The 72,089-nt window shown below is 47.5% G+C and overlaps 2 protein-coding genes across 2 annotated transcripts; both read right to left on the reverse strand.

Moving 5' to 3' along the window:
* Nucleotides 1-41,896: 41,896 nt before the first annotated feature.
* LOC142761615 (sterile alpha motif domain-containing protein 3-like) lies at nt 41,897-52,537 on the reverse strand. Its single transcript, XM_075889142.1, has 9 exons — nt 48,723-52,537; nt 45,778-45,887; nt 45,470-45,700; nt 45,318-45,402; nt 44,454-44,600; nt 42,816-43,040; nt 42,510-42,684; nt 42,302-42,375; nt 41,897-42,215 (listed from the first exon to the last, which is right to left on the reverse strand). The coding sequence occupies exons 1-9, from the start codon at nt 48,864-48,866 to the stop codon at nt 41,946-41,948; spliced, it is 1,461 nt and encodes a 486-aa protein (XP_075745257.1). The 5' UTR covers nt 48,867-52,537; the 3' UTR covers nt 41,897-41,945.
* A 16,911-nt stretch (nt 52,538-69,448) lies between these two features.
* Nucleotides 69,449-70,309, reverse strand: LOC119160070 (peptidyl-prolyl cis-trans isomerase NIMA-interacting 1). The gene has a single exon (XM_037412809.2). It carries the CDS (start codon nt 70,209-70,211, stop codon nt 69,714-69,716), a length of 498 nt encoding a protein of 165 aa, XP_037268706.2. The 5' UTR covers nt 70,212-70,309; the 3' UTR covers nt 69,449-69,713.
* Between the last annotated feature and the right edge of the window lie 1,780 nt (nt 70,310-72,089).

Raw genomic sequence — 72,089 nt, forward strand, 5'->3', positions numbered from 1 at the left:
TAACGAAAGGTGCCACACATATTGTATTTGCCCGGAAATTAAATTTATTATTTCGTACATAATTAGGACTAAGTATTCATGTAGTTTTCGTTTCCTCGCTCGCATACACGCTTAAAAAAGCCTAATCAATTGATTCGCATTGCCAGCCTAACGTTTTAATTCGATCAATATTACTTAATTTTTAAATATAATCGATAATATATATATTGCGTGACATACCTAATTTGTTATTACTATCAATCATTTGTCGTCCAGGCGAAGCTGCAGTTTATTTGTAGTCATGCACCCTTTATTTATGCGAAGCAGCTTTTTGACTGAGTTGTGTAACGCTGTCCATCCGTGTCTCTGTGCCAACTCGCTGCACCGCGCTCCCCTCTTCGCAGGCGTTGGGGTAGCGCCAAGTAGGTCACGTCTTCCCTGGCAATGCGTGGTGATGCCACTCTCCCCTCGCCTGCCACGCGCTAGCCGTGTGTCACCTCTCTCTAGCTTCACCCTCTCCATCGCTCGCAATGTTCGAGCGCACATCGAGTGAACACTCTTTCGGCTCGTTTATCTGCGATGAAGTGGACGCCGGAAAGCGAAGCTCCTTCACCCGTCGAAACATGCGCCGAGGCAATTTGGCCTAACCAGGCCGTCGCTGGCGTTGCGAGGGTTAGCAGAGCCGATCGCGTTCGCGAATGGTGACGTCGCGCCTGCAACACCAACGAGCCGCGAGTCAGGGAAGCCGAACGCAAGCGCGGGCAGTGGAAGACCGACGCCGCCGACGATGCGCGAGTCAAAAACACCGATCACGTCTATGCGCAACGCTGCTGCTTCGTATGCCGTCAGGGTTCCCTTTAGGAAGATGCCATTGATTTTTTAGCTTGCTTCAGCACTGATGCCGTTTCATTATGACATCATTGTAAGATTACGTATGTCAAGCTGCCCTTATTATTTTTATTCTTCTAGACCGACTTACGACAATGCTACTCCACGCGTAGCCTCTCTTGGTGTTGGAGATTGGATTAAACCCACGTAAGCGAACCTGGCCGACTTGCAACAACAGGGAGCGGGCAGAACGACAAACAGCACTCGGGCCGCGAACGAGCCAATATTCAATTAAAGCGTGCCGCAAGACCTCGCTGCCACTTTCGACTGGTGCTGTCGCAATCGAATTAAGTCACAAATTGCATCACGACCTATGTTGTTAGACGATAACTCTATCGTGATTCGGTTCCCATGTTACCACATTGCTCGCTGAATGTAGTTCTCCCATCTCAAGTGCTTAAAGCGGGCAAAACCTCATAAAAATAAAAATGCGTTAGGTGAAGCATTGCACGCGAACAAAAGTTGTTCATGTACACCTCAGAACGGGTTTCGAAGTACGGGCTCGTATGTGGTGCCTCACTTGGCGCAAACAATGAATGGGCTGCTGGCCACGCAGCTGAAACAGTCAGTCATTTGGCACGAAGTCAACAGCAGAGCTCGTGTTCGATGCTTGAATACCCTATTTTTAGATCGTGTAATCGGCAGGCTATATAGACCAGCTTATTTGTATACCCTCGCACCCACGATTAGACTGGCGTACATAATCTTGACTACCGATATCAGTCGACGATGCCAGCGCTAAAGAGTCTGCGGGTTTGTTTACGTCGTAGCCAGTGACAAACCAGCACTCGCGGCAAGCACAACCAGAATGCGATAAGGACAGGCCGGGCATTGCTATGGTACACTGGTAGCGTAACTTCCATAGAAGCCCGTGTATCCAATGGTTGGCCGCTCGTTGCCACCGTCGTCATCTACGCATGGAGGGGACAACTAACAGCAAACAAAAATAAAATATGTCGTCACTACTGCAAGTGGTAGCGATATCGTGCATTTGGCCTATATGGCATGAAATTCAACTTTTTCTCAATTGCTGACATCTTACGTTCCGTTACAAAACGCGATTTTATTGCGCCCTATGGCTCACCAAATACGTGCGTGGGAGAGTTGGAAGACCAACAAGAAAGATTGAGGGGGCAATGTACCATCAGCCAAATTTCGGTTAACAGCCGATCGCGCTAGCCAATTGCGCCACGGAGACAGTCCATTAGCCAAATAGTGCACTTGCAATATACGCCAAAAATTTTGCAGATGAAATGGTGACACAACAGTCAACGAGCACAATAGCATAATAGTTCAAAAACTCACGTTGTCCAATTGTCACAGAACGAGCGCTAAAAATGGGCGCGCCGCCAAATTCTTGCGATAACGGGCGGGAGAAACGCCGCGAGGTCAAAAGAAAAAAAGAAGAAAACAAACATCCAAGGCTCCCCGGGCGCGCGCTCTCCCCGCGAAAGCGTGGCTTCGCCGACGAACCTCCTCACCCCACAGCGGTGGCCGGGCAAGCACTGGAACGTTCCAGAAGGAAATGGGCGTGATTGCCGGGTTGACTCATCTGTCGGGGACGGCCCCCGTACAGTCTCGCGCCTCTCCCCAGCCCTCGCTGCGTATCGCGCCGACGAAATGACGAGAACTTTCTAGAATGTGGCGCGGAAGGTATTTAATCGAGCGGCCGAGACGAGAGAGCAGGAGAAGACGGAATTTAGCGCCAGAGTGCGTAGGGATCCCGCCGTGTAGTCGGCGAAGGTTTTGTCCGTAGGGACGAAGCAGGAGATGAAGAGGATTTCCACCTGAGGGGTGAAGGCTCGAGCTACAGGCAAGAGCGTGCGTCTACCGCTATCGAGCGAGGACGCGTGGCAACAGCTGCGTGTGTGAAGCCGACGTGTTCCGGCGAAGAAGTTTGAAGCTTGGAGAGTGGCCTATTGAAGACGGGAGGTTTCCTGGAAGAGAAACTTCGGCGAGGTTTCCCGGAAGAGAAACTTCGAGGGCGCGGAACGACAACGCTGGACTTTGCGTGAGTGATTCTCAGAAGAGTATCATTCAGACTTTTGTTCCAAGAACTTTGGACTGGATAGGTTTCTATCTCTTTAGTCTCCAAGTGTCTTGGTTGTTAAATGCATGCGACTGCATTGTAGTGCGTATTGTTGTCTGTGTCCGTTGTTTCGAGAGAGGCTGATTGTACTGTGTAGTACGTTGTTTGATTGGTTTAATTGGTGACGTATTGTATGAAACTATTGTGGAGTGAGCATTCTTGTGTATTGTTTTCGATCTGCCATTTTTGAGAATGTAATATTTGTTTTGTTTATCAACTCTCGGCTCTGACTTGTTCTTTGGGCCACAGCCGGCGTCTGCTGGCGCGCCAATAAGGACCACTTCTAAATTGTCCACGCTTTCGTGGTGCGGTTCGGGGGGCCGATACTGTGGCCCTTGGAATTAGCCCGGCGATTGCATCCCGAATTACGAGACCGGTGTGACAATTAATCTGGCGTCCGCGACAGGACCTTCTGGTGCACAGTGTGTCCAAAGTAGTGAGAAAGAGCCTCGAGTTGTTGATACTGCTATCGGAACGATTTTGTGTGTTGTTCAGTGATCTCGTTAACGAGTGCAGGGGAGTGTTCCGATAGACTGATTTAGGCAGATACTTTTTGCACGCGGCAAGGTTTTATTTGCGAGTTGCGAGACAAAACGGATCTCGAGAAGTTAGTCGCTCTTGGTGAGAAGATGGGTCTTTCTGGCGCCGAACTACGGAAGTGGGTAAGCCAGAAGGAGAAAGAGGCGGTTGAGAGAGAAAGGCTGGCCGCTGAAAGGGCGAAGGAAGAAAGAGAGCAGCAATTGAAGTTGGAGCTGGAGAGAGAGAAGTTGGCAGCCGAAAGGGCGAAAGAAGAAAGACAAGCGAGGGAGCGACAGCTGAAAAAAGAAAGAGAAGCGGAGATGGCTGAAAGGGAACGGCAGCGGCAGCACGAGATGGAACTCGAGCGGCTCCGTTTGCAACAGCGAAGTGAAACTCCCGTCCAAGCTAGAGTTGAAAGCAGCGAACGGGAAGATCATGGCTTCCGCTTGAACCCAAGCAAGCTGCTCGTAGCGTTTGATGAAAGGAAGGACGACCTTGACGTGTACCTTCACCGATTTGAGACGATTGCGAGGAGCCAGAATTGGCTGGAACATCAATGGGCCACGGCTTTGAGTACTTGCTTGAGTGGTGAAGCGCTCAGTGTGTACGGCAGGCTGACGGCGACCGATGCAGCCAACTATGCAAAGGTGAAAACTGCTTTGCTGAAGCGATTTAGATGTACTGTAGAAGGTTTCCGGGACAGATTTCGGACAGGAAAGCCAGCTGATGGTGAGACGGCTACGCAGTATGCCGCCCGACTTTGCCATTATTTCGACAGATGGATTGAACTTTCAGGGACAGCGCAGGAGTACGATGAACTTAGAGAGCTCCTAATTAGAGAACAATTTCTTACTAGTTGCCACCCAAGCCTGTCGCTGTACTTGAAAGAGAGGAAGGCTGAGTCACTTGAAGGAATGCTTGAATTGGCTGATCAATTCTTGGAAGCGCAAGGTGGAACTAATTTGGCCAAGGTCAAGAAGGATTGTCCCGATGATTCGAAGAAATTGGCTCCCGAAGAAAAGAAGCGTGCACCAGAGAGCATTCCGCGATGTTTTCTGTGCAACCGAGTGGGTCATCGCGCGAAAAACTGTCGAACGATCTTTACGAGCCCTACGGCAGTAAAATGTTTCAAGTGTGGTCAGACTGGGCACAAAGCAGACGCTTGTCGGAACGGAGTGAGTCAAACTCACCAGGTATCTTGTGTGCAAGCGGCACCGAAATATGATAATAATGCCGTCACCGATGGATTCGTAGAGTTGAAGAATGGGGAGAAAATTCCTATTGTGGGTGCTGTAATGTCAAAACAGCCAACCGGTGTTACGAAAGGAATGCCAACGCTGCCTGGAAAAGTTGCGGGCAAAAAGATTACGGTGTTAAGAGATACCGGCAGCTCCACTGTTATCGTGCGGAGAAACTTGGTAGGGGAAAGCGAGTTAACCGGCAAAACGAAACCGGTTTGCTTAATGGACCGTACAGTTCGGATGCTTCCCGAAGCAGAGATTGAGGTTGAAACCCCATACTTCAGCGGGAAGGTTACGGCTCTATGTATGACGACCCCCCTTTACGACCTTGTCATCGGAAACATCGACGGGGCGCGAGGACCGAATGATCCGGAATGTTTGGGAGAAGACCTTAAGATAGAGCCCTCGCCAACCCTACGACCGCGAGATACAGTGGAGGAGCAACCCGTGACGGATCCCACTCGAGCCCAAGGAGAAGCCGCGGTGCAAGGTATTATGAATGATAAGATGATCGTGTTGAACGAGTTCACGGGCCGAGCAACTGGACTTACGTCGGCACGACCTCAACCGACCGACAGTGTAAAGGAGACGGAGTTGGCCAGCCGGGCAAAATGTAGAGACCTGATCAAGCTGGTAAATAAACAGACAGGACCCGTCAAATGTTATGACCCGTTAACGGTGTCGGAAGCGACAACGATGGCTGAGACGCCGCCTCAGATATCGTCGTTGGAAAGGGCTCGCCGAAAAAGAACGTGGAAACACAATAAGAGATCGAGCGAGCACCGCAAAAAAGGGCGCAAGCGCCACTCGATATACACAGGATAGGTCCTGAGGTAGAATCGGATTGTGTTTGGCAGGGCTGAGTGCCATATGTTGTGTTAATTTTCTGGTTGTCCTGTGTCGCAACTGTATGTTGAGTGAGTCAAAATGTTTGTTTCGGTGATGTGATGTATAGTAATGATGTGAGTGTAGTAATTGTTCTAAGGAGAGAACTTTGTACGTTTGTATTGTTCGGAATGTGTGATGAAGTGTTGTAGTCATGTACCTGTGTCTATATTTCATGTGTTGGGGAATTGAACTACAATGTACGATTGTATTGAGCGATCTATTGCGAATGTGAAGTGTCAGGGGCGACGGTTTGTGTTACAGTCTTTCAGAGTGTGTGGTGACTGTTCGCGCTCGTTTGTGTGGTTTTGAATATTATGAGATAATATTCTTAAAGTGGGGGGCAGTGTCACAGAACGAGCGCTTAAAATGGGCGCGCCGCCAAATTCTTGCGATAACGGGCGGGAGAAACGCCGCGAGGTCAAAAGAAAAAAAGAAGAAAACAAACATCCAAGGCTCCCCGGGCGCGCGCTCTCCCCGCGGAAGCGTGGCTTCGCCGACGAACCTCCTCACCCCACAGCGGTGGCCGGGCAAGCACTGGAACGTTCCAGAAGGAAATGGGCGTGTATGCCGGGTTGACTCATCTGTCGGGGACGGCCCCCGTACAGTCTCGCGCCTCTCCCCAGCCCTCGCTGCGTATCGCGCCGACGAAATGACGAGAACTTTCTAGAATGTGGCGCGGAAGGTATTTAATCGAGCGGCCGAGACGAGAGAGCAGGAGAAGACGGAATTTAGCGCCAGAGTGCGTAGGGATCCCGCCGTGTAGTCGGCGAAGGTTTTGTCCGTAGGGACGAAGCAGGAGATGAAGAGGATTTCCACCTGAGGGGTGAAGGCTCGAGCTACAGGCAAGAGCGTGTGTCTACCGCTATCGAGCGAGGACGCGTGGCAACAGCTGCGTGTGTGAAGCCGACGTGTTCCGGCGAAGAAGTTTGAAGCTTGGAGAGTGGCCTATTGAAGACGGGAGGTTTCCTGGAAGAGAAACTTCGGCGAGGTTTCCCGGAAGAGAAACTTCGAGGGCGCGGAACGACAACAACGCTGGACTTTGCGTGAGTGATTCTCAGAAGAGTATCATTCAGACTTTTGTTCAAAGAACTTTGGACTGGATAGGTTTCTATCTCTTTAGTCTTTAAGTGTCTTGGTTGTTAAATGCATGCGACTGCATTGTAGTGCGTATTGTTGTCTGTGTCCGTTGTTTCGAGAGAGGCTGATTGTACTGTGTAGTACGTTGTTTGATTGGTTTGATTGGTGACGTATTGTATGAAACTATTGTGGAGTGAGCATTCTTGTGTATTGTTTTCGATCTGCCATTTTTGAGAATATAATATTTGTTTTGTTTATCAACTCTCGGCTCTGACTTGTTCTTTGGGCCACAGCCGGCGTCTGCTGGCGCGCCAATAAGGACCACTTCTAAATCGTCTAAGCTTTCGTGGTGCGGTTCGGGGGGCCGATACTGCGGCCCTTGGAATTATCCCGGCGATCGCCTCCCTAATTAACGGGACATGTGTGACACCAATCATGCAAAGCCACTGCAGCGAGACAGCAGCCTTGAAAACATCGCTTTGGCAGCCGTAGAGTAGAGCGTCTCACTCCTTAGCGTGCCATATTCACCGTCTCCAGAGGCGAGGGAACACCGGCCATGTATGAGCGAAGACAGTCGCAAGTCACAGGAGCGGCTATTGACACATTCAGTTCAGCTGTGAGAGAGAAGGGAGAGAAGAAAAAATATAAGAAATGTAGGTATGTTAACTAGACTAAGTCCAGTTTGCTGCCCTACACTTTGGAGAGGTGAAAGAGGGAGATGGAGAGAGAGAGAGGATGTACACATTGCACATAACACACACACACACACCACACACAATTCAGGTTTTACAGGTGGTCGCAAAGTGATGTTTCCCTCAAGAATTGTAGAAGGGCTCGTGTGGCCTTCTGGGCCGAAGTACGTGAAGGCTACGCTTCCAAGATCTTCTCTAAAGTAAAGGGTCGATCATCCAGCCTCCTTAAGGCAAACTGGAGAGTCCGGCGATCTTATTCAAATTCTGGACAATGGCACAGGACATGGTCGAGAGTTTCTACACAATGGCAGTTATCACAGTTGGGAGAGTCAGCCATACAAATGCGATCACCTAATGAATTGGTGAAGGCAAAGCCGACCTATATAAACGACACAGCATTGTGGCATCCCGCCGCGAAGTCTTTGATGGTAGCTGTAATTGAAGTAGTGAAGCGAGGTTCTGTGGGCATCGAGGAGTTTAGCGGAAGATTCCAATGCATAAGTGCGGTGTTATGTGCGACATGGCGAAATTTTTTTGTAGCATCGACCCTTGCCACGGGTATGAGCAGTGTAGTGCTCCGTCGAGAGCCAATCGGGCAGCGTTGTCGGCGAGGTCGTTACCACCAATTCGACAGTGACGAGGCAGTCATTGAAACATTATGTCATGTCCTTTGTTATTGGTGTGATGACGAATTTCATCGATTTGAGATACCATCTTATGGTATTTTCCACGTCGTAGATTTCGCATACATTGAAGGGCCGCCTTGAAGTGAAAGAAGAGAGCCCACTTTTAGCAGGCGATTCTCGCAAAACAAATCCTATTGCGGCTAGAAGGGCGGCGAGCTCGGAGCCCGTAGATGTTGTGACGTGTGACGTTTGATGGTGATTTACCGAGATGGAATCACAAAAACCACCATGCAAAAGTGAGCGATGCCTCTTTGACCTGGCTATGCGCCGAACTGATAGCAGATTGCCTAGATAGCCTTCCCCCCCCCCCATTTTTGGCATCCGACCGTAAAGTGAGGCAATAAACCATTTTAGCCAAGTTTCCGATAAACTGTAGAGTAAATTCATAGTTAACTTCGAGATATAGAGAATTACGGCTATTGGAAACAAAATTATATTGGCTTTTTGGTTTTGGTTATTTTTCCGTTGCTGTCTGTGGCGATTGGTTTTCGACACTTCCCGTTCCAAGTTTGACGACCTATATAGTATAGTGCCTAGAAATATTACTGACTAGTATTCTGAGCGCGCGCATTCCGTACGAGAAAGGGTGGCCCCGCATGTGATGACTGCACTCAGATGCCACAAGTGGCGCTGCGTGTCGAGAGGGTGCACGAACGCGCGAAATTCTACTCGTCTTGTTGCTGCCGGAGTCTTGGCACGTGTAAAATCAGTGTGTGACAGCTATCATATGTTTTACTGTAAAGTTCGACGACTCCAGATGTAGGCTGCAACATCCTGCGATGTTACAAGCTAAGCGGCAATGCAAAGAAACGACGTGTTTTGTGCCGCTGTGTTGAAACAGTTATCGGTCGAATTAACAAGGAAAATGTGTCTTGTTCCCCGCACCAACGAACCCAGCACCATTTCAAAAGTAGGATCAAGAGGTCAAACAGAAGGCTGACGCCAAAGGCTGTCGTATGCGAAAGGCATTTTGAGAGTTACGGCATCGAACTACCTTTTCTGGTTAGTGTGAACGGTGTCGGGAACGAAATCGCCATTTAGGCATAATTTCAAATATCAACCTTTATCTAAAAAAATTGAAAATACCGCTCCAAACTTCAGTCACACACTGTTTTCCCCATTTCAACGTCACACTCCCTTTGCGAAAACGTATTGAGTATCATATGCGGCGAGTGTCAGATTGTTCATTAGCATGTTCTCATTATTTGTTTTCACTCGAATCCTAGTGGAATGCATGCTAGGAGGCAGAGGTTTTTGGGTCTTCTGTGATAATTCTTGCTCTCGAGAACAAAGCGTAATTTTTAAAATAACTCTGGTGGTTATTCTGTCAATGGTCTATAAATCAAGTTATTCGCGTACTGCAGCCACTTTGAGAACCTATCTATTTGTCTGTTTGTCTGTCTGTCTGTCTGTCTGTCTGTCTGTCTGTCTGTCTGTCTGTCTGTCTGTCTGTCTGTCTGTCTGTCTGTCTGTCTGTACGTCTGGGTGCTCTCACGATTACCCTCTTAACTTAGGGTAAACCAAAATGAGTGTGGGTGGGTAAGATGGTTTGATGAATAGGACTCGATGGTCCTGACAAAAATAATGTCACAATCCCGTCACGTACGCCATCAAACCCTTCTCGCCACGCCTTTTTTAACGCGTGAGCGTTAGGAAAAAGCTGACATTGGCAGTGTTGAGCCCACGTGGGCAAATAATAAACGTTTGTGTTCCAGCAAAGGAATCGAAGCCGAGCATTCTGCGTGGAAATCAAGTATTCTACCACATAGTCACGCCAGCTCTCCGAAGTACTTTGCAAGAAGAGCGTAATGTTCGTGAAACGCCAACTCAGGTTCTAGTGTTGGCTGTCCGATTTCTAGCATATATTTAGCGCCACTTCAGAATGTTTCGCATAATAAAAAATTACAACAGAGTCACAATCCATCAGCATGCTTTGAACAGCATTGATTCCCAAGTTACGTGTGATCTATTCTTTTTTTTTTTTTTGCGGGTGGTAGTGGAGGGTGAAATGTATGTCACAAAATGATCTTTATTTGGTATTACAAGGTGTCAACACTGTGAAAGCAATCAAGTAGTTCTTATACAATAAAGAATTTTGTAAAGGACACTCCACAAATACAGAAAAAAATCGGCAGCATATCCACAGAGTGAATGATGGAGAGTGAGGCGAAGCATTCGTCTGTTCATGCATCCGTCTGTGTGACCGTCCATGCGTCCATCCGCTCGTCCGCGCGTGCATCTGTTCCTGCGTTCGTCCATGCATCCGCCCTTGCGTCCTTTCATGCGTCCATCCATGCATCTGTTTGTGTGTCCATTCGTCCATCTATTCAACACTCCTAGTACCGCCATCTCGCATCTTTTCATCATATATTCCCCACATATAAGCACCGCCATCCAGCGGACATTCTAAGGACTAAACTAGAGGCGGCACACGCACACTTTCTTACGGCTAGCGCTTCGGGTCTACTTCTCACCTTTAACCATCTCGAGTTCATGGTATATACTAGTTCACTGTATTCATGACACTACGGCCCAACGCTCGCTAAACCTTTCTAAAACCTAGGAGGTTACGCCCAGCGAGTATAACGTAGCAACCTTTTCCTGTCAGATATATAGTGCTCAATGTACATGCCAGTGGCTGCTAATGGGAAATGAGAGACAGAAGAATTCGGCTTTTACTTTCTTACGGCTTGCGCTTCGTATCTACTTCCCACTTTTAACCACCTCGAGTTCATTCATGGTATATACTAGTTCATTGTATTCATGGCACTGCGGCTCAACGCTCGCTAAGCCTTTCTAAAACTAAGGAGGTTACACCCAGCGAGTATAACATAGCAACCCTTTATTGTCAGACAGTGCTCAATGTACATGCCAATGGCTGCTAATGGGAATCGCAGCGTGCGCGTTAACTAAAAGCCGAATGCTCCAGTCTCTCATTCCGCATTAGCAGCCATTGGCATGTGCATATAGCACTATGTATTATTGTTCAACAACACACAGAAAAAATCTCTCACCGGCACCCTCTTGGAGGTCAAAATGTTATACTTGTTACACACTCCAACGGCTACGATGGACGAACGGGTGCCGTTATAAGGAGCTTCGCCCCTAAAATAGAAGTAGGCCTCGCGTGGTTCGACCTCTTAAAACCTTCGCAGCGCTTGTGGAGCACAAGGATTGAACGCAAATGCATGGATGGATGGATGGGTGGATGGATATGGCTGTACCCTTTAGATCGGGCGGTGGCTAGCGCCACCAAGCCGTAATACTTAATGAACCATAAACTAGATTTTTTTTCTTTTAAAAAGTGAGGTTGAGGATTCGTACTTTGCAGTGGAGGGTTTAATTTTCACTCGTGCCTTGACTTTAGCCACCAGTCAGATAACCCTCCTTCTAGTTGATTCTACCCGCCTAAAGTCTATTTTGCCCTCCCTGTCCTTAAACCCAACTGCTTTGAAAAACTCTGCGCCATCATCCTGAACTATAAGGCAAAGCCCGTTGCAGAACATTATCAAGTGTTCGGCAGTTTCTTCTTCCTCTCCACACGCACTGCATACCGTGTCTACCCCTTCGTATTTGGCCCGATATGTCTTGGTTCGTAATACTCCCGTCCTGGCCTCAAACAGTAGAGAACTACCTCGAGTGTTATCATAGATCCTTTCCTTGGCAATTCCCTGCTTAAAAGTTCGATATACCTCTAGTGCGGACTTATTAATCATGCCAATTCTCCACATATCGGTCTCAGCTTCCTTCACCTTCTTCTTAACCGATAATTCTTTTCGGTTTGGCTCTTGCTGTTTTCTAAGTATTTACCCACTCGCACAGCAGCGCACCATGCGGACGCCGCCGGCAGTCATCAGCTGCGGGGCCATCTCCTAGTCCTCACTCAGCACAATAGCCAATATAGGGAACCGAAGCTCAAGTTTGTGGAGCGATGACAACGCCGTGCCTAGCCCTGGCGGCGAACTTCGGAACACTTGAGGAGACACGTGGGAGAGGTCGCAGGCGAGTGAGTGTGTTTCGCTGAAACGGGAGCGCGAGTGACACACGCGCTACGCGTGTAAGCTTGGCGCACTAAAAGATATTGTCCGCCACAGCTCAGCACGAGACCTGGGGAGGCACACATTCCGCCGCCAGCCGCGGCCGCTCACTGCTAGACCAGCTTCACTGCGCAACACGTGACCATAACAACGCCGCCATTGTGCCTACTGAATATGGCCGCCATGATGTCATTTCCGCCACATTTTTTACGCCCTGCGCCGGCTGGGCATGCCCTCTCCTTACCTTTTTCCTTCCTCCGTGCTCAAAACCAATGGCAGGAAATTAATCAATAGCCGTTGTTGCTGCTGCATCTCCCACTGCTTTCGGTCTGCTGCTACTAGCACAGTAAAGCCGGGCAACGTTGGGCACGGCAACAGTGACGTGAGTCGGTCCGGTCGGTCCGCTACCTGAGGCTGGTAATTTGAAGTGCGCAAACTCGATGCAGAGCAATAAAACGTGATTTTATTTCAAAATATGCCCTTCCTTGGCACAAAAGTAAGACTACGAGGTATCTGCACAGTCATTTCAACAGTCAACGACGACTTAACAGTTGATATTAGTGTATACCTTTAAATGCACTTTCCAGGAATCAAACCCGTGCCCTCGCGATTCGCAGTTTTATGTCTTAGTCGCTAAGCTATCCTCGGCAGAAGTAGGCAGAGTGAATTAGTTCCGTACAACTACAATTGCATAATGACTTGTGATTTGAAACTCAACTTATTCCACTGTGAACAAGACATCTGTACGGATTCCGAAACGTCATTTCTTTTGTTTGACATTGGTCAGTGACCTGTTTTTCCACAATGGGCTAAAACAAGAAACCAAAAACTGCATAATTCTCGTGCGGCGTGAAGCTACGCGCACACCGGAGTTGCGTGTAGACGTCAGCGCAAAGCTTCGCTTCAGTGCGGCAATTTCGTAAGCGACTGTGTACGTATTAATTTAGACATGTGATAACACGCCGTACCAGCTTGTTCCCCCTCGCCATTCTCTGTTTACCAGCGGGAAAGTTTTACGCGTCGAGCAGACAAACGCAGGCTTTACGTCACACGAGACAGCACCCCCTGTGGCAAATAAGGCATTATGGCAATTTCTGGGATGCTCGTCCAGTGGGCTGTGCGCTTCACCGTTGTAGGATGAATGTAGCGAGGCGTCTCCGTTGTGTTGAAAGACATGTCAGAGCTGGACTGCGCACGCGGCACAATGCCCGCCATAAATTCGGACTAATGAGACCGACAACGCGAAACCAGGGTGGCGTCATGCAGTCCGTGGTTGCGCACTTGTCTTGCTGGTCTTTGTTATAACTTCCTTTTTGGTGTGGAAGAGAGTACAGGTGAAATGAGCTCGAAAGTTTTGCGCAGGAGAAGAGGCGTACGTTTCGATTAGTAAGTCGACTAATGAACTCCCCTTTCAGATCAAGGAAGGGTTGGACACTTCATTTGTTTCGTAGTATTGCTGGTGGTCATACGTTGGCAGACTCACTCGTCAGCCGAGTCCCACAGACTCAGATGAGACCATAAGTCTACGTCCGAGCGAATGCGCATGGGTAATATTTGCATGACTCTGAGTCCCATTGAGTCCGGCTGAGGAAAAAAAAATATTAGTGACCCTGAGCCCGAGTCCGTCTTTTGCGCGATATATATTTCTTTATAGAGTGTGAGTGAGCTGTATTTCTTGTTGCTTTTTTTTCGGCCTATACTGGTAACTGGTGCAAATAGGGTTAGGGGGGGGGGGGGGGAAGAAGGTTGCTTGTTAACTGTGAGGGTGGCGGTAATAGCCTATAAGACATAACCACTCGTAGCGGTGTTGCATACGTGAATGAGACTTTGCGCAACTGAGCAGGAAACGTCTAAGGCCTGTTTGAGGCCGAAGGTAACTAGAATCGTCAATTGAAAGCGCAGTGTTGCGAAACAAAATTCCGGAATGTGAAACCCAAAAATGCGCTTCATTGGCGAGTATACTTAATGTGCCGCAGCCTTGCTCTACATTACTTTATGCCGTTCACCCAAGGTTGAACTTTTACCCAGCTGGACCCATAAGGCTTGAAGGCATTGCACTTTATGTGTGTAAGTTTCACTTCTGAAGAATCTTCGAAGTACATATTCAACAGGACATTACTAGAATTTTTTTTCTTGTGAAGGTACAAATGAATGTTCGAGCTTTGAGGCTTAAACGAAATACACACATCATTTCAGCACAGCCTGAGTGAACTTAATATGAAACAGAGACTGCAAGGAACCACATACTCTGCAGCGCGGTAATTTATAAGACGAAGTGCATTCTAGCGATCGACAAGACCACCGGTTTGTTTGCCCACCGGACTGTGGATCAACGCAAGACTGCACAAACCTGTTCCACCTAAACACCACGACGGTGCCACCTGGGGCCGATGCAGGTGCCAATTAGGATTCGAGTTCGAAGAAACTCCGTTCAACGAGCTACTCAAAACAGAAAGAACCGCTTTGTAGCAGCCGGCGAAAATTGAACGACTGCTTCAGTGGTAATTAAGAACACCCTGATTGCTTGGGGTTCGTAACGAGTTCTGATGAAGCGAAGTTTATATCGAAGTCCCAGACAATTAGGTGGCGCTTGTCCATTTCATACATCTTTTTTTTTTTCTTTTGTGTGTGTCAATTTTACGCGTTCAATTTTATTATACCGATGGTGGACCAATTAGCCCAAGATACTGTCCTTGGGAAAGACGTTACGGCAAACACTGCCTTCTTTGTGAGGTGTCACGGTTAAAGTTAACTGACAGGTAACTACAGCAATAAACGTACAGCACCAGCCCAGGTCATTTCGTTCCTCATCGTGCGGGAAACTGCATTCATTGTGACAGTCACTTGATGCGTGAGAGTGAATGCCTTAAGGATTTTTCCCGCATCAAAATGCCGCCACCACGGCTGGGATTCAACCCTGCGCCCTTTGATCGGTTGAGTAATAACCCCTAGACAATGATAGCGGGTCATGCCTCTAAATTTCTTCTGGATGCGTTTTGCTTTTGTACTACTTCCATAGTGTAAATAATCATCTGAGAAGGAAGATACGGAATTTATTCATAGGCGGCTTTCATCTCGAGCTGATGCCTATATGCTAACTCTACGAGTGGCCTCCACTCACACCAGCCAGCCGAATCCCGAGGCGAACAAAATTAAAACGCGTCAGCAGCCTGCTCAAGTAACTTCATTCATATACTTGACATAATTCACAGAGCGATGTTTACGACAGCGAGAGGATCATTTTTCGTACGATGCGAAAACTATTGAAATGACAGTCACTCTAAAGCTATCAATCAACGTCTCCAATCGGCACATATCTTCCCGTAGTATTAAATTGTGTCTCAACGCGATTCCTTCTATGAATTCGAACCGCACCATCGAAAAATCATCTAGTTTTCCAAGCAATCTCGCGCATAAGAAGTACTGACGTATCTTTGAAGTCGAAAACACACGCACCGCAACAACGCCAAGCAGAAAATAGCGCGCAGTTCCGTAGCGCAGTGATATAATGCCGTTTTTTAAAAGACTTGGGGCAACAACTCTTTCGATATATAAAAGTAGACGGTATTACGGTAGACTTTACAGGCATATCACGATTTGTTTTTTTTCTTTTTTTCTGATGAGACGCGTGGCCGTAGTGCAGTATGTCAGACGAAACCAGTCATTATAAATCTAGCATAAACACTTTAAGTTACGATGATATATTAAAACTGCCATGTGAGGACAATTTTATGGTTTTAGGCGTTATCATTCAAAACGAGAAGACAAAAATCAAGACAAGTTTTTTGCGTGCCTGGTTTTGTCGACTCGTATGTGACGATGGCAACTTGTTTGCTGCATATCAGTAGGCACTTTCGAAGAGGCCTGGCTCAAACATTTCATTTATTCTTGCTTTAAGAATTAAAACGAAGCGTTTATATAACTTACTACCAATTTGTGGAAAAATAATCAAAGGTGCAACACGTAGTGTATTTGCCCGGAAATAAATTTATTATTTCGTACATAATTAGGACTAAATATTCATGTAACTTTCGTTTCCTCACTCGCATACACGCTTAAAAAAGCCTAATCGATTGATTCACATTGCCAGCCCAACGTGTTAATTTTATGAATAAATCCTAATTTTTAAATATAACCGATACTATATATATTGCGTGACATCCTAATTTGTTATTACTATCAATCATTCGTCGTCCAGGCGAAGCTGCAGTTTATTTGTAGTCATGCACCCTTTTTTTTTGCGAAGCAGCTCTTTGACTGGGTTGTGTAACGCTGTCCGTCCGTGTCTCTCTGCCAACTCGCTGCACCGCGCTCCCCTCGTCGCAGGCGTTGGCGTGGTGCCAAGTAGGTCACGTCTTCCCTGGCAATGCGTGGTGATGCCACTCTCCCCTCACCTGCCACGCGCTAGCCGTGTGTCACCTCTCTCTAGCTTCACCCTCTCCATCGCTCGCAATGTTTTGAGCGCACATCGAGTGAACACTCTTTCGGCTCGTTTATTTGCGATGAAGTGGACGCCGGAAAGCGAAGCTCCTTCACCCGTCGAAACATGCGCCGAGGCAATTTGGCCTAACCAGGCCGTCGCTGGCGTTGCGAGGGTTAGCAGAGCCGATCGCGTTCGCGAAAGGTGACGTCGCGCCTGCAACACCAACGAGCCGCGAGTCAGGGAAGCCGAACGCAAGCGTGGGCAGCGGAAGACCGACGCCGCCGACGATGCGCGAGTCAAAAACACCGATCACGTCCATGCGCAACGCTGCTGCGTCGCATACCGTCAGGGTTCACTTTAGGAAGCTGCCATTGATTTTTTAGCTTGTTTCAGCACTGTTGCCGTTCCTTTATGACATCATTGTAATATTACGTATTTCAAGCTGCCCTTATTATTTTAATTCTTCTAGACCGATGTATGACAACGCTACTCCACGCGTAGCCTCTCTTGATGTTGGAGATAGGATTAAACCCACGTAAGCGCACCTGGCCGACCTGCGACAACCGGGAGCGGGCAGGACGACAAACAGCGCTCGGGCCGCGAACGAGCCAATATTCAATTAAAGCGTGCCGCAAGACCTCGCTACCACTTTCGACTGGTGCTGTCGCGATCGAATTAAGTCACAAATTGCTCAGCACAATAGCTCAGCACAATATATTGGCTATTGTGCTCACTCAGCACAATAGCCAATATAGGGAACCGAAGCTCAAGTTTGTGGAGCGATGACAACGCCGCGCCTAGCCCTGGCGGCGAACTTCGGAACACTTGAGGAGACACGTGGGAGAGGTCGCAGGCGAGTGAGTGTGTTTCGCTGAAACGGGAGCGCGAGTGACACACGCGCTACGCGTGTAAGTTTGGCGCACTAAAACGAGACGCTCGCTGTGCGAAGTTGCCTTTCCGCGATGGAAGAAGTGGCCCCAAGGAAGCGTCTGCTGGTCCGATGTATTGTGTTGTGGGCTGCCACAACAATGCAGAAAACACCAAGGGACGCTCTCCACGTGTAAAGCTGTATCAGTTTTCCATCTTGTCACAGCTGGCGAACACAGCCGCGTTTGCGAAAGATAGAGCAAGCATGACACGAGAGCCAGCAAAAAAAAGCGAGCTCTTCAACTTGACTCGCTCTTGTTAAACTTAGCTTGCTTCTTCGCGGCGACGTCAGCGGGTCATGCGCGGCACGGAGAACATGACTCTAAAACTTCACGGACATTTTAATGCCATTACCGTATACCTCAATTTTTATTTATTTTTTCAGCACGCCGGCAACTTTTGCACGTGACAGTACATGGCTGCTTCTGCTAGATACCACATCAAAATAACAACTGTATTGTTTTCATAAACGTCAACACAGCACATCTATAGAGTACGCGGCTTTATGTCGGCAGAATGAGACTTACCTCGTGGCATACATCGTACTCGGTATTATCAGGGAGGACCCTAGGAATGCATTTTGCAGGGATTTAGGCATCCTCCTCTTCCGTCGAATGCTCCGCATCATAAACTTGATTGATTGATTGATTTGTGGGGTTTAACGTCCTAAAACCACCATATGATTATGAGAGACGCCGTAGTGGAGGGCTCCAGAAATTTCGACCACCTGGGGTTCTTTAACGTGCACCCAAATATGAGCACACGCGCCTACAACATTTCCGCCTCCATCGGAAATGCAGCCGCCACAGCCGGGATTCGATCCCGCGACCAGTGGGTCAGCAGCCGAGTACCTTAGCCACTAGACCACCGTGGCGGGGCCATAAACTTGACTAATGAGCTTAACTTCTTTTGTTCGATTCAATTTTCGGAAGTGCTTGTCCAGCACAGAGATCTTTGTCACCAGGTGGTACATTGCGAGGTGACTCAAACGCAGCGCGCGCTCTCTGCACGAGCACGTAAGCGAGCGGCAGCGCACTGAAGCGAAGGGAAAACGCGCCATCTACATCCCCGATTTCTACTTTTCTACCAAAGATGGCGCTGCCTGTGCGGAGTCGCAGCGCCATCATGCGTTGATTTGGTTTCGTATATTTCTAGACACTGTATATACAGGTTGACCATGGCCTCACCGTGGTTGTCCGCTCCATCATCAGCAAACCCCAACCCCCCATTGGATGCCTCCTCCAAGCGATGAAAATTCTGGTCTATGCTGCACAGCTATGTCCACGTTTGTGTATAACGCGTGAGCCAATGGCCATTAAGGCCATTGGCTCACGCGTTATAGAGGCATCTCTATACTCTGCGGCGTGGCCCCTTGTGGCGGTTGCGGGTTCTGGCATGGTGTGCCTAGGAGCATGCGCGGCCAAATAGACACGCTTATATGCTTCACACATGTGACAACGACGGGAGATGCCCATGTTTAGCCGAATATGCCCGCTCCATGAGTGCGCTTTCGGCATATCGATTCACAATGGCACATCGATTCAAAAAGATGACGCACTTTGACAGAGAACTGGCACCACGTCAACTCACTGCAATATCTGGCCGCTGAAGTCTATGTTGGCTCTGATGTAAGAGTTCGAGTCAAAAGTTCGAACTATAGACGGTGCACACGAGTGTAAGCTTGATGTTGTTTAGAGAAATTTATTCTCACAGACAGTGAACATCAATTACAATCAAACTTAATATAGCCGTTTCAATGTGTGGGTTCTGCAGAGAGGTTTGGGTCATGTATTATGCGCGCCACATACCGTTGCATCCCTTGTGGGCGCGTGAGTGGCACAACTTTTACGACATTTTATGGACGCCAAGTTCTGAAGAAACAATATTTTTTTTCAAATTACCTTTTTTTACTTACTACATCTGTTGTTGATTAAGACTATTATTCTGAATTGTAAATACAGCCACATCTGAAGGACAACTATGAGTCTTCTTCAGCATTTTTGTTGTGACATATTCATTATCAAATATAGAACAGAATAGTCCAATTGCATATTCAGAGCCATAGATGTAGGCACTCACTCACCATCGCTGGAGCAAAAGGCAACTACGTACGGGCGGGGTGGTCAAAAGTTCCCAGTCCACGCCGTCATAAAAAATGGCAGCATATCCACGGAGTGAATGATGGAGAGTGGGGCGAACCATCCGTCCGTCCATTCGTTCTTGCTTCCGTCCGTCCAAGCGTGCGTCTGTGTGGCCTCCCGTGCGTCCATCCGCCCGTCCGTGCGTGCGTCTGTTCGTGCCTCCGCACGTCCATCTGTGCGTCCGTCCCTGCGTTCATCCATGCATCTGCTCCTGCGTCCGTCCATGCGTCCATCCGTCAGTGCAGCCATCCGTGCGTCCATCTATGCATCTGTCTGTGTGTCCGTTTGTCCATCTATTCAACACTCCAAGTACTACCACCTCGCATCTTTTCATCGTATATTCCACATATAGAAGCACCGCCATCCAGCGGACATCCCAAGGACTGAACGAGAAGAGGCACACGCACGCTTTCTTACGGCTTGCGCTTCGTGTCTACTTCCCACCTTTAACCACCTCGAGTTCATGGTATATACTAGTTCACTGTATTCATAACACTGCGGCCCAACGCTCGCTGAACCTTTCTAAAACCAAGGAGGTTACGCCCAGCGAGTATAACGTAGCAACCCTTTCTTGTCAGATAGTGCTCAATGTACATTCCCATGGCTGCTAAGGGGGAATGAGAGACAGTAGAATTCGGCTTTTAGTTAACGCGCACGCTGCGAATTTTTTTATTCTTCAACAACGCACAGAAGAAATCTCCCACCGGCACCACCTTGGAGGTCAAAATGTATGGCTGGTTACACACTACGACTACGAGGGACGAACGGGTGCCGCTATAGAGAGCTTCGCCCGGTTTGCAAGTGCTAAGGACGTTTCTGATCGTTCTACGTCAGAGGCGTCCGTCAGTAGGAGTCATGGTGCCCGTCGCGTCTTGGACGCCTTCGATGGCGCTTGTCTTCGACGTTGTTGTCCCTACGGGGACTAGTGCCGAGACCGCCGTTGATGCGACGGCCTCAATAGTCCGCCTCTCAGAGGTATACTGCGTGCAGCATCAGGGAGCTCGAAACTTCCAAGTCACCGTGAAGAGCATGGCCTCCATGTCTCTAATCGTCAACGATGGCTGCCTGGTGATTGGCGGCGAGCGTGTTCAAGTCATTTTTGTTGGCCCACAAGTGACCAACGTCGCCTGCCTGTTCCTGCCATCGTTCGTCTCAAACGAAGTTCTCGTCCAAGCGTTAACCCCATATGGCAAGGTGCTCACTGTCAGCAGTGGTTTGATGAGCGGGCGACGCGGCGTACTCACTGGAACGCGGTATGTTCGAGTGGAGACTAACGCCGCTAATCCTGTGCCGAACTACCTGCGCATCTCCGGTCACCGTGCTACGTTCGACTATACTGTGGTCTCCAGCGTGTATGTCGAAGATTCGGCTCAGGGGACCATCTACGAGCCCAGTGCACAACACCGTATTGTGGTCGCTGCGGTGTGCACGGTCACGTTAGTGAATGATGTGACCGCACGTGTCGACGCTCCGGGGATGGCCACCCAACTGTGGTTTGCCCTGTCCGCCACTCTTACTCAGACGCTGCCGCCGGTGCCTTTCCACCACTGACACCGGCAACGGAACCAACTACCAACTCGGGGGACGCAGAGGAGGTCACCGACGCTGTGCTGGCCTCACCCCTACAAGTTCCCTCAAACAAAACGCACAACGAAAGCGCGATTGTCGGTGCGACGCTTGTCGCGTCGGCCTCCCCGCTGGTGCAGGAACCGTGCGCTTCGAAAGACGCAACGCACTGCCCTGCAAACGGCGTCGGCGTCTCTTCTCTGACGCCACTTGACGTTCAGTGCGCAAATTACCCCAGTTCTAAGGCTGCTGCAGTTGTAGTTGACCCTACGACCCTTGTTATTTCGGAAAACAGTGGAGAAAATACCACACACTCTTCTGTTGTGGCCGTTCCGACCATTTCGATATCGCGTCGTACACGTAAAAAATCGCCCACACAAAGGGTGCCTACACCGGCCTGCCGAGATATGGACAGTGCTGCCAGCATCAAGGATGTGGATACAAGCTTGCCAGCGGCACAGTCCCTACCTCCACAGGACACGTCTACGTCTTCGGAAGACGGTTTCAGCCTGGGACTCGATAGTAGCATCGGACTGTCTAGCCTTGCCGATTTTGACGTCGCAATGGGAGCTCCACGTGAAACAAAGCGAGGGCACACTTCCAGCTCGTGCTCCGATGAACGCAGTGATGGCCGTGGTAAATCCAAACGGTCCAAAAAAACTCGACCCTCTTCTGGAGGGTCGAACAGTGCATTGTAATCTGGTTGAAGAAGTGTCCCCTGGACACTTTCCAGGACACCGACCAGAACTATGCGTCCAGGTTAGTCTTTACTTTTTATTATGACTACTACACTGCATTTTATTTCATTGAACGTTCAGGGTTTACGCAGTCCCACAAAGCAGGCTGAAGTGATTAGTGTCGCCCACGCTGCAAATTGTGATGTTTTGTGCCTCCAGGAAGCAAATTTCTTCTCGCTATCCAACGTGCTTGCTTTTAAACGAAAGTTCAACCTAGATTGTTATATCTTTTTCGCTACATCTCGTTTTACGGGAGTAGGTATTATTATTTTTAATCGACCTCTATTGAGGCCACCAGGGGGACGCCGTCTCGTGTGGATGTGAAAACATCGGCTCCGCGTTCGAAAATGTTTTTGGACAGTTTTTCGTGCATTTGTGAGCGTCTTTTGGTGCCAGTCGACGCATAAAACCACACGGACTACATCGATACCAAGTATTTCACTGTGGGTGAGCTTTTTGACACTTTTTCGAGACTCTTCTGTTTGCCCATCTGCTCAGCTGAGCGCGCTAGGCTTAGGCTACGGCGGAGCGGCCGCCGGCCCTTCTCGGAAGGGTGTTCCAGCACTCTACGCACGGAATGTCTATGCAAGTCTCTGTCGATGGGGAGGATATCACTCCCGATGATCTTCAAGATTCTGGATGGTCTGTGGCTACCACTAAACGTAAACTTCGTGGGACGCATACCCCCAAAACCGAGACGCAAGCAAGCGTCTCCATGCACGGCGACGCGTGGTCGCCTCAGCGCTCCCGGGCTGCGGTGAAGAAGCGTCTTATCGCTGCTTCTAGACTTCCTTACCTTCCAAGAGATCACCATCGAGTCATCGTGAGACCTAGAAATGGCCTGGACATGAGAACTGTGAGTCAAATTAAGTTCGCGAAAGCACTCGCAGTGGCTGCAGCGCTCAGTGAGGAAGAAGTCACGGAAGACGTGGTATGCCCAAATATGATGCAGAACATTGCAGTTATAAGCACTCCAGCGGAGAGGAACGCCAGAGCGTATTCCAAGATCACCGCCATTACTCTCGGTACCACCAGTTTTGATGTTAGTGCCTACCGAGCTGCCCCCGACGACACCTGCAAAGGTATCATCAGAGGTGTTGACGCGGACATCGGTCAAGAACAACTTTATTCACTTATTGTACACCCAAGGAACCCGACTGCACTCCAAGTGAAAAGAATCAAGAATTCCACCACGGTAATCGTCCTCTTTGACGGACTAAAAGTGCCAAATTACGTCATATGTGGAAATAGTTTGGTTCGCTGCACCCTGTATCGTCGACAGACCGATGTCTGTTATGCCTGTGGAAAGCTAGGTCATCGAGCCGATGTTTGTCCCCACCCAGAGGAGGCCGTCTGTAGAGGGTGTGGTATGTCATCTCCTTCGGAGGGTCATGTCTGCACTCCAGAATGCAAGTTGTGTGGGGGTCCACATCTCACGGCAGACAAGACGTGTAAGCATCGTTTTCAAGTGCCCTACATAGTCCGTCGACGAAGACGCGAGCGACCGATGCAATATACTATGGAACTTGCGGAACAAGACGCCGACGACATGAACTTCACAGATAGTGGAGGAGACTTCCTATCGCTACCAGCCGCTGCAGGCGGCCGCGCTACGACTGAGCGCCCGAGCAGCAGCTGGCGCCCGCGTGACGTCAGCCAACAGCTACAACCACCGCGAGGGCGATCCCGTTCCAGAGGCAGAGCAAGGGGCCGTTCGAGATCCAGAGGACATTCTAGATCCAAGGGCCGTTCTAACTCACGTGTGCCTACCGTCCGCAATGGTGTGCAGCAAGGAAATCAGCACCAGACCTGGGCATCCAAGATCAAGGGCTCCCAACCACAGGTAAAGGGGGGTACCAATCCAGAGCAACACTCAGATATATATGCGCAGATGCAAAGGGAAAATGCTAACCTCAGGGCCATTGTCGAGCAACTCAGGGCAGAAATAGCCGACTTAAGGAAATCACAGCAGGTTTCGTCTCCGTCTCCTTCAAACACAGTTCCCTGTACAGAGGCCACATCGGATGCGAGTCACGATGAGGTACCCATGGACGTCCATCCAGGGGCAAAACCAACAAAAAGGAGAGCGCTAGCACAACCGGCCAATAACGAGGACAGAGATTTCAAAACAGAGGTCGAGGAAACCTTGAATGATATCAAAAATGCTCTCAGGGCGGTGGTCGAGTCGATTGCGGTATTGGACAGCAGAGTCACAAAGATCGAGGCTGACCAAGTTAAAGCTTTACAATCAGCCGAGGCTACTCCGGCCCAAGTAATACCTAAGGTCAGGATCGTGCAGAAGGTGGCAACCCGTAGCGTCTCTCAGGAGACAGCTTTTGAGGGTCCCAACAATGGCGGGACACCTTAAAAATTTTGTAATTTGGCAGTGGAACTGCTGGGGCTTCCAATCAAAGAAGGCAGCTCTCCAGCAGTATATTAAATCCCAGCCAATTCGACCACATGTTATTATGCTACAGGAGACGCTTACGGAAACAATGAGCCTGCCAGGCTACACCCATCACATCACGAAACCTCCAGATGGCCGCGGTATCTGCACGTTTGTGTCCAAGAAGTACACTTACATTGAGCACAATTTGCACATGGCAAATAGCAAGATTGAACACTCTCTTTTAGAAATTATACCTGGCAGCAACCTTAAAAATAGCATTTTCATACTCCACATATATAGCTCTCCAAAAGGCAGGCACCATCGCTTCACCTCATTGTTATCAAAAGCCGTTACGATCGCTAGGAAAGTGGACGCACCCATAGTTATAGCGGGAGATTTCAACGCACCCCATCAAGCTTGGGGCTACCCTCGCACCACTGCCAAGGGAGCCGAGCTCTGGCAAGCGGTATCGGATCTGAATCTTACTTTGGTCACTGACCCCACGTTTCCTACCCGTACTGGAAATTCTTGCTCTAGGGATACTACCCCAGACCTCACCTTTGTCACAACCATGGGGGAGTTATCATGGTTAAACTTAGGAGAAAACTTGGGGAGTGACCATTGTATTTTGAGTACGACATTACAAATTCAAGCAAAGCCCCCTAAAGCTTTCACATTTACAGATTGGGACCTCTTCCGTAAGATCAGAGCGAAGAGCGCAGAAGAGATTAATGACTCACCGAATTTCGACAAGTGGCTGTCTCAGCTGGTCGAAGACGTCAAGTCGGCCACCAAAACGATAGAGACTGATCTACCGGTCAATAAAATGGATAGTAGGCTTGCTCATCTTCTTGAGGCTAAAAGCGCCCTCCTAGCCAGGTGGAAAGCACACCGTATGAATCGAAGACTGCGAAAACGCATCGCAAGTCTTAACCAAGAAATAACAACTTATTGTCAGACGCTGGAAAAACAGCATTGGGACGAGATTTGCAACAAGGTGGATGGTCAGATGAAAGTTGGGGGAAAATGGAACCTCCTCAAACACCTGCTGCAGGAGACCAAATCTAAATCCAACCAGACGCGCTTGGTAGACCGAATACTGCACTCAGAAAGGAAGGTTAAATCGGACACGGAAATAACGAAGTGTCTGGCACAGAGATACCTCCCTTTGGACACAACCCGGCCTCCTTCTGGCTACGCGCAATACACGGGATCACCAGCCTTCGAGTTGGACAAGCCCTTCCAGGAAGAAGAGGTCCGCACCATCTTAAACAATCTTAACGGGAACTCCAGCCCGGCCCGGATGGTATTACAAACAAGACACTACGCAATTTAGACGATGACTCTATCACCTACCTCACCAAAGAAATCAATCGTATTTGGGAGACGGGGACTTTCCCTGAGCAATGGAAAAGGGCGTCGGTTATTCTCATACCTAAACCTGGCCGGAGTCCCAGTTTTAGCAACTTACGACCCATTTCACTGACGTCCTGTATAGGCAAGGTCGCCGAGCATGTCATCAACGATCGAATATCAAAGCACATAGAGAAGACTAACCTGTTTCCGTACAACATGGTAGGTTTTAGACCACACCTATCTACTCAGGACGTCATGAAAATGCTGAAGCATCACATCATAGATCAGGAGACAAAAGACGTTAGAGCTATTCTCGGTCTGGATCTTGAAAAGGCCTTTGACAATGTCTCGCACTCCCACATACTTGCCTCCATCTCTTCTCTCAACTTAGGAGCCAACTTTCACAAGTTCACCAGCTCGTTCCTCAGGAATAGAAAAGCCACTATACAGCTTGGGGATCTCAAGTCTGAGCCCTACGATCTCGGTTCCTTCGGCACCCCGCAGGGCTCAGTCGTCTCCCCACTGCTTTTTAACATTGCATTGTGCGGCCTTGCTGCAAAGCTCTCAAACCAAGAGGGCATCAAGTTCGCCATCTACGCGGACGACATCACCATATGGAGTGTCGGTGGCTCGGAGGGCTCTGTGGAGAACTCTCTTCAAGAGGCCGTAGACTGTGTTGAAGTCTACATAAATGAAATGGGCCTCAAGCTCTCGCCAGCAAAGTCCGAACTTCTCTTATATCGACCCACGAGACGGGGACCCAAACCCAAAAACTGGCAACCACTGGCTGACATCGACATTAGGCTGCACACGGCATCGGGGCAGCGTATTCCAAGGGTGGACTTCATACGCGTTCTGGGCATGATTATCGAGGCTAATGGACAGAACGGCCGCACGATCGACCGTCTGACTTCCAAGGCGGAAGGGGTCATCCGACTAATCTCACGCATTTCCAACAGTCGGGGTGGTCTTCGAGAGCACAACCTCCTCAGACTATTCCATGCATTCTTGATGAGCCACATAAGCTATGTCGCATCTATGCACAGGTGGCAACTCCACGAAAGAAATAAATTGAACATCCTCATAAGGAAAAGCATCAAGAAAGTTCTTGGCATTCCTATGCGCACAAGCACTGAGAACCTTATGAAACTTGGAGTCCACAACACGCTTGAAGAAGTTATCGAGGCTCAACAAACGGCACAGGTTGCCAGGCTTTCGATCACACCAGCGGGGAGAAAGATTCTGATTGACACTGGAGTCAACCCCCTGACGCTCGAAGTGCAAAATACGCCACTCGATGATTATATACGCTCTCGCATCAAAGTATGCCCCCTTCCACGAAATATGCATCCACAGTACAACGCGGGCAGGCGTGTCGCTCGAGCCTCCTCTCTTTTAGCTCAAGCTCACAAACAATCGTCTGTTTCATGCTTTGTTGATGCCGCCCAGTATGGCGTTTCCGCTCGCTTTGCGGTAGTATCCGTAGATACTAAGGGTCAGATTTTATCCTCGGCGTCGGTTCGAACCCCTTCTTCTTACAAAGCAGAACAGATGGCCATTGCATTAGCACTGCTTGATCCACAAAGGACTGATATTTATACGGACTCTAAATCCGCTGCTAGGGCCTTCGCTTCTGGTTCCGTTTGCAAGGAAGTTTTGAGAATTCTCGCTCACAAGGAACTCACCCACCACACAATTATTTGGTTCCCTGCTCACCTTGGCTTAAGGGTTGGAGGCCTTCCCAATGTCAACGAGCTAGCCCACTCCAAGGCGCGAGGCTTCACTTACCGCGCCGGGACTTGTGCTTCTCAGACAGAGGAGTCAGCCAGCAGCCTTCATTTTAGGGACATTTTGACTACCTTCAACGAGATCACGAAGCATTATCAATTAGGCCGTAGGTCATTTCCATTGCCACACGAAAAGTTGTCTAGGCCACAGGCAATCTCTCTTCGCATGCTTCAGACGGGAACATACCCTAGCCTCGTAACCTATAGCCATTACTCCGATATTTCAGAACTTTGTCCAGACTGCCAGAATCGCAGTGATTTTAACCACATGCTCTGGAGGTGCCCCTTTTTACAAAGAAAAAATGAAGAATTTTCTGAGAACTCCTTTCATTTAATGCTCACGAGTCCGGTTCTCATACAACAACTCAAGGCTGTCCAGAAGGCCCACGATGCGGCGGTGAGGCTGGGCCTCCCCGTCCCAACGTGGGAGCGGCCCGCGATTCTACCCCTATAAAACGGGGGTGGAATCCTTCAGGACCCCAATAAAAGTTTTTCATCCATCCATCGACCTCTATTGCGGTATCATCATGCTTTTTACGATGGCGTGGGCAGGGTTTCGCCTTTAGACTGTAGCTACTTTTCTTTCAGATTAAGGATACTGTGTGTGTATGGACCAGCGCAAGCGGGACAGTCTAATGACTCTTTTAGAGACCTGGATGTGTTTTTTCTTGACGGTCGTGATGTCATTGTGATTGGCGACTTCAACTGCGTTCTAAATACGTGAACCGATGTACAAGGTCCTGGCTGGGGCCGGTCTGCTTGGAATTCATGCGAGCTGCGACGCCTTGTCCACCACTTTTCATTACTGGACGCGCACAATGTAGTGCACAGAAATACCTTTGTTTGGACATGGCGACGCGGACAATCCTCCAGCAGGCTCGACCGGGCTTATATCCCACGAGCGTTAGAGGCGTTTGTCTCCGATTTATGCGTTCCGTACTTCCCACCTTCTCCTGTGTACGTATCTGATCATCGGCTCATTGTCTTGAAGCTCGAAGTTCCATTTTCTTTTTCGGAAAAGCCATGGCGTCTTGATGTTGTTGAGAAACGGCGGACCGATCCCGCCGAAGCCACCACTGTTGCGAAAGACGGCGACGCCAACACGGCCCCGGAGGCGCCACTGCTTTCAACTCCGCCGGGAAGGTCACCAGCCGTTTGGTAGCGTATGTTTATCAGCTCGCGACTGCTTCTGCGCAGAGCTGATAAGACGAGCGGACGAGACGACGGTGAGTTAAACAAGGTTTATGTACAGCATATATACAGAGGCGTTACAATTTCGGCACTGGGGCCGACAGAGACTCGAAGAGCCGAGCTCTTCTCTCTAACACATAGTTCAGCCTTTCGCCTAAGACCGCTGACTCACACACATGTCGGCACTCCGACACGGGGACGCCTCTCACATAGGACCGCCGATCGCGACGCGCCGCAGGGCTTCTTTTATTTACACCGGGTCCAACCAAAATGTCCAATCAGAAGCGCCGCTGGTCGTCCGGGCAGATTCCGCCAATGGGGGTCGCCGCGCCATGCGTCAGACCACCCGACACGCGGCCGCCGGCTCGCTGTCACGTGCGCCGCTGACTCACTGCACCTGGGCCAGAGGGGCGCCGCGCGTGTTCACGCCGTCGAGGTGATCGCGCCAGGCAGACTGCGGGCTGGCCTTGACCCAGATTGCCTTTTTCCGAGGCACGGACGTTTGACGAGGACTCGCTGGCATAACAGCACCCCCGCCGCCAGACAATGCACCGGAAAGACGAGCTGCTTCCACGGGGCTCGGATGTCAGGTGCGCTCGTTCGCCAGGTCCCTCCAGGTTCGCCTCCAGGGCCATGGGGAGAATACAGCTCCGGACTGTTTCGGGAACACATCCCAATTTTGACGACGGATCCCAGCTCCACTGGCTTGTCGCCACAACTTGTCGACCAGCTTCACTCGTCTCTTCTGACCATCTTCGGTTTCAGCACTTGTCGATGGTTCTGCAACTTGCTAAGAACGGTTCGACAACAGACAACACACGACACACGCAAGTGCCTTCGGTCACCCGACAGAACACCAGACAAAGTATAGTACAACATATACCTATCTACGTGTCAATCGGAATTTTGTTCCCTCTACATCAAGAGGCACATGTGGGACAAAAGACTCTTAAAATGACAACTCAATTTTTTTTTCCCACGTACAACAACGTAACGAATTAGAATACCACAAAGTTGGCCCCTTGAGATCACTCTGAACGAGAGCGCTCAGCCCAGGTCGTGATGAGGTAAAAATTTTGCCCCGAATCGCCAGCGAGAAACCGAAAGGTTGAGAAGTTACTAGCTGGAACTCACTGCTCAATGCACCTGCCTTAGCGTTTACCTTTCCTTTATTTTTTTTTTTTTTTGATAGCGAACGTCAAAGTTGCGCTGTGGAGCAACATGCTCCACTTCAGTAACCGGCCACTTTTAGGCGACGATACCTATGCGGCACCAAGAGCGGCTCACACTTTCGACGTTGCACAGGGGAACAACGATACGGCTTGCTACTGATTGACTCCTCACCGCTTAGCTCGATATCGTGTTCGATCACCGTCGTGTTTCCGGGGCGGTCCGAAAACACGTCTTCAAACTCGGAACCAATCTTTCTCAGGTCCTCTTTCTCAGGTCCTCCTTCACTTAAGCTAGGCTCTAGGTTTATCTGCTCCCAAATTACTTTCGATCCCCCTTCGATCACCTCACTAGAACTCAAATTTTCTGCTCCCTCTTCCTCTGAAGCCTTCAACAGCTGATTTACGACCGCTTGATGTTGAACATTGGGTTTCATCAAGTTGTAAATTTTGTTCTGCCGCCTTCCTACTTGCACCTCATAAGTTGTATCGCAAGGCTTCGATAATACTGTGGCGGGCCCTTCCCAATCAACCTCAAGCTTGTTCCTTTTGGGTGGCTGCAGCCGCATTACCTGATTACCAACTTCAAAAGCGCGCTTCTTCCCCGATTTCTCGTAGTGCTCCTTCGACAGCACTTTTGCCGCGTTTTTCTGGCTTTCCACGAGCGCTTCAATTTGGCTTTCCACTAGCGCTTCAATCGAGAGATCCTCACTCTGCCCTCGAATGAGCGTCTCTCGATCAACTCTCGGCAGCTCGCTCCAACTTTCCGCTACAGGCGAGAGCGTTGCAACCCTCTCGCTCTGACTCAATGGCGCCACGTCGTCTCCCCCAGCGCATACCGCGCCGGCCGCTCCCGCGATGGGCCGCTCGCGTGACTGCTCACATGACTCATGCGGAAAATTTCCTTTCTGGGGTTCCGTCGACCCGCCGACAAGGTCACTTGAGAGTTCACCGCATGGAACCAAGTCAAGCTTCCGCGAAAGCTTTCGCGCTTGCGATCGCGTGGGAGCCATGCACGCTAAGTTGGGGAAGAACGATTTGCCCTGCTCTTTGAGAAGCTGCTCCGAGTTGTTGGAGAAAAGATAAGAAAAACGACCATTCAGCGTGGCAGACACAGCCGCTTCGGTGCAAAGCTTACCGAACGGGCCTTCAATGACAACGGTGGCGATTGGTAAGCGAACACTCTGCTCCTCGGCGACTTGCCTGATCCACGCGCATTCTCCTGTGAAGTCATCCGGAGACACCAATGAAGGATGGACAACATCCATGGTTGCCGCTGAGTCTCTAAGTGCTCGGCACGTTTTCTTATTCACCCTAATTTCTTGGAGATACGGCTCCAACAACCGAATGTTTTTTTCTGATTCTCGGATCGTTGCGAAGGCAAACTTTTCCTGACAGTTTCTCGCGATGTGCCCTTCCTTTTTACAGTTGTAGCAGATTAGCGGCTTCCGTTTGTTTTCCGATTCAAATGCCTGTGTGGTAGAAACCTCACTCGATTTCTCCGCTTCTGTTTGCCCTTCCCCTACACTGTCCTTCGTAAGAGACGGGTCCTTCTTGAAATTACGGTGCGGAGCGGGTCTCCGTTGATCAGGTTTCTTTGAAAAGCCCTCTTTTCTCTCATTCTTTTCAACGCGCACTGCCCTGCTGTGCAACTTTCGACGAGTATAATACTCCTCAGCTAACTCTGCTGCCTTGTTTAGCTGTACTTCACCAAGTCTGTCCTGCAGCCAAAGCCTGACATTATCCTCGATGCAGCGGTAGAATTGCTCCAATGCAACGCATTCCACCACTTTATCGCGGTCGTCATAAACACCTTCGCCCTTGAGCCATTCAATTAAATCGGCTTTAAGACGAAACGCAAAGTCAACGTGTGACTCATTCCCCTTTTCAGCATACCGGAACCTTTGCCTGAAAGCCTCGGGTGACAACTTATAACGTCTCAAGAGCACTTCCTTAACCTCGTCATAGCTCTCAAACGCTTCCCTCGACAAGCAAGTTATCGCGTCGGACACTTCGCCGGGAAGAAGAGCTAGCAGGTTCCGCGCCCAAAGAGACCGCTCCAAAGCATTTCGCTCACAGACGTGTTCAAACTTGACGAGATACTTCGCCATGTCCTCGCCTACTACGAACGGTGGCAGTTGATCCCGAATTCTAATACTGCTGACCTGAATCGTCGGAGAAGCTGCGCTAGGCGCCTGCGAACACTGTAGGATTGCCAATTCTAGTCGTTTCATCTCAAGGCGCTCCTGTCTCTCGGCCTCCTCGCGCTCGCGACGTTCGCGCCTTTCAGCTTCTTCACGTTCGCGAGCTTCTCGCCTTTCAGCCTCTTCACGTTCGCGAGCTTCGCGCCTTTCTTCACGTTCGCGAGCTTCGCGCCTTTCAGCCTCCTCACGTTCGCGAGCTTCTACTTCTCGCCTTTCAGCCTCCTCACGGCGTGCTTTAATATCCACCCAGGCCTCATCGACTTCCTCAGCCGACACTCCCTCATCCTTCATGATATCAAGGATCGCTTGCTTTCGTTTCGCACGGCCCAAAGTAATGCCGAGTTCCTCACAAATTTCGATGAGTTCCTTCACTTTAAGGTTCTCCATCGTTCACACTAGCCTCTTGCTGTTTGCCCCTGTTAAGAATCTACTTGCCGTACCCACTATAAGCCTACTAGCAAGACGCGCAAGCAATTTTTCACACTCCCGTGTTTACCCCCTCCGCATTAACTTTGGTTTCAAAGCGCTTCGACTTGGCTTGAAACTATCAAAGCTCACTTCAATGCTTCACACAGCCCTTTCTCTAAACTACTACAACCTGAGCTAGAGTAGTCTGGTGAACTGAGGGGAAAACATCAGGCACTCACCGCATCGATGTCGCTGACGCCGGCCGATCCCGCAGCTGCCAACCACTGTTGAGAACGACGGACCGATCCCACCGCTGCCACCACTGTTGAGAAACGGCGGACCGATCCCGCCGAAGCCACCACTGTTGCGAAAGACGGCGACGCCAACACGGCCCCGGAGGCGCCACTGCTTTCAACTCCGCCGGGAAGGTCACCAGCCGTTTGGTAGCGTATGTTTATCAGCTCGCGACTGCTTCTGCGCAGAGCTGATAAGACGAGCGGACGAGACGACGGTGAGTTAAACAAGGTTTATGTACAGCATATATACAGAGGCGTTACAATTTCGGCACTGGGGCCGACAGAGACTCGAAGAGCCGAGCTCTTCTCTCTAACACATAGTTCAGCCTTTCGCCTAAGACCGCTGACTCACACACATGTCGGCACTCCGACACGGGGACGCCTCTCACATAGGACCGCCGATCGCGACGCGCCGCAGGGCTTCTTTTATTTACACCGGGTCCAACCAAAATGTCCAATCAGAAGCGCCGCTGGTCGTCCGGGCAGATTCCGCCAATGGGGGTCGCCGCGCCATGCGTCAGACCACCCGACACGCGGCCGCCGGCTCGCTGTCACGTGCGCCGCTGACTCACTGCACCTGGGCCAGAGGGGCGCCGCGCGTGTTCACGCCGTCGAGGTGATCGCGCCAGGCAGACTGCGGGCTGGCCTTGACCCAGATTGCCTTTTTCCGAGGCACGGACGTTTGACGAGGACTCGCTGGCATAACAATGTTCACGTCCGGCAGGACGCGCGCTCAAGATCAGATTTGTTACGCGCAATACGTGTGTCACTCACGGCGTCTGGTCCTGAAGATTGGGATGCGCTTAAAACACAGTGGCGCCTGCGCTGTGCAGTGGAGGGGCGTTCGCTTCGTCGACGCGTTTCTGAAGAGCTTGCTGATACTGCGATGAAGTTACGCATTGCTTTGCGCGCCGAGACGCCTTCTCCTCTGATGCGAGCGTGGCAGCGTGAACTGCGTGAACGCTTTCAACGCTTGACTGCTGCTTCGTCCCTGGCGGCAGCAGCATGGCACTGTAGACACAACTCATGTGCACATCCCGAGGTGCTGCGCTACGCGAGACATTCGTTTTTTGGGCAATCACAGCCATCTGTCTCTATGACAACACAAATACCACCTGCACAGCGGCTTCCTACGCGTGATCGAGCTGTCTTCTTGGCGCATTTTGAAGCAATGTTGTTTTCGACCATGTAGACTAACTGTGATGAAACACCGCCAATGCTTCGAAGTTTGCCCCGTATTCCTCAAGAAGCTGCGGATTGTCTGCACATCCCTCCGGCGGCTGAAGAGGTAAAAGCGGCACTGAAATTTATGAAACGTGGAATGGCCCGTAGGCCAGACGGTTTTCCTGTTGAGTTTTACTTGACATTTTGCGATGAGATTGGTGCTATACCTTTACCGCGGTTATCCGGCGATGCTACGAGGACGATGTCTTTCCATCAAGTTTTTGAAATGGGCGCATTTTGCTTATTCCAAAGGGTGATGCTTCCTCTGTTAATCCTGAAGATTGAAGACCTATCACGCTCCTCAACATTGACTATAAGATATTCGCGGCGGTATATCCGTTCAACGTTTGATGGGTCTGTTGAACATTCTGGTAGGTAGGTCATCACCAGACTTCATCAGTGCTTGGACGAGAAATACACAGCTTGTCATTTACCACACGGGATATTATAGCCTATACTCTGTCGCGATCTGCGCGTGGTGTCCTTGTGTCTTGGAATCAGGAAAAGGTGCTTGACCGACTAGAGCACGCGTATATCCTTAATGTGCTCACAGCCTTCGGCTTTTCTCATTCGTTTCTGGAAATGATAAAAAACACATACACTGGCCTGAAAAGCACACTAGTTCTGGATGGCTGGGAAAGTGCCGCCTTTTCCATAACACGTGGGGTCCGTCAGGGACGTCCATTGTCTCCTGTGCTATTTGTCCTCAGCCTTGAGCCATATACTTGCGTGCTCTTGACGCGGATTCACGTGTGCGGGGTCTTCCGCTTCCTGGTAGCGGTGTCGTGAAAGTCGCAGCTTTCGCTGATGATATAACCTTGTATTTTTCAGATGAAAATAGCCTTTCACGCAGCCTGCATGTATTTTCCCAGTATGGCGACATTTCAGGTGCAGCGTTGAACATCCCCAAATCCCGGTTTTTCTTCATTGGCTCTCCAAGCTCCAGGCTTAGCGCCGGTTTTCCTACTCAGCCGGCCGCGTCCCTTCGCATTTTAGGTATTTTATACAACCACTATGGTATTTGCGAATCCGTTTGGTTAAAGGCTCTCGAAGAAGTAAGACTGAAAATTCAGGATGCACGGGATTTTGACTTCCCACTTCTTGAGCGGAGGTACCTTGCCCAGACTGTATTTTGCGGTCGCATTTGGTACCTTTCTCACGTCGTGCAACCATCTTTACGTATCGTGTGATCACTTCAGTCTGCTTTGTGTTCCTTTTTTTTTTTTTTGGTCAGGCGGCACTGAGTTGGTCTCTCGCGCTGCACTGGGACAGCAGCGTTCTCAGGGAGGCTTTGCTTTCCCTTCAGTGTCCATACGTTGTCGGCTGCTGGCTCTGCGCTTCCTTTTGCGCCTATTAGAGGGAGGAATCTCCCGCACGAACGCTTGCATATTACTTTCTGGGCACTCACCTTCGACATTTGATGCCTAATGTGCAAATTAACAGGGGGCCGCCGTCAATGACACTTCCTGCGGTTTATGCAACAACTGTTGCATTTTTTCGCCAAGTCAAGTCGAGCTGTCCTGGCATAGATGTTTTTAACAACCACATAGTTGAGACAACTGCTGTTTTGTTGCTTCCGTTGGTCCCGCCAGCCCGCCGTGCTCGCTCTAGACGGGTGTCTCGGAGCACGTTAACGGCTTCTTTTCTGCCTGGACACCTCCGGGGCTTCATGTGGCGTCTGGGTTGGGGTGTGCTTCCCACTCTCGACCGCCTCGAAAGGTGGAGAATGGTCCAGTCGGCAATAAGTCCGAACCGCTCCCTTCGGGAAACAAATCAGCATTTTCTGAGGCATTGTGTCATTGCTCGCGTTTTCTGAAGAGCCATACATGCTGGATTTCGCTGCCTCAGAGTAAATCGCTTCGTTCCTTCAGGGCGTTGTTCGCGAGGCCGCTTCGCTTGTCTTCTCATTGTTGCCGGCTCTTTCTGCCTCTGGCGCAACCGCTGCGAGGCGGTTGCAGCAGGCCGCCGCCGCCGCCGCCGCGTGCTCTACCCGATCCTAGAACGATTGTACTCGGAGCTGCTGTCTGTTTTGTCGGAGGAGCTCTTCTTCCTCGGTGAAAAGGAATTTCTTTGGCACTGGTCTTGCCCTTTTGTGCCGGTCTGTGACGGACGATTGAAACTTGTCTTTCGGCCGGTCTGGTATTGGTAGGCTGATGTGTCGATGCGCCGGCAGAAATGATATGCCAAGATGTAAATATGCAAAATGTACATATTCATGTTTTATTTGTGCCTCTTGTTTACCTTGAAGCATTTTTTGTGGTTGTGTTTGTGTGGACCATCGAATGTACATGTTCTTTTAACGTCATCTCATATCCATGTTCATGTAAAAGACGTCTGATTTCGCATCGTCGTTAGAGTATGTCTAAGAAGGGAATGTTCTGTTGAGTGTTATTGACGTTTGTGGCAATAATTTTTTTTTCTAAACAAAAGAGATGCGATAGTGGCTTGGGAACTTCTGAGCAGCCTAGTACAGTCGACCACAAAAGTTTATGGACCACGCGAGCGCATGACTGTAAGCTTCCTCGCGACACTTCCGCAACGTCAGCGGCGGTCGACAGCACCGCAGCGCATCTCCCCTAACTGATGGCCTTTCTCTGTTATGACTGGGTAGTAAATGTTTTCACCCTTCGCTTTCCAACGCGACGCCCTTTGGGCATCTGCGTCTACGAGCCTATGCCTGGAAAGCGGTCTACAAGCATAACTGTTGTCCGTCGCAATATTTATCACAAACGGAATGCCGTTCAAGGCACGCCAGGATAGTTTCGATCCTCCTATGACAGCAGCAATGCTATGAAAGCAGCAATGCTGGTCATGCTGCAGATAAAACCGCGAACTAACAATGCGGTACGTGGCAGTAGAAAACTGAGAGGCCAGTGAATAAGCAGACGACCCATAGCCGGCCCAGAACTGCTGTCGACGGTAGATGGCGCACCGCTAGATGACGCGGACAGGCATGCAGTTTGGCACGCGCTTGCGTTGTCCGCAAACTTCTGTGGTTGATTGTACATGCATGCAGATTGGGACGCCAACGGATGTGCGCAATCGGGCGGACAGTGACTGGGCACCGATAAAGCGAACAGTGCTTGCACCCATGCGTGAAAACAGGTTGACCGATCACCGGCCAAAGGAAACGAAAGATCAATTGAGCCTGTCCCTTGTTCGTCGTGTTCAATGCGCCACAAAGCAGCCAAACCCAGCAAAGGAAATTGATGTGGAAACAGTCCGTTCTTCCATGAGAAATAAAATTTTGGGAAATGAGAACAGGTTAGATATAACCCAAATATACAGGCCTAAAAACTATAACACCGTTTTAAACAAGAAGGTATTCCAGGCCATGAAAATCTAAAGCACATAATATGTGCACGTTGGAGAAAAAAAGTAAGTCGTCAATAAGGACTCGCTTTCAACAAAAAGGAGATTCAAAAGGCACTTCCGAATAGCAGTTTCTTCGCAGCAAAAATACAAACAGGTGTATCGTGCATTTCATCGTATATAATCAAATAGATCAAACAAACCATCAGACAAAGGGAATCATAGGGGCCTTGAATGTTAACTATATAGTGTTGCAAGTATGACAAGTTATTTGCCAAGAATCTAGACATCTGCAGGCTTCGGTAGAACTGAAAGGATACACGAACAACTTTTTAAACAAGGGGAAAAAAAGGGCATGCGTACTTTGCATGTCCGGGCCAGTTGATGTGCTGCGTGCTTTAGCCACGGACTCGTCTAAGTTAGACAGCGAGCAGGAAGAATCCTGTAAGTGGACCCCACACCAGCATAATAAGCATAACACCCCGAAAAAAAAGGATGACCAGAAATGAAGAAATCGAACAGGAACATCATTTCAGCTGAAATCGCACGGTGAAGCAAACAACCTTTCTCCAGCGTGGTTGTCGTTTCCTTTCGAGAAATCACATTTAAGTTGACGTCACTACCAAACGTGGGCTACTCTGTCGCTTCTTAATACCTTGGATGTGGCATGAGCCAGTGTCTCTGGCGCAATCGAAAGGCAACTGTCAGATCTGCTGATCGCGTCAACTATGTACAAGTCTGAAAAAAAAAACGTTACAGCTCACGTACGCACGCGTACTACAGCACCATCCAAAAGAAGTGACTATCCAAAAGAAGATTCTTTCTACCACACTCAGATGCTGTTGCTTGGCGCCAGCTCAAGGCTAATGTGTTCCATACCTTGGCACGCCACCAAAAGTTTTACCCAACACGGTAACCTGACCAATGTCCTTCTGGTGAAGCTTGCACGTGCGAATGCTGTGATGCACTCTTTCTATAAACCACCCGTACTACTTGGAACCTCCACCTCTCTATGGGAAGCCACTCATTCCAACAGAGCCCTGGATTACTGGCGACCACTGATTAATCACGCCAGCCACATCACAGCAGCAAATGGGGCCCAGGACTCAAGGTTCCACTCTTCGGGATTTCACAAGCAGAAAGAAAAAAAATCGTTTTCTATGCCTACTTCTATGTGCTGCGCCTCCCACTCGTCACCTGTCCACTTCCGTCACGGAGAATACCCGACATGACCCACGAAATTAGGGGCTTTCAATGTGGTGTACCAAAACAAGCCACGTAATTCTACACACCTTGATGCATGCGGCCCGAGCCCATAAGTGAAACACTTCTCAATTGAGCGCTAGCCTCGCCAACACGGAATGCCGTACCACTGTCATTCCACTTGCAATGCTGTGACGAAAACAGATGCGATGATTGCCGTGGTCTGACGTCGATGCATCACTGTTCGCGGGCACAGGGCATATCTGTTGGCTGCGCAAGACGCAAAAAGAGTTCCGCATATCTGCATCGATCGAAAGAATTTCTTTTTACTTACACGAATGTATAAGAAACTTGCCGCCATATTTTAGTACGTCCCTTCACTCAGCGCTTAACCTTGACTTGAAAAAAGTCGATGGGAGCACCGTCTCTTGGCAGGCCAAGTCACTGCATGCCGGCTATAATCTGCAGCGTTTCTTGAGAAGCGCAGCCCTAATTTCAGTCGAGCAGCGTCGCAGTGTTCGACTCAGCCAAGTGGAGGACGAAATTCAAGTCGAGGGGCGTTTGTGAATGCAGTCGTTTTGCACAGTGCTCGCAGATTGAAATAAGACACTCGGAACACGTAGCCGCCGGTACACATAGCGCAGCTTTCGAGTGCTCCGGGAACCAAGGTGTTGCATTCTGGTACAGAATGAGGGGGAGAAAATCTGCGTAGCAGGATTGCTGCTTCCGGTCGCCAACGAGTCGGCGTGTAGTTAACGATGTGCACACTGCCAGCGTGGCACTGCTAAACCTATGACTGCTCCTTTTTTATTTGTCACGACAAAAAGCACAAAATTAACTCACTATGCTTTAGTGCAGATTTTTATGTTTATAATGCCCGCAAACGCATGTAAGGCGCAATTTCTTAGCCGAATCGTGTTTCTTACTTACAGGGCATGCGTGCCGCAACACCGAAAGGTACAGAACGAGAGCTTCGTCTGCTCGAGCCGCACATCTTTTTTATATTGTGCAGCGGTGGCAGGGTGACTACCGGTGAGCCATTTCTGTCTGCATGCGAAAGCGCGCTAGCTTAGCAGCGCCACGCTGGCAGTGTGCACATGGTTAACTACAGGCCGACTCGCTAGCGACCGGAAGCAGCAATCCTGCTCCGCAGGTGTTGTCCCTCTCACTCTGTACCACAATGTAACACCTCGGTTCCCAGAGCACCCACGAGCTCCGCTATCTGTGCCGGCAGCCAGGCGTTCCGGGTGTCCTATTTTAACCTGTGAGTACTGTACTCACCTTGAGCGACGTTCGCGCGCGTACGCGGGGCGCGGTTCATCAACTCGTCCAAGGTGGGTGGTGTGTCGGACAAAAGCAGCGAACGAGGCACGTACCGCACTGTGGGACAGTAGAAGGCCTACGCACAAAAGAAGTGATGGATGGATGGTAGAACTGTATTTCGTCAGAAAGCAACTGTGGATGAATCCGTGTTAGATGGCCATCAACCCAAGGTTGTCGGCGACCTGTGTGGCCCACTCCACGACCCTTAAATGGACTACTGGGTCTGAGCTGGTCAACATGACCTCCCAGTGCTCAAGAGAGGGATCACGCATAATATCCACCGGCGGCGGCACTACGCTACATTCCCAAAGTATGTGATCATATGTTGCCACAGCCTGACACCATTTGCATTGCGGCTTTATCTCCTCCGGGTATGTTTTATTCAACACATAAGGGTTGGGAAAAGATCGCGTCTGCAGTTTTCTCCAGACGCATTCCTGTGCCTTAGTCAACCGCTTGTGCGGGGCGAATAAAACCTCCGCTCTAGAAAATCGACAACTTATTGGTCACCTTTCGCCGCGAGGAGAGGCAGCACACATAAGACACGAGCACGACAACATGTGTAATGTTATGCCTGCAGTGGGAGTCCAAGCCAAACTGCATAGCTTCGGCGAAGTATTCAAGTTGGCATCGTTTGATGCAAGTGGCGTAAACGTCAATAAACTAGCTGATGCAACCAGCGTCAAAACCAGTGAGCAAGCTGTGCGATGCAACGGGCGTCAACTAGGGCGGCAGTCTGATGCAATCCACGGCAGCTCTTGCGGTGCGTCTGACGCAACGCGCGGCAAGCCCCCTCACCCACGAGTCTGATTCCAGCCAGAGACCGGTGGTGATTACCGATTGGAGGCTTCGAACTACTGTCTGATGCAAGGCATCCCCAGTGGCTATAAAAGAGCCAAGCTACGCGAAGACGGGAGAGCTTACACCGTGGGAAAGAGCAACCGAAGAAGTCAGGGCTCATCGTTGCACCTCAGTGCGACCTCAATAAGCTGTCGGCCCCAGTGCCGATTATGTAAAGCCTCTGTTTATATTGTACATGAATGTTGCCTTAACTCACCGTCGCCTTGTCTGCTCCGTCTATCAGCTCTGCGCAGATGCAGCCGCCAGCTGAGACACGCGATACCCAACAGCATGCTGTCTTTCCTAGCGGTAGAATTAATCATACAATCAGTAGGAATCCAACCAAGTTGAAGTCATTGGCGAATTTCAATGATTGCAATGCGTAAGCGCTGACCGGCAGCCTTGAAAAAGCTCATTCGGCACCATTTTCACAGCTAACGCAGGGTATATGTAAACTGGTAGCGTAACTTCCATAGAAGCCCACACTCTTAAAAAAAAAGTAGTGCTACTTGCTACTTTTGGGTAGTAACAGTTTGTCACATATGTTACAACCCTGTTAGTAACGGGAGTTAGTAACGGCAAGCGTAGTCACTGTTACTACTCTTGCCGTTCCTAGCAGCAGCTAGTAAAAGCAAGGGTAGGAATCCTTACTACCGTTGCTGTTACTAACAGCAGGTAGCAACAACAAGGGTAGTAACTGTTACTGGCCTTGCCATTACTACTTCCTGTTAGTAACGGCATATGTAGCAATAGTTACTACTACTCCCATTACTATAATATGGTTGTAACATATGTGACAAGCCGTTGCTACCCAAAAGTAGCAAGTTCCACTACCTTCTTCCAAAGTTACGAAGCTAATATGTTAGTAATCGATGCTACGTTCTTACTAGCTACGGCTGGTATGGAGGTACGACAGACTCTTCGAATACACAATTGTGTGCACACCAGGTTAGTTGAATTGATTATTCTGATGGCCATATTTTACCGAGAACATTGTAGCTGTAATGAATGCGACGAAAATGCGGGTATATATACCAATAATATAGATATGCACTATACATATAAAATCAGAATAATTGCCAATGTATTGCATCATGGTATTTAGCACTTTTTCTTGGAAAACACCTGGTTCTGTTCCACACTGCGAAATATATTATCATGAAAGACACTACGAACACACCTCCAAATTCACTGCTGAGTGTCAACGGCCGTATAAAACCACAGGTTTATGCGGCTGACATTGTCAGGAACAAAACAATGCATTGTTCCAAAAGCCAGGGAGCAATGAAATATGCCACACAGTGCATTTTTATATGAAAACATTTATTGATAACACACGTCTGTAGGCATAACTTAAGTTGCCTTTTCAAGCGATGATATTTGCCGTATGACTAGCGGCATCTGCTTTGCACTTGTCGGCAAGCCACAGAAATGTTCAAGTAGAGTGAATGTTTTTTTGTTGGCGCCACTGTACTTGACATCGAATATCCAGTATATTTCCATAAGCGCCGTCATACCTGCAATTACATCAAGCACCTCTACACTAAGCCCTTCAAAGCTCGCAACTATGTTTGTAGCTTCAGAGGCATTTTTGCCCTTCAGCGAAAGGGCAGGGTAGGTGTCCTGTAAAATGAGTAATACATAAAATCAGCATCACTGATGAAAAGTATACTAGCTGATATAAAAAAAGGTAAAGCAAATAAGCTCACCGGTCCCTGCAGAAATCGCGGCTGCTCCTTTAGGAGCATGGGCAGCAACTCGACAATGCCAACGGCAAAGCGATCTGTTGACGAAATATTTTTAGGCACATCAAACTTTCACATATAAGGGCATTGACAGTAATACTCCTATGAAAATGACTTATAAAAGTTTGGAAATTTGGGAAAACTGGAAAAGCTGGCAAGCTTCTACACGTACATTTCTTTTCGTCACCATCCAGTGCCTCGACTTCTTCTTCAATTGCTTTCACAGCTTCCTTCGCGCAACGACGACACTTCGCAAGCTCAAAACACCGGTCTCCATACCGGTTTATAAATTCCAGGACCTTTTTTTCTAAGTTAACGCCAGTGAGAGCAATGAACTCCTCATGAAGCTAGAACGACAAAAAAATTGTACCGAATCACCAACAAATTTGCAACTATCGATAACATAAAAAAACTCATTGTTAAGTTCTCTCACATACATTTCTGCAGCAGGATCAAAACCACAGCTGTTTCTGCTCACCATTTCAGCCTTTGCCAAAGCAGGGTATTTCAGCACCACATCTGCTGTTGATGGCCTCATTTCCTTCATCCACTTCTGTCTAGATGGTCTTGTCTGCTCCATAGAATCACCGAGTTTTTGCATGTCAGGAATAGGCCGCTTGATTTCTTTCACCATGTAGTCAATATGGCTATTAATTGTAGCCTCATCATGCTGAGAAGCGACATGTTGGGAGAGATCTACAATCTAATCAGCAAAAAAAAGATGGTACTGCACAGTGAAAGATCACGACAAATGACATGAAATAGGCAGACATGAAAACTCAACTTTTTGCTAGCTCAGTTGAAGAATGTTGGCATTTTTTTGAACTGGACATGTGTAGAGAACTCAATTACAGGGTTGACTTACGTAAGAGAACTGAAGCAGTGTGTACTGATACCATCTTGCTCTGCGAGTGTGTCATAAATTATGTTAATATCAAAGTTCTCACAATGATTCTCTCCAATGTCGACCACCTCGGCACTTCACCACTTCCAAATTTACACCTTGTGAACCAGCATATCGCAAATGTGTGTGTAAAACCAGTGAACCACGCCTCCTACCTATATCAGAAGGAGTCTGAAGAGGTAACACTGATTTTAAATATTGCCAACTGCGGTGTCGGTGTTAGAATACAAGAGTTGTTGCCTTTATATGTATGTCATATATGTAAAACTTTGACCAGATATTAGTTAGTAGTGCTTGTTCTTTCATATAAAAAGAAAGTTTGAAAACTTGAAATTTCGAACCTAATATGTATCTTGCCTCCCCCCCAAAAAAAAATGTTCACCTCTAAAAAGCTTCTGGAAAAACATTGGTTTATGTATAGTTACATGGTGTAGTCAACAAATAAAGAGCAATAAGGAGCTTTTCTAATGTAGAGGACAGACAGATATTGAAGCCAAGCATAGCATATGGGCATTGTTTATGGTGGCCACTGAAAGGGCATTAATTATCGCTGGTTGGAGCTTTCACATCACATGCTCACTGAGCTGCAGTAGTTTGATTTCACCTGTCCACTTATTTCAGTACTCATGCGAGTTTAATAGTTGAATCAAAGGATTGTCAGTCACTTTCAGTGATAAGTATGGTGCAAAATGTAGAACACAATATTTAAAGCTGGAATGATGCATGATGTCAATAACAAGCTGATACCGAGCAATAAATCTACTACTTGCTAACCAAGGAGCATGGAATCAGCCAAGTCGGGAACCTAGCTACAAAATGAAGAAAAGAATGAGGAATCGAGCAACATGCCCGCGGCACTTGCTGAAACGCCGAGTTTTAAACATACAGGGACACATAGAAGTTTGATAGAGCGTTACCATCTTGACTCAAATAATAGAGCCTTGCATGAAAACTGTGAAAGTTGTTGTTTTGTTCTCCATAGGAGATAAGATGATTTTTTTGTTTACCAAATTTATTTTGTCTTATTTTGCATTTACTATACTTTAACTGTCAATATGGCCCTGAAAACTTGCCTGGCTTCTTAATGTGTTGATATGAAGAGGTTATATCGTTAAAAACATGAATAATGTTTTACTTCAGTAGCTCACACATAAAATAAGAGTGACTTCATAGTTGAGTTCTATGTACCAGTCCATTTGACGTTTCACTTACCACATGGCAGTGCCGCTTAGTATTGGTGCTTTCTTCTAAGTCTTTGCGTTTTCCGTAAGCTGCTCTCGCTGCTTGAACAGCTGGAACTGTGCACAGAGACTTCCTCATATATGCGAATTTGTATTTCAAGGAGACTTTCCATGAGTCCTGGAAACAACAATTTTTTTTATTATTTCAAATTTCCGCACAGTGGACACTGTCCTCTTTGAACATGGTCACTTTTGAAGCAAATGATTCTTTGGGAACCTTGATACACTGCTTTTAACCTGCTATGGGGCAGAAGCAGATTCAGGTGACAATACCTGGCAAATTTAGCTGTTCCTAGTAATATCAGCATATCTGTTGTATTTTAGCTTTATCTGCTCATTCCAAACTCCGGTTCCTGCATTTTATGTATGTGCTGGAGCCATGCGGCATGGCGAAGATCGTGGCATTTCAGTCGCAGAACTGAGCTTGTGTGAGCCTCTATTCAAGCTGTGATTAGAAACTACATATACCATTAGTGGTAATATTCAATCCCCAGAAGCGATGCATTACATCTGTATTTATCCTCTTAAACCGGTGTTAAAGCTTATAACCAGGGCCAGTTTTTAACTTTATTAATGCATGATATGAATATATTGGCCATGGGCACCTAGTTGATGATTATTATCAAACCCTCAAGTTAATGTCTGCCATTATCAGAGTTCGATGAAACGACTCTAAGAACATGCATGGCAATTATTCAAATGTAATAAATATGGGGTTGAAACTTCTTGAATGCTCTCCAAGAACAAAATAACTTGAAGGGCACCTGCAGTCTAGCTCACCAACATGTATGACATCCCAATAAAGTTATAGGAATGCCATTGCTTTAGTGCTTACCCAGCCTGTGCCAATAGTGTCCCTTAGCACTGGATATTCCAACACGAGAGATTTTGCAGCTGCTTCGTAGAGGCTTCCTGGATAGCTGTAAAAAAGAGCAACTTTAAAACCTGTACTGAATTAAACACATGCAAATACATGCCTATACTTACACTGTTATAGTCATGAGATGATTTGCAATCCACCCTACAATGCGGGATTTAGTGTGACTGGACACTTTTCCTGGTTGTGTCCTTTCAATCGCATCCTTAATATCTAAGGGCACAGGTGGTAGCCTATAATCATTTTCACAGCAGGCAAGCTGCTGACTAGGTGACTGCTCATTACTTTCAAGGGTCTTGGGCAGGCTACCTTCATGCACTGCTGTCACTTTGTCAGTTGTGCTGAAAACAGAGGCTAGTAAGTGATGCAGTTTTCCAAAAGCAATATTAAACTTGGCACCTGAAATTTAGGTACTGACCTGCAGCTCATTAAGAAGTTTTCACTGCACACAAGCCTGATTTTATCTTTCTCAGAGAAGACATGGCCAGCTGGTGGGTCCACAAATTCATCATGTCGGACGTTGTATACCTGAAAGAGATTCAGATGTGATGTTCAAATTCCCATAAAGTTACCTCAATAGGCACAGAACCTGAAGTAAGCAGACTACCAATGTTATATTCAATAGCACCCTAGAATCACTTTACTTGTCCTGTTTTTTTTTATTATTATCATGATGCCGTGTGTATTGTCGAGAAACCCTTAATGTATGTATTGTAAAGAGCATTGTAAATTACTCGTCTGGACATTCGGTATCAGTAAGTTCAGATTTGTGAAATAGTGACAATTAAACTTGTGAAATTTCACTGTTTCATAACATCAATTAGAAATAAACAAAAGCATTTAATGATTGCTGTACTAGCAGAAGATAATCACTGTGCTACAACGAAAAACCACACTCACAGTATCTGCTATCTATAAAATACTGTATACGCTAATGGCACAAGTCTTCATTCAATAGACCATGGAGCCTTATATTTTCGCACGTTGAAGGAATTATTAGGCTGCATTTCTTGCGTGCGCTAAGCTGAAGCAAATTTTTTAGCTCTGTTGTTATCTCTGTCGTCAAACTTTTCTTCTACAGTGTATCACAATTTAGAAATTAGAAATGGCTCTAGCCAAGTTCGTAGAGATCTCGACGTTTCGGAACCAATTCGGTATTTTCCTAAGGAGATGACTATATTGGTCATGGAAGCATCTCCCCGTCTTGTTTGACAATGGCCCCTGCTTTCTCTTTCTCTCGCGTATCGGAGGCTGTGAACGTATACAGAGGGAATTGTTCCTAACGACCGGTTCATGTTTACAGGTGTGTTCTGAATGTAACAGCATTTGAACAAGAGCCTCCTTCATAGATTCCTTTCTGTTTCAAGAACAGAAGCGATGTCGAAGTCGATCTTATGATCGTGCTTCTCATATTACTCTGCAAGAACGCTATGCTGCACTTCTATCTTCCAGACTGTTTCTGGGAAACACTTTCTCTGACCTATGTAGCTGGCTTTACCTGGCAGCTATCACCTTTACAAAAATGGCTAAAATTCAAACTGTGTTTCAACATCCAACACCACCGCTTGGCAACACCATAGTTTTTTGCAGAAGCGAAATCATGCGCTAATAAATACAGTGTTGATAGCCCATTAATGTTTCGAGTGCACACATTTCGGCAATGAAATAGCTAAATAGAGATAAAGGATCCGTCGCTATTCCATTGGTAATTTGAATACTCACACACCTAATAATTATTGATGATTTCACTACACAAAGCAACACAATATATCAAAGAATACAAAGCATTAAACACACCTAACGACACCTGCGAGACAGAAATGCCGACCGTGGGGCAAACGTACAGCATTGGTGAACAAGCATCCAGAACACAAGACTGCGCGCGCACGCACGCACGCACGCACGCACGCACACATACACACACGCACACGCACGCACGCGCACACACACGCACGCACACACACGCACGCACACACACACACACACGCACGCACACACACGCACGCACGCACACACACACACACACACACGCACACACACACACACACACACACACACACACACACACACACACACACACACACACACACACACACACACACACACACACACACACACACACACACACAACACTTTACGCTAGCTTTGAGAATTTTCAGTTTCTGACGAGCATACCTGGGAGCACAGCTGGCGGTCCCCCCGCCCCTCACCCTATTGTCAATTAAGACGTAGAAGGGGGTCGCCATGTTTGCCCCACTCATTGACACAATAGGGAGAGGGGTGCTGAGTTTCAGAAGGCAGCGCAAAGTCAGCCAGGGTAGTATGCAGATATCTTTTTCAGAGGGGAGGGCACGTTTCTGATCTATAGTGGGTACCGGGCAGGTAAACGTTCATTTTGTTCTGTGTAGGCAGAGCGAAAAAAAATTTCGGGGTGGGGGGAGAGAACGTGCCCGGCGTGCAACCTTCACCCAGCCCCCCTCTTCAGAGGGGAACCCTGCGCATGCCGATGCTAACAAGCAGCTTCTGCACCCACGCTATTTTCACTATGGAAGATACATGCAGTAACCACAGAAATTAGCCTATTCCATGTCCTTCGAAATTGATAATAAGTCTTTCTTGTAGTCCAATTTTATTGATTTCATGTTTTACGTGCGGTACAAAAGTCTTACTTTTTTTTGCTGATCTCCTTACATACCTAACCTCTTAACATCCTAGCTATGCCTTTATTCGTGAACAATCTCGCTCAATTTGAACACCAGGAAACGAACTCAGCGACGGCCACTCATCTTACCAACGCCGTGTCTTGGTGCATTGCCTGCTCGATAACTGGATGACCAAGCGCGCTGCCCCACTTTCCGCTAATGAAAGTTCGTGCGTGCCTCCGAGAGACAGATCGAGTGCGCATTTTTTTTTACCATTTTCACCTCTCATCCTCTACATCTGTCATTCCCACTTCCCCATCCTCGGTGCAGTGTTGTTGAGTTGACCTCCGAAGTGAGCCACAGTTACGAGGCCACACTTATTTCTTCACTTTTTTTTTAAAACCACCCCGATAGCCGATTCGCACCATTACATTATCGCAACACAACCACTGCGAATGCCAGCAAAGGGTGGTTGCGCGCCGCCGAAGCGGAGATTAAACCTGGTTTACATCTCCCATCAGCAACTCCGAGACCACGTGCACGCTTCGCGGGCCGACAGCTCCAGTGAGAGAGCAGGGCAAGAAAAGCCCCACGCTTCGAAAAGCGCGAGCGCATGCTTGGTAAAACTGTTGAAGCACGTGCTAACAACGGAATATAATCAGTACTGTTTGGGCCACTGTCACAATGCAATTCGATGCACTTCAGGATAGAGACAACATACCTCAATCCGGCATGCTTGCAAAGAATGGCCAAAGTCTGTCGTCTTCAAGGCTTCCAAAATGTCCGCCTCCGTCGGTCCACGAGCAGAAATAATCTTCTTGCGGCCTTGAAATGACACCAAATATTGGAATTCCGGCGGCTCCATGAATACACAAGCACGTGGGCGCGGGAGGAAAGCTGCTGACACGTTCACACTGCGACAACCTGCTCTTTGCCTGGCTAGCCACCCTAGCCTGGCTCAGCTTCCGTCGATGTGTGCGCCCCCTGCCGCGTTTCAGTAATCAGCGCCTCCTGAAGGTAACTATCACAACGACGCTGTCTGTTGTTAAAATTTTGAATCTTGAAGACCATTTGGCTCTGTGCAGCGGAAATTTGTCCTGTCTGAAACCTGTAGCTGGCATGCGAAGGTAATAAAGAACATTTTATTCATTATGCCGGTCCAGTTGGGGACAGCGAGTGAGTAGAAGGGCATGAAAAGAGAACAAGTTCTCCCCCCCCTTTTTTTTTCCTGGTCTCTTCTCTCGCTTTCTTATTCCCATTTCATCTCTCCACTCTAGTCTATTATCCCCCTTCCCCAGTGAACCACTGCTCAGGTGTCGCAGTTGGCGGCAAATATTTGCGGGGTTCACTTTTCCTTTCTTTTCCGATTCTGAAAACCACTGCCCCCCCCCCCCCCCTAACGTTCGACACTGTAACGCGCCACCACCTTCCATGTTTATATAGCTTACAATTATGCGCTTAACCAGATGGACATTGGTACAAATAAGTAAGACCACCACAAAGAAGCTAACTCAATTCAATTTGTGTGCATCGAGCGCACAAATTAATTAATTTATATTAATTCTCTGCTGCATGACTCGCTCGTGTAGGCAGATGCCACGTCCGTTTTAACGTGAATTTACGACGACAGAAGTCATGTGCAGCTACCACTTCGCTCAATACTAATTAAGCAGCGGTTGTGTTATTTCAGATAGTGTGATGCAGCTCCCCACGTGTTGTTTTGAAAGGTGTGAGACACAGTTTTCAAGGCCACTCGTAAAAACAAACTGCTTCAAGCATAATGTAGGCAAAGAATTCTGTTATCTCTCGGCCATTCGATGAGAACTTGAATATGTTCTCCGAGCACGTGAATGAAGTGCTAAGATTTCATTTATCGTGGCCATTGAGTTCGTGACAAAACAATCACCGGTGTCAACATCATTTATTCTACAAGCGATATTATGTCACTTCCGCACGGTCTCACTCCGAGAGAGACTCTAATGGAGTGATTGTGTTGCATGTAGGTAATATTCACTATCAAAACCTGTGTGAGAAATTTTTTTTGTTGCTTCAAGGTCTTGTTGTTCTGTTAGGAAAGATATACATACATTGGCTGAAGGAAAGAAGTGAAAACTGAACGGCTCGTTTTTCTTTGTTCGACAGAATATTAATGAGGACTAACAGACAATGATGCCAGAGATAGTATAGGGAATGTTATTCGTAGTTATTGCAATGTAAGTTTGACGAAATAAAAGTGGACGAAAAGGTAACTTACCGCAGTCAGGGACCGAACCTTCGACACGTGCGATGCTCTAGAGCAGAAGTTGGCACAGCGACGGGCCAAATGGAAGGGGGGGGGGGGCTTTGCGAGCAAAGGGATAATGTAAAAAAACTGTAAAATCATGTTTATTTTAAGCACGCGTCATGAGGTTCCAATTAAACATTGGTTACTAAAAAAATTGCATTTTAGGCCAAAACTGCCTGGTCCTTTAAGTATACGAAGAAATAAGGTTAGAAGGAGAGGGGGGGGTGGACGTCCTGCCGGGGCCACATATATAGTAGTGCCTCGCGGGCCGCAGGTTGCGAACCCCTGCTCTGGAGCATCGCATGCGTTATTCGAAGGTCACAGGTTTGGTCCCTACCAGCGGACTGCTATCTTTCCATGCCATTTTCTTTCTTTACATGTACATTGCAATTACTTCTAATAACACCCTCTATATATTTCTTGGAGTCATTGTCTGTTAGTTCTAATTAAAATCATGTTAGTTGACAGAATAATGGGGCGGGTGGCTGCCTTTACAAAGCTCGTCGGAGATATGACCATATATAGTTTAGCTAGACCACTGCGACGCATTTAATCAGGATGGCCCCGGCATATCGTACAATTGAATGGTATCCAGAGGACCGCTGAATCACACTAAAGAGTTCAAACATATCGGGCGCGTATGTCTTCTCGATCTGCAGTTGTCCAATTAATGTTTTATTATTCTTCTTAGAAAGTATTCCCAACCTCCGCTTCTTAAGATGGCACACTGTCTGCCATATTAAACCAGTACACTGCAGCGTCGAATCGGCATGCATATTCCATCGGCATATTTCACTAGACCAAAAAAAGTGACACTTTTTGGTTGAGATCTCGGTTTGTGCTCCGAAACACGGAGCCCAGAGTGGTCTATAGCCACTCTAGACCACTCTAAGTTACTGTGACCATTGTGCCAATAGACAACTGAGGTGGGTGTACGTGGGGCAACCGGGTTGGTGTGTAAAAATGGCTGATTGTTCGAGTTGGTGTCGGTGTGTAAACATTCGGCTAAGCGAGCATCTTAATAATTCTTCTACAAACGGCTATTCACTCAAGTCTAAACACTGTGTAAAGTAGGTACCAATAACACGTGTCACCCACTTCTCGACAAAACAAACATTTGGTATCGCCGCCGGGATCGTTGCACTCGAGAGTCGTTCAAATTTTTACATCATCACCAGACGTGGACGCAAAAGCAAACCTTTGCTACCTTTTGATGATTGTGAGCTGGAATAAGCATGGTACGTGGGCGTAATCTCGGCACCACACAAGTTGGCTGGACGGTGTCCGTGGGTCAGCCACGTTGACAGAAATGCCTGGATGCCTGAAGAAGCACACCATACCTTATGTGAAATGCGTGACGGTTGCATAAATACCGCTGTCGTGTGGGAATACGTACGTAGGCCAAACAGGACGCTGTCTCAACGACCGACTCGGGAGCATCCTTTATCTCTAAAGAATAAAAGAAATGCGTATTTACCTGCGCATGGTATAGCCTGCAGATGTGATCCTCGGCTTCGCGAGGTCAAGATAATAGGCAGAAGCAACGAAACATTAGTGCGAGCTATTGGGGGCGTTTGACATTAAGAAAAGAGGCACAGCTTACATTATTGATACGACTATTTTACTTTACCAAAACGAGCTGCAGCTTTCTGACACGCGAATGTGACCAGTGTTTACCGATTTTGACGCACGCATTCGCAGAGATTTGTAATCTGGTGGCCTGTTCTTTCAAATAAACAAAGAAGTTTATCGCACGACCTTTCTGCTCCCTCCTACTTATTTACTAGAATCTGTGTTTTTTCCAAGTTTGCGGTATTATGTACCCTACTGACGTTAAATCAAATCGCCCAACAACAATTTATACTTAGTGTTGCATATTCAGAAATTTTTCAAAAATAGTTTCCTTCGCTTTACAAGTACGTTTCATAAATGTTACTTTACTGTTTCTGTCGCATACATTTCACACAAAAAATTCAACGGTAATGTTTGCTTATAACACCCTCATCACCTGTCGAGAACGACGGGTGATGAAATTGGTCCCCCGCATTGAATATGTTCCATATTTTTGATCCCATAAATTATGCAGTTTAAAAGAAAACTGGGTTCCTTTTCGGGCTGCTTGGTGCTATATACATAAAATATGAAATACTCAATCAAATGTGATACATCCTTTTCAGATTCCTGTCGATCTCACTTCAGTTCGGTTTATTACCTTATCTCCCGTGGAATCACCCGTTTAATTTCTATAACCATGGTTAGGAGACTAATTGCAGTTATGCTTGCTGTGCAGTCCTTTAATTAATGGACTTTACTTGAAACAGAGGGACGCCAATCAAAGTAAGGAGTAAACAAATGTTTTGTTTTGTTGTTCTTAGGTGCAATATCAAGACTAACAAAGAAAAACTAGCCCTTGAAATATCCACTTCTTTTCTTCTTTTTTTTAGCTGCAAGAAAAAATTCCACGATTCGCGTACTTTTTCTTCCTGCCGTGGGGTCGTGCCTATTCTTCATGATGAGCGAAATTATATTGAGCGCACTCGATTAGCAGCGCACCTTAAGCCGGTTGAAGTTACTGGCTGTCTCCTTGCGAAAGGGGCATGCCCTTCCTGTACCGACGTGGGTGCCGCCCGCAGCCGACCAGCCGTCTTGAAAGACGTCAGCTCCTCAGGGGAATGTGTAAAAAGTTTGTTGACTGACTGACTGTCTTGGATAGGCCAGGATTTCGCGAAAACCTGTTTAAATAAGCTGCATCTTGTTCGACGACGCCGGCATTGTGAAAATAGATGCCGTGGTCCGCGAACGTACTCTTTGTCACTGGAACTTGGGGACATCGCTCTTATGTTGCCGTAGCTTCTCAGGAAGTTCAATACTTGCCCTACGAATGAAATGTCACAATAAGCACGTGCGTGGCATGAAGTAAACCAACCCATGCGCTTTCCCTACGGGCAGCCTGTATTTCGGGCACGATGAAGGGCAGGTCCAAGAAATCCACCTGCACAGTGTACTTCCACGAAAAGCATGTCCGTCCAGTTTAGCGTGGCTTTTTCAAATCTTGAACTTGTTTTGCAAATAAACAAACGCTCGCTAATTGCAACGTATATCGTTGCAAATTTGGCGAGTGTTTGTTTATTTGCAAGACACGTATGCCCCTCGCCAGACGGTGTTTCGTCGAATCCTTCACTAGATCTTGAACTTGATTTTGAAAGAAACCGTTTCTGCATCGACCAATATTCACGGCGCTGCTAGACACGTGTAGGAATGTGTACCCTCTCGCTACCCGCAGCTAAGACGGCACATGAATTCCCGTGTAAAGGCAACTACTCCTTATCCTTATTGTCAGTGAAAATATCTCACCCTTGCCACCCACCCCCCCCCCCCCCCCTTCCTCCACGACGCCCGCCTTCCAGGTGCAGTCTAGCCCGGCCGTGCAAAAACCCTCAAAGAATGCGGAGCTTCCACGTGTTGCCGGTTCATGTTTTTCGCCCTCCGCCGTCTTGTCAACTTTTTGGTCCTAAATGGTAAGCCATGCTGGCCCAGTTCGGCTGGTGAAAACTACGGATAGAACTGCAGTTACGTCTGCCATGTAGCTACCTGTAATCATGGTGAGCCGTCGGCGTACTTAGTCCAGAATACCGCCCAGCGGCTGTACGCAAATACTGCCGCGAGTGAACATGTTACACTCATGCCCAAGATGTGCGTTCTCGTCCACGAAGCTCTGCAAAGTCGTCTGGCACATAAGAGACCATCGCCACGACAATAGATTTTCTATCATGTGCGGTGTGGATGGGTGTGCGAAAACCTACAGTGAGTTCGAATCTTATCGAAGGCACATTTACCGTGTGCACAGACGATATATGGACATGGATGACGCAGAGGAAGCCGGTGTTGAACCAACAGTCCTCGAAGAACCACCGGTGCGTGCCACAACAAGCTGCGCTGCGCACGACACAGTGGGTGATCACAGTGAAATGTTTTCATCTGGTTGCTCGTCGAACATGATCAACACGGAATGCGATGCGGTCTCTGTTCCCACTGCTCGAGTGACCACAATCAACGACTTCGTGCTGAAAATAAAAAAACAGCTGTGCTTACTTTTTTTTCGTGTTGCAGAAGTGCACAAGCTACCGCACTCTACGGCAGAAAGTGTTTTCAATGACTTCAAGATTACCTTTCTCGACATAATTCGGACATTCGCTTCTGTCATTGAAAATAACATCGCGATGGAGTCGGCAGGAATCGAACTGCGCAAGTTACTCGCTGGTGAATTCTTAGAGGATATTTTTCAAGCAGCAAGTAGTAAATATAAGCGAGAGCAATTCGCCAAGCGTCACCTGCCATACGTAAAGCCTGAAGTGCGTGATCTTGGTGCTGGTGAGACTTTTCAGTTTGTTCCTATAAGTGGTGTCATGCGAAATCTTATGTCCTCTGAGAACTTCCGCGACCACATAGAGCTAGATTTCTCAACAGGAGCGCCTTCACCAACGCTGCATAATTTTAGGGATGGCTGCATATACAAAGAAAAGTTGCATGCACTACTCGAGGATGGCGCGCAGTATACGCTTTTTTTTGTGTTGTACAGCGACGAAGTGGAGATAGTGAATCCGCTGGGGTCAAAGCGGGGTGTTCACAAAATCCTTGTCGTGTATTTCAGCGTGGTAAACATCCATGCCAAATACAGATCACAGCTCAGCTCTATCCATGTAGTTTTAGTTGCACCATATAGACTTGTCATCAAGCACGGAATCAATGTTATTTTGAAGCCAGTTGTAGATGACGTATCAGCTTTATGGATGACTGGTTTCACTCTGTGGAAGAACTCTGTTGCGGTAAAGGTGAGAGCGATTCTTGTTGCCTTTTCCGGTGATAACCTTTCAATGAATCGACTTGGCGGATTCACGTGTTCTTTCAGCCGTGGTCGTCCATGCAGATTTTGTACTTCACCAAACTCGGCGTTCAACACTGCCTTTCACGAGAGTGATGTTCAGGTTCGAAATCTGCCCTTGCACCAAAACCACGTTGCAAGTGCTAAAATAAATAGGCAGCTAGGCACAGCACTGTACGGCGTTAAAGATGAATCTCCACTCACAGATGTTGCCTATTTTGATGTGACAGTGCAACTGCCTCCGGACTTGATGCACGATGTGCTGGAGGGAGCCATTCCACATGTATTAAGGCACATTTTGCAAGGCCTGCTTCGTTCTGGAGTAATTAGGCACTCAGACCTTGATCGTATCCGCACATTCGTTTTTGGTGCTCACGACAAAAAGAACAAACCGGAAGAAGTCGTGAAATCCTTTCTTAATGGGCAAAGTGCATACAAGGGAACAGCTTCTCAAAAGTGGTGCCTATTCAGATTTTTTTCTCTTATGTTTGCAGATATTGTTCCTAAACAAAATGAGCACTGGGAAGTGTACCTACTTCTGAGAAGCATTGCAGATATAACATTTGCCGACAAGATTCCTCACGACCATTTGGCATATCTGCAAGATGAAATACGATTTTTTTTATCTTCATTTGCTGCTCTCTACCCTGGTGCAATAATACCCAAACTGCATTTCTTGATTCATTACCCTCGGCTCATCAGTGAACTTGGTCCACTAAAGCAATACTGGTGCATGCGATATGAAGCCAAACACCAGTACATGAAAACTATTGCACAGCGCAACCAAAACTTTCGAAATATATGCAAGTCTATCGCAGAAAGACACCAGTTGCTGCAGAGTTTCGAATTTTCCAACTTAGAAGTGGACCGTGGCATACAGACTAAAAGATCCAGGCAGCTGAAGCTAGAAGACTTGTGCTCATACATGCGCAAAGTTGTCTCTCCTGGCATTCCAGTGTGGGAAGTTGGTTCTGCCGAGGTGGAAAACTTGGTTTTCAAAAAGTTCGATGTAGTCATCCTAGAGAAGCAACAGCTGCCACTTTTTGGCCAAATAAGAAGGCTGTATATTTACTGCGGAAGCCTTTTCCTGCTTGTAGATGTGCTCATGACAGTCAGATTCGATCGTCACCGCTGGTCGTATGTTGTCGACAATACAGACGAGCAAAAACTTGTACAGCCCTTCAATCTTCCATCACCTCAAGTTCTTGACCTATATTTTGGTGCTGAGCTGATGCTACGGCCTGAAATTATGATTGTTGAATGATGTCCAAATTGTCATCTTAGACAGCTTTTTGTCACGGGCTGAATCTAAACTACTAGTAGCGTAGCCAATGTTTTTTTAGGAGAGGGGTTTCAGTCATACTTCATATATTTTTGCTCTGGAGTTTGTGTATTTGGAAATGTCCTCCCTGGCTACGCAACTGAAGATGACGTATGATTTTATGTTACATCTCTCTTTTAGTGTATGGTTTCTAGTGTGCTGTCTTTACTGTATTTATCTTTTACTGTACCTGATGCACCCTTTCATCTACTGTTTTCTAACCAAAGCTTGTTACATTCTTTTTCTTTTATCAGTGTTATTGGTCTCTTCCCACTGTATTGCTGCAGAGCGCATGGCACTTTGTGTGATAACAAATTAAATGATATCCACCACATTTATAGTGAAACGCATTGTGCATGGTTACTTTGTTACATATTGCTCTGTTTATTTAGTAGTATCCGGAGCGGATAATTGATATGATTGTTACTTTGGACTATCTGATGCGCACATCTGCTGTTAATGTGAAATTGCTACCTTCAACTGCAACCGAAATATTATCATTCAGCGAACAATTTCGGTTAATCAACATGAAACACAATGGGCAGCCACAAAGTTACGGCTTAGGGCCTGTTAGCTTAGAGTTATGCAAATGTACAGCTGTGAAAATTTACACCTATAGAATATTTTCTGTTTTTTACACATGGTGCCTATATATATATATATATATATATAAGGGAAAGAAGTGTATAATTAAGGGCTCGTGTTTGCGTGTTTTGACACAATAATAATGAGATCTAACAGACAATAATGCCAAGAGGAAAGTATAGGGAAAGGTATTAGACCAAATTGTAATGTAAACGTGAAGAAAGAAAAGTGGGTGAAAAAATAACTTTGCCGTGGGCAGGGACCGAACCTGCGACCTTCGAATAACGACCTTCGAATAATATATATATATATATATATATATATATATATATATATATATATATATATATATATAAGGGTCATGAACCACCCCTGGGCTTGGTGAAGAGAGAGACCGTGATCAAGTATAGAATTTGTATTTCAATACCTTCAACTACTCAACATTTCAACTCTTTACTAACAAGAATACGAAAAAGTTAGTAATACCTCAAGTGAGGTAGTAAACGTTGCAGCTACTATACTTCTTTGCATGCAGCTAGTAACTGCTTACTAATGTATGTAGTAAATAGGTAGCAAAGAGGTAGTAAAAATTCAAGAGAGGTAGTAACAGCTGCAGTTGCTACCCTATTGCAGTTAGGTTGCAACTGTTTACTAATGTAAGTAGTAAATAGGTAGGAAGAAGCTAGGAACGGTTCAGGAAAGGTAGTAACCGTTGTCGTTACTACCTGTTCGCTTGCAGTTACTACCTTTTTACTAACTTTTTTTTAAGAGTGCATGCATGTGTCCAGTAGTTGGCGGCTCGTCACAACCGTCGCCATCTGCGTATAGAGGGGACATCTAACGGCTAACAAAAACATATAATGGCGGCACAACCGGAAGTGGTAGCAACGTCGTGCATTTGCCCTACATAGCGCGAAATTAATATTTTCTTAATTGTGGACCTTTTACGTGCGTTGTAAGTACGCAGCTTTGTTGCGCATTATGGCTCGCTAATTGAGGGCACGAGAGAAAAGAAAGATCAACAAGAATGATTGGGAAGCAGAGTTGTTTTATTAGCCAAATGGTGTACTTGCGATATACACCGAAAACTTCGCAGATGAAATTGTGACACAACTGTTCCCGAGCACCATAGCATAATAGATCGTAAAGTCAGGTTGCCTAATCACGGAAAACCACTGAAGAAAGACAGCAGTTTTCAGAAGATCACTATGGCAACCGTAGAGTACAGCGTCTCACTGCTTACCCTGGTATTCACAAACGCTCCTCGACTCGACTTTCACCCTTCACTTGACAGAGTTGAATAGTGCGCTGCTGCTTGGCTGAAAATGGCGCTGCGCTACTCAAGAATAGCAGCAAATTATTACTGATATACAGTGACTGCCCAGAGATGACGCTCCCACCGGCTTTCTCAAGTGAAGGTGGAAAGTTGAGTAAAGGGTTGTTCTTGAATACGGGGGTTAGCGGGTCGCCTTCACCGTCACCATCGAGAGGGCATGCCGGCCGTGCGCACGCGAAGGCAGTCAGGGGAGCGGTTATCTACACATTCTGTGAGCTAGTTCAGCTCATAAATGTGTCGCCGGTAGCCCCGTTGTGGTGGTCTAGTGGCTAAGGTACTCGGCTGCTGACGCGCAGGTCGCGCAATCGAATCCCGGCTGCGGCGGCTGCATTTCCGATGGAGGCGGAAATGTTGTAGGCCCGTGTGCTCAGATTTGGGTGCACGTGAAAGAACCCCAGGTGGTCGAAATTTCCAGAGCCCTCCACTACGGCGTCTCTCATAATCATATTGTGGTTTTGGGACGTTAAACTACACATATCATTCAAGTCAATGGGTCGCCGGTAAACAGCCCATCAGCAAATAAATAAACTATACGGAAGGTACGCCCGAAACGACCACGCAGAAATCAGCGATGCCTTTGACCCCGCAAATGAACTGAACTAAACACAAGCTCTGATAGCAGATCACCTGGATACGACAACTCCCCCCGCCCCTCCCTTCATTACGCTCGACCAAAAAATTTAGGCAATGAACCATATAGCCAGGTGTCAGATAAACCGTAAAGATGAACTGACTTTGACATATATAAATTTACGACTATTCAAAAAAATATATATATTTTTTTAGTTTGGTAATTTCTCTCCTCCTAACGTATAGCCGTGCTTTAATCGTCGGTGGGCGTTTGTGCACGGCCTGTATAGCAATAGGTTTCCGGCACTTTTGGTTCCAAGTTTCGCGACCCATATGATTTGATTCTGGCTAACACGCTGACGAGGCCACCCAACATACAGTTAGCTTTCGCGAAACAAAATTTCGCTCGATAGCATGATTGTCACAATTTATATTGGTAGTAAAAGGTCAAAACGCCACTGGGAACACGTATATTGGCAGTTTTGGAATGGGGTACGCAAAAATAGCTTTCTTTGCGTACGTACGCTATTTTCGTCGCTTAACATGTGTATCCAGGCGAATAACTTATGGCATCAAACGCTAACGAACCCTTTGCATACGCCATTCTAAAGCTCTTGATTTCGCTGACGCAATCGAACTAAGACGGCTGTCAACAACACCACCTATAGTGTTAGCTTCCGTGAAGCTCTCTGCATCGCCAGCGACCTGGCCAGTCCTTTTCGTGCTATCTGAAAACAGGCCATATCCCTCCGTGTACATCACAAAGCCCAAACCTTGTCATTCTATCGATCTTCGAAATAACTGTGTCACTGACGACCGTATAACACTGCCGTTTGTGTTCTAACGTATCATCAACTAGCTGAGAAAACGGACGAAATTGCGCGTGGTTGCGCCCGTACAGGAACTCGGGGAAAGAGCAATGCGCACGAAGCTGCCACAACACCACTGCGAAAACATTAACCGATGCAATGCGAGGTGTTTTCGCGCTGATAACGATATCACTGTTTTCCGCAACGCTGGCTTCTGAGCACGACGTCATTCCGTTCCACTATCAAGGAAATTGGCTATGGCAGCAAACCTTGTCTACACATAACCTGATTAAGCCTGTTGTTGCTTATCGCGAAGCGTGAAACGCTCAACAGCACAAACACTACGGTTCTGTCGCGCAAGTAGCGGAGCGTATACATACGTGTATGCGGAGACGAGAAGGAACCGTTGCATCGGCGCTACAGCTGTCAGACCATATTTCAGATATTAGATGTGGAGTTCTCTGATACACGAAGTCACGTCAACGCTAGTCTAGGAAGATCGGAAAGAACACGCAATTCAGCGCTTCGTAAACGTCCGCACACCTGTGAGCAACGCATCAGTTGTGATGCGAGCTAACATAAGCGCGCTAACGGGACAAGCATGTAGAACAACCTAATCGCTTTTAGCAGACGAGCATAGAGCAATAACGCAGTGATGCATAGCACACTACGGTCGGTTACTGCCGGCTCCCCTCCCAGAGACGATGCTGGCCCGCCTAAGAATTTGCGTATCATCGCGAAAATGAATGACTGCAGGGGTTCATACGTTCAGGCCCACAACGGCTTTTCCAGAATGTAGCTAAACCGATAACTTTTTCTTGACTATGAAGACAGTCAAATACAGGAAGGGGGCGAAGGGAAGGTGAAAGTGACAAAGCCTCTCCTCACACGCAACCACAGTATTAACACTGCGCAACGCGTGTGCCACCCATACAGTGCAGCCTCTTTCAAGCACCGCGTAGCGTAAGCAATGTGTTCGCGCAAACGAAGCGCCAGACGTACAGTGGCATGTTTATTGCAACAAGGAGGAAGGGTAAACGTTCATTCCACGAAATGGTATATCAATGAAAAAAAAAGAAAGAACGATGCATTCCAGCCGCTTAGCGAAACAGCCATCGACCGATACACTCGTCGCAAAACTGTACCACGTGATCGCCGACGCACCATGAGCCAGGAATAAAACGTCAAGGAGCCCATTAATGTCGTTTGGTTTCAACGCTCACGAGCGTGAATCACCACCAGCTTTACGCGCGTTCTGCCCCTACAGACCCGCATCATAAAAAGTTTCAAGGTTCGCACTGGACGAGTCTTCAGCGCTGCTACATCTCCCTAGCCGCAGACGCCCGTTGTGCGGATATGGCATGCGATGGCATTGTAAAAGGTGCACTACAGGCAAATATTAAGTCGATGTCAATTGCTGAAATAGCGGGCCAGAAACCTCGTAGTGCTACTTTTGTGCCAAAAAAGTTCTTGATTTAATATAAAATAATGTTTGAGTAGTCCGCATCGCGTTAGCACACTTCGAATTACCCGCCTCCAGGGGAACCTTTCACGTCACTGCTGCCGTGCACTACGTTGCCCGGTTTTACTGCGCGGCCACCGGGACTAGTAGCAGCGGAACGAAAGTAGCGGGAGCCACAGCAGCAACAACGCCTAATGAGAAATTTTCTCCCAGGATCTCCGAGATTCCCGGCATGTTTGGTTCATCTGGCCTCCGATAGATGACATGACCTGTCCAGTTTAACTAGAGTTACTGCATATGCTACCTTCCGTAACCCTAAGTTTAACCAGGCGAAAATCGAAATTTTGAATCATTGACGTCATTCCCCATCCTAACGTCCGGCATTTCTTTTTTCCGTGAATCAAACAAAAACAAACAGGTAGTATTCTTTTAGCACGGAATGTTCCATTTATGGGGCATAGTTCGGCTACTAGTGATTAATTATAGGTGGTAAGCCTCACGTCATTGGGACCATTTTGCGAATGTCCTACTCGTGGCGCATGTGTTCTCGTGCATTTACATCAATTTCGTGGTAAGTAAGACACTGTTGTTAATAATATTGTCGTTTTAGACATTGTCATACATTCAGCTTTCACTCTCGCGTGAATTGTTATTTGACTTTAGTGTCTCTCCAAATGCAAAATGCAATGCAAATTTGTTTGTCGGAATAAGTAGATTAGTTGCTATTTGCTATGGGGGTAAAACGGGAGCGGGTTGCATTCACTTTGGCCCCTCACGGAACCCCTGGGTTCCACGGAACCCAGTTTGAGAACCCATGATCTTGAATTTCATATGCATATGCACTCTATTGTGGGAGAGTGTAATGCTGTCCCGATTAATGGTTATTGTACAGTTCAGTTCACAATAGTTAAGGCCCATCATATGTGAAGCTTTATATATATATATATATATATATATATATATATATATATATATATATATATATATATATATAATAAGGGAAAGAAGTGTATACCTAAGGGCTCGTTTTTCCGTGTTTTAACACAATATTAATGAGATATAACAGACAGTAATGCCAAGGAATGTACAGGGGAAGTTATTAGAACCAATGGAATGTAAATAAGAAGAAAGAAAAGTGGATGAAAAAATAACCAGCCGTGAGCAGGAATCGAACCTACGACCTTCGAATAACGCGTTCGATGCTCTAACCACCGAGCTACCACAGCGGCCTTCCCTCCATCCACTTTTTTTTGGGTTTATATGTGAATTTAGAACTAGGAGTGACAGTCAGCGCCATCTATAGGCGAAACAACGTGTGTGAAAACACTCTTATGCGCATGTTTGGCGTCACGTATCACGTGAACTTATTATGAGTGGGCAGCTGATTAATTGTCCCTCTTTATACAACCTAAACACACCAAGTCTGCCAGTACAAGACCCTCGTTCAATGAAATAAGGGAAAGAAGTGTATACCTAAGGGCACGTTTTTCCGTGTTTTAACACAATATTAATGAGATATAACATACAGTAATGCCAAGGAATGTACAGGGAAAGTTATTAGAACCAATGGAATGTAAATAAGAAGAAAGAAAAGTGGATGAAAAAATAACGAGCCGTGAGCAGGAATCGAACCTACGACCTTCGAATATATATATATATATATATATATATATATATATATATATATATATATATATATATATATATATATATATATATATATATATATATATATATATATATATATATAGACGTAGCGAGGAATGATGAAGCGCACTGGCTCCGTAGTAAAAACGGAAGCGAGAAAGCACGACTTACGAGGAAACACTTCGAGAAACAGAAAAGTGTTTCCTCGTAAGTCGTGCTTTCTCACTTCCGGTATATATATATATATATATATATATATATATATATATATATATATATATATATATATATATATATATATATATATATATATATATATATATATGTGTGTTTGTGTGTGTGTGTGTGTGTGTGCGTGTGTGTGTGTGCGTGTGTGTGTGCGTGCGTGTGTGTGTGTGTGTGCGCGTGCGTGTGTGTGTGTGTGTGTGTGCGTGTGTGTGTGTGCGTGCGTGTGCGTGTGTGCATGTGTGTGTGTGTGTGCGTGTGTGTGTGTGTGTGTGCGTGTGTGTGTGTGTGTGTGTGTGTGTGTGTGTGTGTGTGTGTGTGTGTGTGTGTGTGTGTGTGTGTGTGTGTGTGTGTGTGTGTGTGTGTGTGTGTGTGTGTGTGTGATTCGCCGAGTTGACGTCATTGCACATAGAAGGAGGTTGGTCAGGCGTACTACAGATGCGCGGGCTTGTTTGGAGGGGTAAAAAAAATTGGAGTCTGCTGATTGGCCCTTCAACAATTTATAGTTACTCTACTTAAAGAGAACATATATCCCATGGTGTGCTCACAAATCAAATAGTTTAGAAAAAGTGTTTAACGATTTTGAGTTGTAGGTCCTGTACTATGGGAGAGCATTAGGCCGTCCATACAACGACAATGGCGCCTTATAGCCATACCCTTGCGACGGTTATTCACTTTGATTACGTCTAACACGTGCAGCGCCTGTTATGCAGGTCATTTTCCATTTATACGCATAGCAGTGTCGCTGGTTTGCGGCCATGAACTTGAACTTCCTGGCAAGAGTCAGCAAAGGTTTCATCAGCGCTCCTTATCTTAGCTTCATACTTTTAAAAGTGACCCCAGAATTTTTATTCTATTCTGCATACCATTTGCATTAGAAGACGAAAAGTGCGTATGGTTAGAACGGAAACCACCCATACTATAATGACTATCTTGCACAGCTGAATGATAGGCGCACCGCCGTTCAGGTGTAGGATCTAGACACCCGTTAAGCTTAGAGCCCGTTCTTGCGTTGAGCGGCCTCACCGTCATGCGGCGTAACCGACCGAGCGAACGAGTATAAAATCGAGATAACGGGAAGAAAGTGAGCGATTCGATAAGGAGAAGAAGAAGGAATAAAAGGACGCTATTTTCTGCCTCCCGTCGTGAAGGCATGGCTCGGCGCATCAAGGGAAGGAGGAGGTAAAGTTGATAGAAAAAAAAAGAGAGAAGGGTTGAGTAAATGACAAAAGTGTGTCTTGTCAGTCTAAGCTGCAAGACGAAGCCACGTCAAGGTCCACAGTAGCCGCAAACGCGAGAAAAATTCGCAGGGCTGGTATCCTGAACTGTGTGGGAAAGAGGCAATCCTCCACCCTTGTCGCAGGGACACCGAGCAGACGGCAGGAAGCGCAGCAAACCGCCTTCTTAGCGTCTGCAATGCCTCGTGCCTGCTCGAGCTTATTGTCTCAGCGCAACGCATGCCTCTCGCACTCATGCACGAAACGGGGAGTTGACCTGCGAGACTTGGGAGAAGGGGAGCCCCGCGGTGGTGGTCTAGTGGCTATAAGGTACTCGGCTGCTGACCCGCAGGTCCCGGGATCGAATCTCGGCTGCGGCGGCTGCACTTCCGATGGAGGCGGAAATGTTGTAGGCCCGTGTGCTCAGATTCGGGTGCACGTTAAAGAACCCCAGGTGGTCGAAACTTACGGAGCCCTCCGCTACGGTGTCTCTCATAATATATGGTGGTTTTGGGACGTTAAACCCCACATGTCAATTAATTATTCACTTCATAGATATGCGGGATTTTTTTAATTACAGCATATCCACGAAGTGAATGATGATGAGTGGGGCGAAGTGTCCGTCCGTGCGTCCATCCGTGCTTTTGTCCGTGCATGCTTCCGTCCGTTCGTCCGTACTTCTGTTTGTCCGTCCATGCGCTCAGCTTTCGCACCGACAGTATCGCAATTATGGGTGTTTTTTTTTTTATTCTTGGGCTGCAGCCAAGATATATTAACTTTATGCTGAGCCACCACTGACGATGCAGGCCTGGATTCAACATTCCTTGTCTTCCACGGGCGTAAAAGTTCCGTATCAGAGCACACGATATGCCGATGCATAGGTGTGCGCCAGGGGCATAGCCACGAAGTTGCACCCCCCCCCCCCCCCGAGATTTTTTTTTTTCGACACGCATGCATAACGCAAAAGGACCACTTACCTGCCCAGCCTTCCCTTTTAATGAAAAAGAGTAATCCTTTACCCACCTACCCCAACCCTTAAAAAAAAAAAAAAACGCCAGGCCTGCGCGGAACGAGCAGCACAGTCACAGCGAAAGCTAGAAGAGTGGCCTTTCAGAGCCTTTTAAAGCTCTGTTTGGGTAACTGCTACAAGCGCACTTGCAGGGTACCTACTACGCTAGAAATTATCTTAATTTTTGTGCAAGCATTCACTATGTGATTCTTCGGTGAAGTGTTATACCCGCTACACACTTGCGAGGAATTTTGGGCAAATTTTTTATGCTTTGGCTGACGACGATGAAGAAGTAAGCCTAGCGCTAATGTAATGGGTCTTATTATTCGACGAAGCACTCGTTACGCAGTTGGCATTGTGTGACGCCTCGCTGTTCCTTTGCTGCTCTAAACGCTTTATTACACACATTAATGCGATTTTTTTTTTCTGACATGAAGCCTGCTTAGGGTCAGTTTGCCACGGAGTTCCCAGCACAAAAGTAGCTCAGCGGTAGAATACTGGGCTGGCACGCAGGGGACTCAGGTTTCAATCCCATTTTGTCCTTGGTGCATTTTTTTCCTCGCTTTGCGCGATGGTGGTTATGGACACCGGCGGCGGCGGACAATTACAGCACACGCAACCCGAGTTGTGACCTCATGAGAGCTTTCACTGTAAAAAAAAAAAAAAAATCTGCATATAACCCTAACATGCACAAGGGGCGTCCCCCCCCCCTTTCCCTATTCCCGTGAAGGGTGGCGCATAGTGGGCCCCATGTATTCACACAACTGAACATGCAGTTTTCGAATAGCATATGCGCAGCTTTGCGTTAGCGTTTGAGCATGCGTCGTACACTAACCTCTTGCAGGACCCCTTTAAGTGACGGTGATGGCGGGCGACCGCAAGGACCGCAAACTTTTCGTACGCTATTCGCGTCTGCCTGCGAAGGAAAATGGCTGGCAGGCTGCACCCGCAGAGCTGCTGCGGACGCCCAACTAAATCTGTTTACAACACAGGGTTACGGCCCCGCAGGTTTCGAGCAGTAATAGCAGCCGAATGCTGTATTCCAAGAACTGTTTACTTTCCATGCTAACTCCCAGAACGCCTGGGACGAAAGGTCTGCCTTTGTGAGAACTAGGTCATCGTTCCATTTGCATTTCTTCAGCATTTGTGAAGCATTCATTTTGTCTTTTGGACTCTACCAACAGGCGGAAGGAAGGGCGGCGGAAAAATAAAAACTTGCCCCCTCCCCCCCTCCCCCCCCCTTCCGCCCAATGGGTAACCCTGCACACGCAAATGCTACGAAACATTTAGTTTGGGTGACGATGGAGGCTGCAATGAGATGTCGTTGAAGTTGCGAATGCCTTTGTCCGTCAGGACAGCATATGACTAGAGAGTCTTAGTACAGCGGAATGGTGCTACGTACGCATCACGCAAGCGCCTTGCGTTACGTAGCGTCGTTTGCCACTAATCGGCTTTTAGTACGCCGTAGTACCCGCGTACGCAACGAGCGTGAAGCATGTTGCGCCATCTGGTAGATCAAAATAGAAGCACGTGTTGTTGACAGCCAAATTGAGCCAATCCAAGTGTTATAACCAGATTATGGCCATATTTTAATCCACAGAGCCAGTCGGTGCTTGCCAAGGTTACAGTGTACTAGAATAGAGGCAGTGTGCTCACAGGCGGCGGTGGGTGACCCACTTTGTGTCGACGCCGAGAGGCGGCGCGGCTCGCAGCGTCACCTGAAACTCCTTTGCGCGCCGAAGTAGAGAGCCACAGCGCAATTGTTGAAATGCCAGAAATTATGCAACGTTCGCGACATGCAATGCACGACACTTCTTTTGGGGCATCTTATCAGTGTGCAGGGCGTGAAGCAACTGACATTGTATTATTTTCCGGCCGTTTAAATGTTCAAAGTGGTTTCGCTAATGCAGCGGTCATGTCGACTGTGGTTCCGAGGTGCGAAAAACACTACGCACTTTTTTTTTTCGCAAAGTCAGAATTAAAATTTTGGAGTTTAACGGGCCGAAGCCACACTTTCGCTATGAGGTGCGCCATAGCGGAGGGCTGCAGGTTAATTTAGATCCCTTTAGAATTTTTAACGTCAGCCGAAATGCCGACACACGGCTTGTTTCGTTTTTCTCCTCCGTCAGGAGAACAGCCACCGCAGCTAGGATCGAACACACGTCCTTGGGTTGAACAGTACAACGCCTTAGACAGCCTCCACGCCGGGTTTTTCTTGATTACGTGCCTGCTGCAGGAATGCGCGCCCCAAAACCCAAATTTTAACCACCATGACAACCACGCACGACGCTTAACATTTAGCATCGCTGCTTCGAGACTTTAGGTGATGATTGGTGTGTGGCGTGATTCTTGCTGTAAACAAGACGTAGCATCATTATTATCAACAGCCTGTTAGGTCCTGCAGGACGGAGACCTCTTTCATTGATTTACACCCGCTCCTGTCCTTCCCTGCCAGAGTCCATTCCATTCATTGCCTCTGAATTTTCATATTTCGTGTATCCATCAAGTTAATGACGTAGCAAATTAAAAATAAATGATAAAAATTCATGTAAATTGATGAAATAATGTTTATTTACAAATAAGTGATGAAAGAATTTGCACAAGAAATATTAGGGTAAAAAAAAGGCTGAATAATGGCAAATCGAGGCATTTACACATTGATATGCACCATTACTTGGAAGGAGTCTTTAAACAATAACAAAACGACAAGCAATGCTCGGGCTCCGCTGGAACGTCATCCTGTGTGAAGTCGCAGTCCTCCCCTGAATCACCAATAGCAGCCCGTGGAAATTCAGTACAGTCAGTCTCGAGAGCACTTCGGCTCTTTTTCTTTGCGGCTGCATGGTCATTTTCGCACATCTTCCTTTTAGCTCTCTGTTTTGGCATCTTCTTCGTGAGGTACTGCGGCAAATTTGGAAGAATCGTGGGGACGGAGTTTTCCGACAGCATCGGTTTATCACGAGGAATGCGTACCTCTTTGCCATCTATATGGTGCACGAACTCCTTGATAACGAACCTCGGTTAGAAATGCAGTTCGCAGACCGCAGAAAACTCATCCAGTTTCTTATGTGCACGGTGGAGATTTCTTTCCCACTCCTTCCGCCGTTCTTCATCACGCGGGACGCTGAACAAAGACGCCTGTGGTGCATCCTGCACACGACTGTACCCAGTTCGACAACCGGGCGCAAAACAGTAATTTCGACGGCGGTTAGGCATCTTCACGAACACATACTACACAATGATCCAAGCATAAAGCACAGAACACGCACACGGGGTACCCACGTTGATCCAATCGAACTGAACTGACCGAACCAGCCCCGTCCGCCAACACGGCCAACACGAACCAAGAGAAGTTTTTCAGGTGCGTCAAGCGTCAGCGCCCCTGGTGGGCATCGTGGATGTCGACACAGAGTGCGCTACGGCGGAGCGCCGCAAGGATAGGGCAGTGAGCACACTGCCTCTATTCTAGTACACTGTACCAAGGTGTAGGACGTGGTGCTTTCCTTCGATGCCGCCATTTTGCAAAACGAAGTCTCGCGTTTTCGCGAACTTGTTCGAGAGCGGCGCGATCACCTCATACGTACGTAGCGGCTGCGTACGTAACGCGTTACGTGCGCGTTGCGGTCTGCGCATGCGCACTACACAGAACGTGGCGTCCTTACGTACGCAACGCCGCCACGTACGCAGTACTAAAACTCTCTACTGTCTCAAGAGCGTCGGTTATGGACGCCTTCACTTTCCCCCAACCTCAAAAATGGAGGAGACGCTGATAACCCTACTGATAAAATAAACAGCAATGCCGTCAATTGAATATGTTTGTTGAATTAGGAAGCACCAAGTTACATTGCCTCCGGAGAACTTATGTACATAAAAGTACGGAACGACACACCCAATATCCATTGCCACGGAAAAATATAAAAAAAAAATAGTTTTTCTTAGCTAGGGAACGCAACCAACACAAGGGGCAACGAAACCAGCTTTTTGAACTTGTCACTGTTAAGTTGATCTCAGCTCAATAGTCTACCCCACGGTCTACCCTCTTATGCAAGTCGGAAAACGGCAGCTTTACAAAAAAAAAAAAAAAGACAAGGCAACCAAACTCTTATTTCAACCAAACATTTAATATGACTGATAAAGCAAAAGTTACACAGGAATGGAAACAAAACAGCGACAACTTTTCGCAAAACACTTCCAGTGCGTGACCCACTCTGTCAGCATAATATGAAATGTTCGTGCTGTAACCCTCGACATCTGCAGCGCGCCGGAGGGCCCGTCAAAAGTCACACTTGTTCGGTCCAACAGTGGCCGAGTCATTCCAACCATCGACATCACGCAGCGGATGCAGCATCGAGTGCATGAAAACTCCTAGGCGGTTCGCAGGATCAGGTGAACGCCGGACTCCGTGAACACGGGCTCGGACAGCTCGCCCACGTTCAGCGCGAAGGCAGCTTCCTCGAAACGCTTCTGCGTAGCACCGCGGCCGAAAATACCCAGGTCACCCTTCCTCTTCGCAGAGTTGCAGTCGCTGTACATTACCGCCATCTCTTCGAACTTCTTTTCGCCGGACACAATCTGGTCGCGGTAGCGCTCGATGAGGGCGAGCGCTTCGTCTCGCGTTCGGGTGATGTGTTCTTCGCGCCATGAGGAAGGCCGGCGCGACTCGCAGTGCTTGAGTAGTATGTGCGAACACCGTACTTGAGCGCTCCCGATGACTCCCAGGTATCCGACGTGCGCGGGCTCTTTAGGAGTGTCCCACTGGCTCTCCATTGTGAGAGAATTCAGATAATAAACTTCACCCGTTGATCGACTTAGCCGCTTTTCCCAGCCCGCCGGAAGACCGCACGAACTATCACCGGCCGCCATTTTGCTGCTGTATATGGTAATCTAATGACACCGGACTAGTTACACAACTCTGTACACAGCCTTGCTGACGCCCGCAAACAATCCCGCAACCGTGCCGTGAATTTCCCACTTGGCATTCATCGCGCCACCTTTCTGTCAAGATTAAGTTTGTCTTTTTGTGTTTTATCAAGTGACACTATTTAAATTACAGTTTCCGTGCACGAGGTTGCTAGGTCACAGTTACAATGTTGTTATTAAGTTTCATTTGTAGGCAGACGGGAAGACAGATACAAATAGATACAAGATGCAAACACGCTCATTCAACTGATTGCCGCGGCAGTCGCATGCGACGTGCGCGCCAACTACAGAAGAAGCGGATAGCATCCACAATAATGTCGGAAGTTGTACCGTTGCGCTTGATTGCACTACAAGGGCCGTTTCAGTTTATTCAGTGCATCCACCATGGCGTGTGCGTTTTTGTGCGCGTGGATTTGAGCCGCCCGAAATACTCGACGAACTTTGTATAGTCGGGCGATGGCGCTTCCACCACGGAAGAACTATATATCTCCTTGCTGGTTCTCTGACTTACTGGATAGAAAAAAAAAAAAAAGAAATGGGTGGTGCTTGGCGGTGCCCAGAATCGCGAGTATCCTCGCGAGCAAACGCAAGATAACTCCATGCAGTCGATGACAAGCAAAATGTAGCGGCGCGGAGTCACTATAAACAGCCATTTACCCTCGCGTGACCACACTTTGCCATAAATGTAAATGCGCTTTGTGATTATATCATATGACTTCACTTAATTATTAACACTGAGGCCTCCTCCGAAGCTAGCTTTAAGAGTGCTTTCGTTGAAAAAAGTAAATGATAAGAAAAATGTGTTCGGACTGGATGTAAACGCTTTTTATTGGGGGAGGGGGGTTATGACTCATAACATACGATGTAGTGTTATGGGTGTCTGGAATATACTGCCCTCAAGATAACGGCGAGATGAAATGATGGTACGGAGCAAAATGCCAAGAGATCAGGCCAGAGCTTCGAAAAGGAGGTTCAAAGGCTATTCAAAGTTTGTTTGAGCAGGAGCAGCTCTGTATTATATACAAGCATGAAGTTCAATTCATTCGGATCTGCATGTTTCCTACAGAGATCAGTATGCGCAGAAGTAATCAAACAGGGAAGAAAAAAAAAAAGGGGGGGGAGATGCTTAGATACCTCTTACCTATAATGTGAACTATGAATGCCTGTGAGCAAATGAATCCTGGTCAAAGTAAAACAAGAATTCAGCAGTAATCAGCATACATCAAACAGAAATTTAAGCGACCCGCTGATTGTTTTCGGATGCATGTTTACCTTGTAGAAAATACGTTGATTTCCTATTCGTCGACTCAATAACACATTTGCATATTCTATTCCAGCCACCGTCAGTCTCATATCTCTTTCTAATTACATTGTCTAGTTACTTCTAGTTATTTCACTTTGGCTACAGGAGGTTCACACCACTTTTCATTTATGGTTATATGACACCGACAACCACATTCTGTAAGGTTCCTTCGCGAGAAATGAATGAAAATGTACATGTGCTGTCGGCAGGTGGAGAGGCGTTACTTCAAATTGAGTTCATTTCTTGAATGAAGGTCCACAATACGCGCTATCACTGAGGCTGAAAGGACGGAAGGAGCACAGAAAATGACTAAATATACATAATAAACGTCTTGTTCAGCTATGCAGCCCTGAAAGTGCTGTGCTGTAGGGACTTTAGGGTCCGTTTGATTGAGCTTGCTTGCTCTGATGAGCGTCGACAGCACCACACGAAGGTTTTTCTCTCCCGGTGATGGATTTATGAGCACCGCATTGAGAACCTATCACACGTTCTCCCATAGTGTTTCAATTGATAGGTAG

Source organism: Rhipicephalus microplus, chromosome 3 (genome assembly GCF_043290135.1).
Source record: "Rhipicephalus microplus isolate Deutch F79 chromosome 3, USDA_Rmic, whole genome shotgun sequence".
Classification (NCBI taxonomy): domain Eukaryota; kingdom Metazoa; phylum Arthropoda; class Arachnida; order Ixodida; family Ixodidae; genus Rhipicephalus; species Rhipicephalus microplus.

Bases quoted from the DNA above. Each gene is read 5' to 3' on its own strand.
- LOC142761615 (XM_075889142.1), bottom strand. From the start codon at position 48,866: ATGGAGCCGCCGGAATTCCAATATTTGGTGTCATTTCAAGGCCGCAAG. The intron at 45,701-45,777 runs GTCAGTACCTAA...CTCTGTTTTCAG, and splicing joins AACTTCTTAATGAGCTGCAG to CACAACTGACAAAGTGACAG. The intron at 43,041-44,453 runs GTAAGTGAAACG...TTTGCTGATTAG, and splicing joins CTAAGCGGCACTGCCATGTG to ATTGTAGATCTCTCCCAACA.
- LOC119160070 (XM_037412809.2), bottom strand. From the start codon at position 70,211: ATGGCGGCCGGTGATAGTTCGTGCGGTCTTCCGGCGGGCTGGGAAAAG.